Genomic DNA, 72089 nt, shown 5'->3' on the forward strand with positions numbered 1-72089 from the left:
GCAGTTTAAACAATGCTTAGACTCTAATGAACTCTAAACTATTTTTATATATAGAAAGGTAAAAAATAAATCTATTAAAGCTTCAATTTATTGCAGACCTTCTTTTACTTTTTTAGAACAATTTTTTTTTTTTTTGCGTTTAGTTTTTTTTTTCGAAAAACTTTCGAAACTAGAAAGATAATAAACGAGCAAAAGTTCTTTTTTAAATAAAAAAACAATCTTTAGTAACAAATTAAAAAAGATTAACAATAGATACTTCTGTCTGTAAAAACTAAATTAAATAGCTGAAATAAAAACTTGATTAGTAGACCTGATAAGTCAATAGACCTTGTTTAAAAAGTTAGGTTTGAAGCTTTATATTAAAATTCCGCTTTTGCTTTTGAAAAATCAAGTTCAATTCATAACAAATTGGTTATTTTATTTAGTCTGCTATATGAATGAATATGGAAAGAAAATATTGCAACAATTAGTAAGTTAGGTTTAGTTAAATTTTGTAATTATTAAGGGCAAGTGAAACATATTGTTATATAGTTTTCGGAACCATAGTAGTTGAGTAACTGTAAAAATTGAAATTATTTAGAATAATTTAGTGCAGATTAGTGTATGTCTTAAAGACTATAAATTCAGTATTAACCAAACTTTTTTTTTTGTTATTTCATAAATTGGGTTGATGAGGATATACTGTTACTGCTAACAGTTTTTATTACAGGGTTGCCACTTTACCTGGAATCCTGGAAAAACCTGGAATTTTACAATTTACACAAAAAGAACATGGAATTTGGGAAATTTTGAAAAAAAACCTGGAATTTTAACAATTTTCACATGGTCATAAGTAAAATTTTGATTTGACTCAAAAAATCTATCACAAAAATTAAAAACTTTTGTCATCAACAAAATTTTTTTTATAAAAAAAAAATTAAAGTAGCTTTACATTATCTTTTTATTGTTTTTATATTATTTAACACAGTTTCTTACCTTAAACTTAACTTTAAACTAAAAATAGACCCAAAAGTGTGTACTTTTAAATCCTGTAAGAAATTTGGAAAACCTGGAAAATTTCATGAAAAAACAAGTGGCAACCCTGCACTTTACCTGGAAACTTGGAAATACCTGGAATTTGACAATTAGGCAAATAAACCAGGAAAAACCTGGAATTTGATAAATTTTGAAAGAAAACTGGAACTTTGAACAAAAATCACTAAAAAAACCTGGAAAAATCTGGAATTTTTACAATTTTTACATGTTCAGTAGTAAAATTTCAATTTGACTCAAAAAATCTATCATATAAATACAAATTTTGTCATCATCAAAAATTTTTTGTTAAAAAACACATCTAAAGTAGCTTTACAGTATCTTTTAAATGTATTTATACTATTTAACACAGTTTCTTATCTTAAACTTAACTTTAAACTAAAAATAGACCCAAAAATGTGTACATTTAAAAACCTGGAAGAAGTTTGGAAAACCTGGAAAAAATTTTAATTAAATGAGTGGCAACCCGGTTATTATTTTTTAGGACTTTTTGTTTAGGTGCTACAATTGTTGAATTAAGCAAATAATAAACATAAACATGGGTTTCAATCTTTTTATTTTAGTATTTTTAATGCACCAAATGAAAACCATACCACTGATTTAAACAGTTTATTTTATTATATCTAAATTTGCTAGGATGTTTAAATTTTTACAAAAAATCTGGAAAACATCACATATTATATAAATAAATTATAGTATGTTGTTTTATTTTTTAAGTAGCTATATACTGCCTTAATACTTTATCTAAGTTTAACAGAAAGGCTAATTTACCTGAAATTTAAAAAATTATTTAAAAAATCCTGGTAAAACATGGATTTTAATACTTTTTAAAATAAAACCTGTAACCAGAAACAAAATCAAAAAAGAACCTGAATTTTTGAACAAATTTTGATGTGCAATAGTAAAATCTAGACTATATCAAAATGAAGATTACTCACAACAACAAAAATTGTATATTAATTTGAGTTTATTTGCTATTAAGCACATTTAAAATAACATTAGAGTATATTTTTAACAGTTTTGTAGTACTAAAAGCTATTATTACCTAAGTGTAATTATCTACTAAAAAGAGACAAAAAGAATTTTGAATTCTAAGACCTAGAAAAACATCAAAATGATGAAATATGTTTTTAAACCACACAGCGTTTAAAAAAGACACTGCTTAACACTTTTTTTCAGGTTTATTGCTTTGTGCACCTTGAACATATGTAAACTAGTAGTTGATTTACTGTATATAATTAAAGTTTTATATAAAGTAGTTTATACACATGAATATTTTTCAATACTTATAAGCAATTTTCTTAGAATGTTGACATTGTTTAAACTAGTTTATTTTCAACTAAAACAAAATAACCTGTTTAAATCTATAGACTTAATCAGAAATAGTTTTTGTTTTCAATTAGAACCTGAAAACCTTGGTTATGACAATTTGGGCAAAAAAACCTGGAATTTGAGAAGTTATGAAAAAAAAAGTAGAAAAACCTGGAATTTTTAACAACTTTAACATCTTAAGTAGTAAAATTTCGATTTGACAAAAAAAAATCTATACTAAAAAAAATTTTTGGCTTTATCTCTTTTTTTTATTAAATAACACATTTCAAGTAGCTATACGGTATCTTTTCAATGTTTTTATCTAACAAAATTTCTTACCTTAAACTTCACTTTAAACAGAAAAGAGACCCAAAAATGTGTACTTTGAAAAGCTGGAGGAAATTTTGAAAACCTGGAGAAAATTTCCCAAAAACATTTGACAACTCTGTACTGGACAAATAGTTTTAAAAAGTTGTATACATGCAAATAAAGACCTTTATGTTATATTATTTTAAGCTCAGTCAATTTATTAAGTAATTATAAAATTATACGAAAATTCAAAAAATGTTATGTGTGAAATTTAGCAAGTATATTTATTTCTTATGGATTTACTTAAAATGTTATCTTTTCGTAAACAGTATGTGTACAAATTTTTATAAGTATATGTGCAGTAACACCTTTTTTTACAAAGTGTGTGCTCACAAAGGTCATTGGATTAATGTTAAGAAATACTTTTAATCATTTAGACACACATTCATGCTGTGTATTACAGCGGTTTAAGTTTTTGCTTTTATAATAATTATAAACTTCAGAATATTTTTTTGCTAATTATACAATAAATATCATTTAAAAAGTATTTGTTTACCATTTTTTTAACCAAATACTGACAGTATTGAACTTGTAAACCATGGTCTACCATGGGCACCACACATTCTTGTACCTTAGTTTTTTTTTTTAAATCACAGTCACATTTGTCTTGATGACACTTTTCTTAGTGGTAAAAACGTAATAAACTTTTTGTAAATTAATGACTGCAAGTTTCATTGGTTGCAACTGTAGTATGAGTTTCAATTAGAATAAAATTTAGGTCTTAGTCTGCCAAGAGCTTGTAAGCCGTAAATCAATGTTATGTGATTAATTTTTTTTGTAAATTTAAATTTTATAAAAACATTGTTTGCTTTTGAAAAAATTATTTTATCTAATTAAAAAGCTATTTTTGAAGACACCAATCTAAAAAATATTAATTAGTTTAGTTAAGTTACTAGATAAAGTTTTTCATAGTTTCAGCTACCTAATTTATTTAAACTTTTGACCTTAACTTTACAATCATTAAATCCGTTTATTAAAAGGTTTAAAGTATTTTTTAAAATTCAGTAGCTAATCAAAATACAAGATGACTGATTGTCTTAAATAGCAATTGTCTTAAATCTAAGTTGTTCATTTAAAGTTGCCTGAAATAAATCCACACTTACTACTTTTTACATTTTAATTACTTAATTTTGATTTTACAGCTTTAAGCTTCGTGTTATTCATGTAATTTTTTGTTTTTTAGATGCTGGTAGTATTTAAGTAACTTGTTATTACCAAAACTACAACAAAGCATCTGGTTTGTGTTTTAGTAAATAAGTTAAGTTCTCCTATAAGTAAATTTTGGTTCATTATTGGTAAATTTATGTTTTTGACAAAGTTAACAGCTTGTAGTTAAGCTTTGATTTTAATTTTAAAGTTTGTAACAGCAAATTAGTTTCAACATTTTTTAAGATATATTTAGTTTAAAGACATTGTTTAAAGTTTCAAAACGAAGTTCTTATTAATTTTTTGTATGATTTCACAAATTTTATAAATGAAATCTGCTGTCACACTTTAAATTGATTTTTTAGTGTTGTTCATTCTATGTTTAAGTTTTTATATTTACTGCTTTGCAGTATGTTAACTTAACTCAACTTATTTTTATTTGTGATTAATTGATTATTTGTTATTTTTAAGCAAAAAAGTATATAATTTTGTTTTCAAACCATACAAAAACTGTAAAAGAAAATATGTATTAACTTTTGCTATGTCTAATAGTGATCAGCTACTAAATAAGAAATGAGAATCATATTTATTAAGTATCTAAAAATGTTATTGTAAAACTAACAATACTTAGAAATCTTAAAAAAAAACTTTAATACACTATTACTAAAGTACAAAAAAAATCAGTAAATATTATTTAAAATATGTTTACTAGGTAGGTTAAAGTAAAGTAGACATAAATGGTGTAATCATTATAAGATATGTATTTTTTTAATACTTTTATCTTAAGGTTTATACTAGGGATTGTCATTGAAAATTTTGTAATCTAACTAAGTTTTCAAGTTAACTATGTTCCATTAATTCTGTTCTTAAATATAAATTATGTTATATCGAAGATGCATTACCATAAATATCTCTGTAAACTTTTTTTCTACACAATAGCTACCGGTGAAAAATAATATGGTGAGATCAGAATAATTATGAGGGTAATAGTAACATTGGTTTTGTATCATACATGATGACATTTGGAGTCTCCTATTGCCCGTAGAGTTTCTTTCACTTTAGCATTACAGCTATAATCTCAGGTAGGAAATTTTAAGACAAAATTATTTCGTTGTAAAATTTTTACTCAGTGGTAACTAGTATCAATTTTTAAATTAACGTTTTTTAGTGTTTATTTAAATAATTATTTAATTTAAGCTGTACATTAAACACATTTGCCCCTTCTTCACAAAAGACGAAGTTCTGCTGATAAGCATCTTACTAAACTAACAAAAACAACCTTCAACTCATTTGTTGTGCCTACATGACTTTAACATAAATATTTACAAATTAGTTTTTTGTTATAAAGGCTTTTTGTTATAAGTTTTGTTTTGCAAATATTTACAAATTTATGATAAGTAAATACAAATTTAAAAGTACATACAGTTTTCTACATGCTTTTTTTTCAATATACTAGTCTTGTACATGTTCTAATAGTTTTAATGCTTTAAATTTAAAACTTCTACCTTCCATTTAGTATACTGTGTAACAAATAATTTACTTATTTTGTTTTTAAGTTCACTAGTATTTAAAGAGCTTTTAAAATAATAAAATGTTTTAATTGTTAAAAAAGCTGTTTTTTATTTTTTGTACAAAAAAGTATTTTTCTTTCAAGTATTTAAACTGCATATATAATATCACTTTATTATCCAAGTTTTCTACACAAGTTATAAAAGGTAATCAGTTCAAAAGCGGAGAAAAGTACATCTCAAGGAGTGTTGAAGAAAAGTTGGAGTGTTCAAGTTCTTGCAGCAATGGAGTGTTTTAACCGTGAATGAGGACTTTAATGATTTCATTCTAATCTGTGAGATATGTTTTTATAGCAAGAAGCTTTGTTAAGTCATAAGTGTTAAATTAATTTCAAAACGATGCAAAAAATAATGATATAAAATAAAGTTATACAGTTATATATCTAAATCAATAAAGTAAAATTTATTGAAACTTTTGTTTTAATGTTGTGTTAAGTATTAACCAGGTATCTTATTACGTTCTTAGCATAATGTTATGTATTTTTTTCAACTATGAGTATTACTAATTTGTTTTTTATAGTATAACTAAAGTTAACATATACTTTATATATATTCCAAATCCAATATATTTCACTACCTATTTTCTGAGTAGACGGTTAAAAGTTTGAAAAGCGGGAAACGTGTATAACAATTTACAGATTAGATAACATAGTTAGAAACTAAACTAGTAATTGTTAGAAAAATAACATAAAAATTTGAACTCAGTAAAATAAAATTTTGATTTAATAAAAACAAGAACAATATTGCAATCTTCAGGAAAAGTTGTTATTATTAGTAAGGTTATTTAGCAAATGAAAATTATTTATTATGTAACAGAATTCATAAAAGTTCTTTTTTTTCTTATTTTATAGTTACCAAAAAATCTGTAAAATCTGGAATTTTAAACTACTTGTACATGTAAAGTAACGAAATTTTTATTAAATATGAAACATCTTTTATGATTTTTTGTTGTTTAAAAAACACATTCAAAATAGCTTTACAGTATCTTATTAATGTTGTTATACTACACAAGAAATTAACAAATTTTTTTTTTACTAAAATGGACCAAAAGATTTTTTTTTTTAAACCTGAAAGAAATTCAGAAAACCTGGAATAAATTTCCCAAAAACGTTTGGCAACCCTATTATTTATTTTTATAGTCATATAGGTAATAGTTTCTATGTGTTGTTTAAACGCTTTGTAACAAATGTAACAAGTAATATTTGCTTTGGGAGTCACTTTTGCACTAGTATCTTGTTTAGAAGTTAGAGTTTTTATGTTATTTAGCGTTATCATTTTCAAACTGACACTTCATGTTTATCTTACACCCAAGCTTTGTCAAAATGTGTTGTCAACATAGTTTATTGCATATGGGAGGGTCTACCTTGTTTTTTACGAACAGATCTAATTTAGTTGAGTTTTATCTTACACATCTTTTTCAGTTACATTTTACTTGTAAAAAAGTTCACATTGGTTTGAAGCTATAACATATCAAACTTTAAATAAAATATATCAAAATAAATTAGGTGAAAAACTTTTTCACTTAAAACTTTTCTCTTTAATTTTAAGTTTAAAAATGTTTTTATGTTGTCTTCTAACATTTAAGCCTTTCTACAACAGAAGTTAAAAAAAAATCTTTAAAAAACTTTTCTTTTCAATAATTGTTTTGAAAAAGTTTTTATAGAAGTTTAAGTTGTCAGAATTTGAAGTTTCCAAGTTTAATAAGTCATTAATATTTTTTCATTGTCTGCCAACTACAAACTTTAATTCACATTTTATTAATCGTTATTAAGTTAGTGTTGCAAACTAATCTTAAAGTAAATTTCCAAAACTTATTTTCTTAATTTCTTACTTTGCAGAAATTTTGAAAATATTCTCCCTTAGTAAATATCCACTTACAAGTTATCTACCGATTTACTATTGCACCCCTTAACTAATTATTGCCATTAACTAAGAACTAATTAATTCTAAAAGCAAAGTTATCAAATTTTATCAAATTAAAAATATTCATAGTTAAGATATTTCCTTGTAAATTGCTGCTTGATGTAAATAGCAGGGATTTAGATTTTTTTATTACAAAGTATTATAAAAACTTGACAGCATCTGGTAAATGTTTTTAAAGCTATAACTCAGGGTTTCCCAAAGTGGGCGATATCGCCCCCCTGGGGGCGATTTTAGTAATTCGGGGGGCGATAATTAGTAAGGGGGCGAAAGGGTGGGCGATAACTAATAAGGGGGCGAAAAGGGGGCGATTTTAAAACTTTCGGCTGTCATAAAATTTTTACTTTATATATTGCTATTTTACTAATTTTAGCTTGCTATGAAATATTTGACCCTGAGGTAAAACTTAAACAAAAAAAGTTTATTTTGTTTATGTAAAATTTAGAGAAAAAAGTCAAGTACTTATGACTCCTACTTTCAAGTAAATGACATATTTTCATTCATATATATTTTTTTTTAAATGATCACATAGATCATAAACGATCGGAATCCCTCTCGCCATTCAATAACCTGACATATATGTTATTTTAGATCATTAATGGTTTGTAAAAATCTATGTTATATATTATTAAATTTCTAGGTTAACTGGCAACCCTGTATACTTTTATTTTTGTTGGAAATACGTTATTGCATATAACATATTTAAATTTATCATTTTGTAAAAAAAAAAGGTAATAATTTTTGAGTTTGCACTTTTTAATTTTTTTCCAAGTGCGAACTCAAGCGGAATTCTACTGTATTTTTAAAATGTTTTATGTTTTAAATCTGTTAATAGTTTTATTTTGACCTGGTTAATTTTGTAGTTTATATTTGTCGTTTTACATTACACTAAAAGTTTTTATAGCATAGTGATTAAAGTACTTGTTTTAAAGAAATTTATTTGACATATTTTTGTTATTACTTGTTTAACCTGTATAAATATAAAATCTTGATAACCATTAAAGTTCTTATTTCAATTTTTTTTTTGGTTTTGAAGAATATAAACTTGAGGTCTCTATTTGAAATGACTTCAAATTTTTCATTTAAAAGATTCTTAAACTCAATTTTATTTACTAACTTGATTTATTATTGTTTAAAAATCTATATATTAAGGAGTTTTAAACTATTAATACAACTGTTTTTTGTTTTATCTTAATTTTAAATTTATCAGCAATTAAAATGTGTTATTTATTTTATTAGTTAAACACTAGCTTTTGGTTTTTCACTGTTTTTTCTGGTAAATTATTATAGGCTAATAACTAGAGAAAAAATAAATTTAAACAGTATTAAATAAGCCATCAAAAAGACTGCTACAGTTACAAAACAAAATTTTAACCTAATTAAAAGCATTTTTTAGTCGATTACTTTCTGTTCATAGAATTGACTGTAAAACTTTAGATTTTTTTTTGAATTGAAAGAAAATTTTAAGAAAAAAGAAAATGATAAAATTAAAGTTTAGTTTCCTAAAGGTTATTCCAAGTCATATACTATTCAATGGTATTCTACTTTAAAACATATAGTTTAAAAAGTTTAAACTTAAGTTTTTAATTTTACAACTAACTTGCTTATAATATATCTTAGCATTGAAATTAATAACTTTACTTCATTAACTGAAGCTGTTGATGAAACCACTTTTCATGTGAGATAATCAACCAGTCGGTCAAACTTCCTCAAAATAGATCAGAAATTATGTTTTACTATTTATTTTATTATGTGTAAAATAAACTGTTCATTTTTTTATATTTTTTTTTATCTCTGGTATAGTAATTTTAGAATATGCCTATTTATAAAGTAAGTTAAGTATTTTGTTCGGCTTAAATAAGTTACTTAGTATTAACTTCTAAATTTCCGAAATTCGTTATATGAGAGATTATTATAATATCAAGTTTAAGTTAAGATTTCAGATGGGTAAGGTACGGTCAAAATCCAGTCAAATTTCGGAAGGGCTAAGTAACTTGAAAACTAGTTGTGCGAAATAAACAAAATTTAGTTTTTTGATACTTAATATTTTGAATTACACTTTCAATTTTGTTTTCAGTTCACAATAGTATTTCCTAGATTACAATATTACTAAATAAATTTATAACAATTTTGTTCGAGGTTTTTAATTTTCATATATGTTATTTTTTTAAATTATGCAGCCCAAAATTACATTTTTTAACGAGTTGACACTAAAAAAGATTTTTTTAGTAATAATGAATTGCTGACTATAATAGTTGTCCACCACTACCCTAAAAGTTTTATTAGTTTCAAAACAATTTATATCTAAACAGGATTGATTACAGATTACAGGAAGCTTTTTAATAATTGAGTATTTTAATACACTTAACTAGGCTTATAAGAAAACAAATGTAACTTATTTTCTCAAGCCCTGTAAATTACTTTGAACACATCCCAAAAGTGCGTGCATAAGAAGTACTAGTCTAAATTACATTTCGAACACAACTTTTTTGGCTCAATAGTTTGTACTCAAGAGAAAAACTACTTTGTAAAATCATGGGGGGCGATTTTTTTCACGTTTCTGAAAAGGGGGCGATTAAGAAAATGAGTTTGGGAAACCTTGCTATAACTTGAGATACTTAAGGCCATGGGGGGGATATATCATGATTTTTACAAGTTGATCTTATTTTATAGAGTTTTTTCTAAGCTTCAAGATGCTTTTTATCATTTTTAAAAATTCAAATTATTTTTTGATACATGACCAGTCAAAGTCAGGCCACATAATAGGTTCCCTATGGGAAGGGAAAACTAAAACACCGATATAAGACTATTTTATTTAAAACCTATCTCCTCCTACATTTTTCAAGCAATCTTCTTCAAATTTTCACAGTCTTATCTTTATACAATAAAAAAAAACGTTACTTTGGAATTAAAAAAAATTTTTGTAAAAATATATTTTTTTTGAAAAAAAAAAATTTCTTTTTTTAATTTTTGTGATAAAATTTTTATTTCTTCATATAATTAAAATTCAAAAGTAACATTTTTTCCTTTTATTATAAGGAATGTTTCCTAAAAATTTAAAGAAGATTGCTTGAAAAATGAAGGAGGAGATAGATTTTTAGTGAATTTTAAAACTTCCGAGAAAATTAACCCCGAGAAATTTGCCGTCCATACGTTTATATTGGAAAATTTTTACAACAAATTAAATATCTCAAAAGTTAAATGATATTTTTGATTTCTATAAAAACTAGCTTGTAGTTTGTAATTAAAGCTTTCATATAAAAACCAAAGTTAATTTTTGTAAAAAAAAAGTCGGACCCCCCCACCCCCCCTATGGCCTTAACTCTTTTGTCTCCTATCTGTTTTTATACAATAAGAATTTATACTTATTTAAAACAGTTGATTAGAGCAAGAAATAAATCCTATTCAAGAAGGTTTTAAATTCCCTCCTAGCATGTTACAATTTTCATAAACTTAAATAAAAAAAATTGGTTTGTTATGAAAAAACCACTAAGGGCCAAGAGAGGGAATAATTTTGTTTTAGTTTTATTTTTTACATATTAACTAAGGTACCTTTTACTTTTTGTTAAAATTTTTAATATTTTTTGAGATACAAGCATTAAAAGTTTAAAGAGTTTATAGGCTATTTATGGAAGGCACAAACTATGAGGACGAAAAAATACTTATAACTAATAGGTAAATCTTTAAAAGGTTTTTGATGATTTGTTTCGACAAATATTTTTAAACTTGGTCAAGAAAACTGTTCTAGTTCAAACAATTAGATATAAGTTAATATTTTAGTTGAATTTAAGTTTCCTACAGAACTCTTATAACAAGTTTTGTAGGTTGGTTTGAAAAATGTTTTAGAAAAATTACAGTGTTTCAAATAATAAGAATTTTTTCTTTTTATTAAGACTTATATTTTATAGTTCATATTTTAGCTTTAGCATCAAAACCTGTCTTTGTTTTAGTAAAAGTTGTTGGACCTCCTCCGTATGCTTTTAATTCTTAATTTAAGTTATAAAATCTTAGCTTCTGTCTCAAATAACAAACTACCATCACTGGCTCTAATAATATGATCATAAACTTTTTTTTATAAAAAGTTTATATCTGAAATAATTATTGTTAAAAGTACTTTCAGTTTGTATAAACTTGAAATACCATGTAGTCTTAATTAACAATACATCACATAAGTTACATGACATTTTAAATTCAGACAATTCGAATTCTTAAAAAATATACAAGAGACTATGTCTCAAAAATAGCTATACATACAAAAAAAAACTAGGTCTTGTTAATATTTACAAGCCATTTTTTTTTAAAACTTTAAATATCTTTTGAGATAATAAAAAATTACTATATTATAAAACTTATTTGAACCATATCTCAAAAAACATTTAGAATTTTACAAAGAAAAAAGGTTTGTAGATATTTATGAGGAACTTGATATGTATTTATTTTCAGTTGTACATTACTTTTTTAATTGTGGCCCTTTAAGTATTTTTAAAGTATTTAAACTGTCCATATTTGAATAGTCGTGAACCCCATAAAATAATATTTGACGTTAGTAACTTTTTATTTACATGATAACTTTCAAAAAAAGTTGGAGCAAAAATAAAAACAGTTATAATAACAAGCAACCCAATTTTGTTCAATTAACCAATTGGTTAGATTTCAACAAAAAAGTTAATTTCCGCTTTCCTGCCTGTCTGTGCAGAGTTTGCCTAAGTGGGCGGTTTGAGTCAGTCAGTTGGCAATAAGTGTTGAATGGGCGAAGAGTAATGGTTTTTCTTGCATCAATGAGTCTGATTTTAAAGCAAAGGTGTTTTCCCTACTATTTGCTGAATCATCAATTATTAAAAATTTTTTTTTTTAAATATTTATACTCTAACCCACCTTACCCAAAAATTTATTTATTTTTTTATTTATACCCTTAACGCTAACCCACCCTACCAAACATATGAAATAAAATAATTAAATCATAAAATTTTTATAACTTTTTTAATGCTGACTCAGCAAATATTTGGGGATTTTCGTCACATCAACAAAAGGACTCTGCATCAATATTACCAAAATGTTAAGCTCAGTGAGGTTTTTTTTCTTGAGGTATTGAAGGGAAATATTTTATTATTTAGACCTGAAAGTTGGAAATCTAGTTGCTAAGTTGGCGAAACCCTCTTCTAAAGTCATTGTTTTAATAAATCAACTATTCTCTTAAAATTTAGTTTATACAATCATAGTAAATGTATGGGCCCTTCAAATAAAGTACTTTGCTTATTGAGATAAGTAACTTTTTGTTTCCTTATAATTTTTTTGTATATGTAATAATGAAATATTATTATTGTTTTAAGTAAATATTTTTGTGTAAAATACCATATGAATGCTTCGTGAAATATATTGGATAAAAATAGTAGTATCCAATCAGTAAAGAAAATCTATTTAAAACCTTATTACAATTTAATTAAAATAACATCATTAAATAATACTTATACAGCCTCCATAGTAATATATAAAATAATTAAACTTTAGTAAAACTTTATTTTTTGAAGGCGTACTGCTAGCTAAGTTATGATCTTAAACATTGCATTTCTTCGTAAAACAAGTTGCCTTAAACCTCTACGAATTTATAATAACTTGAGAAATCAGGCTATTTAAAATTAATTTTTATATTTTATAGTTATAAATATCAAAAATGCAAAAGTTTGCAGGTTTAGGTTTATAAATGTAATAAAAAAAGTTTGCAGTTATTTACTGTTAATTTAATTATGTTCCTATATCATAAAATAAATAATTTTAGTATAAAGTATTGACTGTCTAGTATGTGCTTAACTTTTTAATTAGTGATACTTTAATATAACAATTTAATAATTTTGAAGTTTAGTTTTCTTTTTTTTTTATAAACATAACTTAGTATATAAGTAACTATGGAGATTTTGCTTAAGAGTACTAATTTAAATGCTATAATAGGTCATTAGAAGGTTATATAAGTAAGTTTTTAGTTTAGTTTTTAGTAGTGATCCACCATATCCGGCAAGATTTGGCCTTTTTTGATAAGCTTCTGTTATGACCGGATCCGTATCTATTTGAGTTAATTTTTAGTGTATGTTTTCCTAAATTGGATCAGCAACACATGTTGATTTAATATACAGTACTTTAGCTTACTTCAATGAAACACCAAAGGTAAAATTATGTTTGAAGCATAATTTATCAAGTTTAAAAAATTGATTATGCTGATATCATCAGAATTATGATCAGAATCTTGAATTAAAAAAGGTCCCGGTCGCAAGTTTTGAATCTAGTAGATCACTAATCTTTAATTAAAATTTATTGAAGATTTAAGGCACAATTTAATTTAACTTAGAAATAATAAGCTTTATGATTGTTAACCTAACGCCATTCTAATATAAGTTTATTGTTTATAATATAAATATTATATTAAGTTTTTGTACCTGGTTAAGTCAAAATTTATTTAACCACCTTTAAAATATCAGTGTTTAAATATTTAAATTGCTTGTTCAAGAAAACCTACCTATCTATTAGCTCGCCATCATTGCAGTACCAAAAAAATAAATATTTTATGTTACTAATATAAATTCAATTTTAATAAACAGTAATTAAAAACTTAAAGAGGCTTTAAGAATAGTCGTAAATTTATTTATATTTTGTGTTATTTATATTTTTTTTGTTATAATGATTTGTTTTAATATAACTTATTTCTAGTTTACTACAGTTGATAAGTTTAGATTTTGTTATTAGCTTCTTGCTGTAAAAACTGTCTCATAATTTTAGATTGTCTTTTTAATGTGTGTATCTTTTTTTTTTGCTTGATTTTATTATTTGTGTTTTTTGCTGTTTTTAGTTATCAGGGTTGCCACACACTCAGGGAATTCAGGGAATCTTTTAGTTGTAGAAAATCTCAGGGAAACTCAGGGAATTTTGATTCTCTTTTTTTAATTCAGGGAAATCCAGGGCAGTTTTGGTTTTTTCTAAAAAATTCTGGGAAATTTTAAGATTTAAAAAAAATCTCAGGAAATTTTTTTTCTAGATCTAGAATGAGATATAGTTAATCCCAGTTTCAATATTTTGTTCATGAAAGTTTATTTCATTCATTTTTAAGTGCTTATTTAATAATTTTAAGCCCTGCGGCAAGTTCTTTAATATTCTTAGAATTAAAATGGTAATTTTTTAATAAATAAAAATAATTTAAAGGGTTTGAAAAAAACTCAGGGAAGTTTAAGATTACTCAGGGAAGTTTCTGGTCACTCAAGGAAGATTTTTTGACTCTAAGAGTGGCAACCCTGAGTTATGTACTACCAGTTATTAGTGTACAGACCCATGTCCCCTAAATGGGTGAAATATCTACTTCTGGGCGATTCTATCATAGGGTAATAACTAATAACGGAAAAAAAAGAAGGTAATAAACTTATGAAGGGGTGATACTTATTAAATGGGGCGATTATAAAACATTTTGGAATCCATAATAACAAATTAAAGCTTTAAGCAAGATGTACTGCAACAAGAATTTAAAAGTATAATATACTAACAGATAAATAATTTGTTGCATAAAAAATCTAAATTTTAATTAAGCTTCCTTGTCTTCCATTAACGACTGCTCCATTCTGTTAAAAGTTTCTATTTCATCATAATAAAAACAGTTTTTAAATAGTTATAAACAATCCTATTAAAGTAGGTCGGAACACGTGAACATGACCAGTAGATAGCTTTTGAAGTCCATACATGATAAATCTAATATTTATTAACTAAAACATTGGTCAAAGTCTACAGAGGCCTGTACTATCATATGCCGTGAGACAAGACCAAGTTGACAATGTTTGATCATACCATTTCGACCACCAGACCACAAGCTTTCGGTAGACTGAGACGGTCTCAATCTACCGAAAGCTCGTGGTCTGGTGATCGAATTGCTATGATCAAACATTGTCAACTTAATATTTATCAAATAATTTTTGAGTTGTATTAACATATTCCTGTATTTATCTAGCTTCATGACTGATTCTTTTATAGTCGCCATTTAATAGTGTTTCGGTGTAGAGTGCTAGTAGTAGATGGGCTAAGTTAGCCAGAAAAAAAACTGTTTTAAAAGTTGAACAAAGCCCAATTTGTTTAGTATCTACAGTTAGTTCTCAAACTAATGGGATAGGTTCTACAATGCCCGTTGCTTCTAAGTACGGGTTTAATTATTGTTAGTCTCATATTTATAGAGGGTCCTCGCTCTCATTAACATTCAACTATATGTCGGCTTTTGGTACAAGAGAATCGATATAACAACTGTATACTATTGAAATCCACTCGATTTTATTTAATAATTTAATTTATATACTTTTTTCATTATCCTGTATCCTGTCAACCCTTACCCTCGACCGGTAAGCGGTTCTTTAATTTGATTGGGTTGATTTTAAACGTGTCCCCCAAATGCCAGCTTTTCTCATTTATTTTTGTCGCGCTTGAAAATTATTAGTTGACTAATGTTGCGTTTCTAACAACAATAACAAGTTTCAAAATTAAGTAATAACCCTCCGAACAAGATCAAAGTTTTTTGACGTATGTGGTAGGGCTGCAACAAAAGTGAACACTTAAGTTAAGGTCTACTTGAAGCTAGTAATTTTTAGCTTTATGTTTGTAGCAACATAAGTGCGTCTAGATGTTTAAACATAAAAATAAATGTTAGTAGAACCTTTTTCTGCAAAATTTTTTTTATTGTCTCGCTAATGCACTAACCAAAATTAAAAGGAATAGAACAGAAATGAGAATGACTAGAAGTTATATCAATTACAAAGCAACTGTTATTTTTTTTGTAGGCGAAACATATGGTTCTTTTTATAGAATAAACGTGTGTAGAGTTTCTGGTATGCAGTTGGACACAACCTTAGTTTATGAACACAGTTCTCTTGATTTAGATTTCAAGTCAGAATCTGAGCATGCAGTACAGAGAACTTTGCATGCAGTTGGCGAACTTCGTTGAATAGAACTTTTATGAAGCACCTTTGAAAATTTTACAATCTTCAAACATTAAAATTGCTTTTAACTGAAACTTGATAAACTTTTGGCCCATGTTGTGCGCAGTTTACTGGGTTGAATATGATTTAACTTTCATAATATCACGGTTGCCGATGAACCTATATTTAAAATTTGATAAACTAGGCTTAAAAAACCTGGAATTTTAAATTGAGAAACATAGAATTTTAAATAAGAAAAATAGAATTTTAAACAACTTTTACATGTTGTGTAGTAAAATTTCGGTTTGACACAAAAAACTATCGATGGATAATTTTTAATTATACGCAACTAAAGAAGCTATAAGAAACCTTTTTTATGTCGTTGTACTATTTAAGAATTTTTTTACCTTGGACTTAATTTAAAATTAAAAATAGACCCTAGAAATTATTTGGCAACCCTGTAATGTATTCAGTTGTTGCAGATAAGAATAAGTAGCAAAACAAATAGAAATAACAAAAACTACATATTTTATGTTGTCAAAAGTGTAAATTTTTGTTAATGCTTAAAACAAAAAAAGTTAAACATTTTACGTGTAACTTAAGAGATAGTTCTTATTGTGACCATAAACGAATTAGAACCTAAACTTCTGAAAGTGTTCATATTTATAAAACAAAAAACATTGAGCCGTAATAAATTGAAATATAATACCAACTGTTGTAAAGGCCTAAAAAAGAATTGGAATTACTTAGAACTACACTTTTTAAACAAAAACAAAAAAGAAATATAAATTAACTTAAGCAACTGTTAAACACTAAAAATTGAACTAAAATCGCAAAAGATGTCTCTGTTATACTTCAAAAGACTATTCTTGTTTTTTTCAAAATGTGGTGGAGAAATTGGCCTATATTTTTGGCTAAAATTTTACAAACATTTGATACTTCTTCTGAATTTTTATAAAAGTTAACAAAATTTGTCAGTGATTTTGCATGCGGGATCACGCTTGAGAGCAATCCGTCGTTTTTACTACACTCCTTTTTTACAAAATAAAAAGGTTCGAGCAGTAGAATAATGTCATTAACCAGCTATTATTTCAGGCGTAATATTTGAATCTTGATCGTTTTTATTGTTAGCCTTATAGTACCGGACATTTTAATCAGTTTTTTTCAGTCTCCCTATCATAAGATATGTCGAGTTTAACCTTGTATCCACATCTTGAACAAGAAGCAAGGCTTTTTGTTTGTGCATAGTAAAAATCTACCTGGATCATAAATAAACTACCAACAACATTTACATTATTCAGGGTTGCCACTCTTCAAGTCAAAAAAACTGCCCTTAGTGACCTTAAACTGTCCTGAGTCACCTCGAGATTTTTCAAAAAAAAAATTAACATCTTTTCGACATCAATAAATATCAATTTCTTAACAAAATTGGTTGTAAAACAAAGTATACAAACATTGAAAATATACTGTAAAGCTACTTTATAAGTGTTTTTTAATAAATAAAACTGTGATTATGACAAAAAATTTATATATATACGGTAGATTTTATTGTGTCAAATCAATGTTTTACTACTTAACAATTTTTTCAATTGTTGAAACAGTTGTTTAAAATTAGTTTCTTTTTAGTGATTTTTTTTTTCAAAATTCTAGGTTTTTTTTTAAATTGTGAAACTCCATGTTTCCAGGTTTTTTGGTAACCCTTTAAAAAGAATAAAGTAACTTCAATTATTTTAAGATTTTATTTTTATAACAATCTTTCACTCCAAAAAATAGAACATCAAAAAAATAGAAATTTATTAAAAATTTGTTAGCTATGGATGTTGGTGGGCCAACATCCAAAGTCTCAGTTGGGTCTTGTTGACTGTCTGTGGGTAGATTGTCAACCTAATAATCTGTGGGTAGATTGTTAGTTTATTAAGTGAAATTCAAAAAGTTTAAAGTGATCTATCGAATCTAAAATTTTGGATTCAGCCGAATCCGAATCGTATTTGAAATTAGGATCCGGCCGAATCCGAGTCTTATTTAAAAATTTAGGACTCGACCGAATCCGAATCTCATTTTGAAAATGAGACTCGGCTGAATCCAAGTCCAAAAAGGCCGGATTCATCCGAGTCCGAATCTTGGATTCGGTAGATCACTACTTATAATAGTAAATATTTCAAAGTAGCATAGTTACATTCACAATTTAAAATTGTAAACTATAACTTATTTTGTTATATAAATAAATATTAGTTGAATAACAACGTCCTAAAATATTAGCTACCTTATTTTGTTTTTAGTATTAAAATTTATTAAAACGCTTAAAGTCTAAAACTTACTACAGCTTAGATTTTTTTAAACTAATTAAGTTCGAATTGTATCAAAAAACATTTTATTTTGAAATATTTTAATTAAAAAAAATATTTCAATAGGTAACGAAGGTTATGAAACTATGATAAGACTAAGTTTCAACTTGAAAGAACACAGACTGTTTAACTGTCTTAACGTGTCACTAAACTGTCTAAATAAATATAAAATAATTTTGACAATTTTTGAAATGGTCTGTTGTAATTTAAAATGAAGTTCATAAAAGTTTTAAACAAAATGAATATGCCATAGTAAATAAATATTCTAATGAAATTAGTAGTCATAACTCAAGAACTATTAAAAAAAAAAAACTAGTAAGAATACTTGAAAGCAAACTTTGGGTTAATTTATATTTTAAAATTATACAAATAAGTGCTAATTTTTTATAAAAATATAAACTAATGGTAAACATTTCATTTAAAGGGTATAAATCTTTCAAAAATTTTGATGAAAAAATAGTGAACGAATGTTAATTAAAACTCAAATATTGGCTTTTTAGATTTGGTTCAATATTAGTTGTTTTTTTTCAAAAGCTAAATTTCAATAAACTATACTAAGTCGGAAAAAAGCTTTTGTTTTAATTCTTATTACACCGTTTTAACATTGAAGTTAACTAGAGGTTTCAAGTAAATTTTTTAAGTAAATCAAGCCGGATTTTTGAGTTAAAAAAGTTTTGTCAAAAATGTAAACAAATTTTTTTTATAACAAATACTTTTAAATATGCTTTTAATTATCATTTTAACTTGTTTTTGTTTCTGAAGAGTCTTTTGACTTTTTGAAATGTGATTTTTTCTTTAGCTACTAGACTGGTAAAGACTTTTTATTTTAAGTTTAGCTCGATGACTATGAAAATTGCCACCCTCAATGTAAACATAAAAATATACTTCAAGATTTTTTAGTAAGTTTGTAGTATTTTTATAATATTTAATGTTAATAACACAATTAAAATGTGTTTCTTGTTATTTTAAAGTTTAAATTTTTTATGTTAACTTGCAGACTTTATGTTCTTAAAAACTTAAAAAAAACGTATTAGTTTTTATTAAGGTAATGCAACAAAAAAAAATAATTGAGTTTATTTTATTTCTAAATATTTAGAAATTAATTTTTAAAACTTAGTTGTATAGAACAACGTAGATTGAGAATGTCCAATAAATTGAATTTTAATTAACTTTTAAATTTTTACATACGTTCTCACAGCTAGCTTATGTAAAATCTTGAACTACAATTTATCATTTGTAAACAAAACACCAATGTTGGAAATTAGATTCGTGCTACAAAAAACTATAAATAAAGTTTTTACAAGTTTATCATGTTAAACTATAAAAGAATGTCAGCATCGTTTTTGTAGAATTTAGTGTACAACGTAAGTGTTTATAAAATATTAATATTTAATCAACTTATTAATAATTATTCATATTTTTGAGAAACTAGTTATTTAATAAAATTTAATAAAATTTTCAATAAAAAGTTTTTATTGATGGACATTTTTGATTAGAGGTTTTATTTCAAATGTAACACAATTTATACTTGTTTTTGTTTTTTAACACCAAGGTGAACTGTTAACTACATCTGAACTACATTTTTACAGTTTAACTAAAACAAAAATAAAATTTATTGTATTGTTTGGATATCTAAAAACAAAACCATAAGTCAGCAGTTATTAGTTATATAACTTTTAAACATCAAAATGTTATAATTTAAAATTAGATAAATCATCAATTTTAATTATCTTTTAAAAACTAGCTTTGTTGTAGTTTTTCTTGCATTGTGTTAAGAAGCTTAAATAAATTATTAAATTAACGAAAAAACCTATAAAGATTGACTCAGCAATAACTATCTGTTAAGTAATATTTTTTTCTATGGTTTGTTTAAATACTTTTCTCAGGGGCAGGCAGACTTTTATGAAAAAAAAAAACAAATTTACTAAAAACCACATCAAAAAACCCTTGCGTTCCATAGTACTTACTTTACTTTAACATGAAAAATATATAAAAGAGCAATTTTCTAACGAAAAAAAACATAAAATAGGAAACAAATTTTACTTAACTTACAGGAACAAAGAACTTGTAAATTTTTAAATATTCAAAATCCTGAGCTTGCTTCTGCTATACTGAGTTAGTTTATAGTTTGGCTACCGGGGCACAATTTGCCGACCCCTGGTGTAGTTTGTTAGTAAGTTATGAAAAAAAATTGACTTTTTATAGAAACAATAAGTTAAGAAGTCTAAAATATAAATAGTGTATTTTATAAAAAATCGAAAGACAGCTAACTTAATTTTAAAATAAAAAACTCATTTTTTGTAAATTTGGAATTGTTTTAGTTTCGGAATAAAAATAGTAAACTATTATGAATTTTAATTACTTCCATTTATTTTAAAAATATTTTAGTTTTTTCAGTGTCAGATTTCTATAGCCAGCTTAAATCGCATTTAGAAAAAGATAAACATGGATTTTAAGTTATCATTATAACAATCTTATGAAAATAAAAAAGGTTAGACTTGTAAAATTTGTTTTATCAATTTTGACTATCTTGGTTATTTTTAGTTCAGTAATATAATCAGTTCTTATTTTAAAACTATTTTTACACCTTTTTTTAATATTTTTTGATTAATTTAAGTCTTAGTCATTCACTTGCCTTTATATACTTAACTCATTATTTTTGTATGCTTTACATATGTCCATTTTCAGTTTGATTAATAACATTATATCGAACGGTTATACACAGCAATGATGTAAAACAAATCAGTTTTGTATTTAAAACAAGTTAAAAAGTTTTAAAAACAATCAAATTTTCAAACAAAGTAATTTAAAAATTTTAGAAAATATTTATAGTAAAGTTGTTTAATAATTTTGTTTAACAAAAAAAAAACTACTAATTTAAAAACTCAGACATGGAATAATTATATTGCTTTAAAACAAAAACTAAATTGTCATAAAATAACAGTTATGTATAAAAATATTTAAACTATATGAAATTGTAAGTTATACAAAATTTATTGATGAATTTTACAAAAGTTGTTATAATAAAAAATTATTTATTAGTATGGTTATATGTTCAGTAAAAATATAACTTGAGTCTATTTTAATGGATTATCTAGCAATAAGCTTTTAATATTACCATAAAAATAAGCCAACATCATTTAAAATCAATATTTTTTGTTTACAAAGATAACATTGTGTTTAACTTAGTTTATGTATAGCACATAAAGTTGCTTTTTAAATTATGTTGAGTTTAAATTAAATACTTAATTTTTCAATTGTTCGCCGGAGAAGTGTATTTTGTAGTCAAACAGAAAGAAACAAGATTATTACAAATATAGAAAACAATAGTTTTTCTGAAAGTGTTTTTCGTAAATTCTTATATTATTTAAAACGCAAAAGTATTAATCTTAATAAAAACTTAACTATGTAAAGCTCGTAGTAAACTATTTAAAAACTGTGAAAATAACAAGAAATTGTGTAAAATCTATTTTGTCAATTGTAACAAGTGATTATTTTTCTGAACTTTCTGTACTATTTTTTTTAAGTTCTAAAGAGCAAGTTCCTCAACTGATAACTATTTAAAAAGTAATTTTACGTGCACACTTTACAATGCACACTTTCGCTTTTTTCAGCTAAATGACCGCTGCATTTCTTGTTTGTCGCGCAATTAAGTGATAATTTAAATAAAAATCGATAGACACCAAAATAATGCTAGCTCTTAATTCACTGACGTCAATAAGCATTTGTTTTAAAATGATTCATCTCAGCCCAATATTGATTCGAGTTCTAATAATTGATTTAAAAAAAATATTTGTTTTTGTTCAACATCAATTTCACCAAGGCTAAATGTAAACGAAGTGTTATTTTAGCTGGTTGTAAATTATTAAAAATAAAATTTCATTGATCGAGTAAAAATTTCAAACAAAAATGCAATTTGCCTTTTTTGTATAATATACTGCTTTTAAGCAATATAAATAGATATGTATAAAATTTTAAGAACTTTAAACAACTACTAGGCATTTAACAAACTAATTTTCAGCTAAAAAATATTTAGTTTTAAATTGATTTTTAATTATATATAAAATTTTTGTATTTAAAAAGCTCAAGTTTTGTAATTTTTCAGAAATTTTTAAAATATGTTTTAAATTTGTACTTAAAAAATATAGTGTTTTTCAAAAACCTATCAAAATACTAACTAAGAAAAAAACTTTTATGCTTAAATGATATATATGTCATTACAAGAAAATCGAAATGTATTTTTCTAAGCTTTTGCGCAATTCAGATAAAAACTAGCTTATTTTATTTAAACTTGTTCAATTAAAATAAATAAACAAATGTTAAATAATTATAAGCACCACTGTTCAAGCCTGTATACTTTCCCAAAATCTTAAAAAAACTATAATTTCAACCTTACAATAATTATTTACTATTTTTTAGTTTACTTTGAAACTTATTTAGGTAATAATAAAACTATAAATAAATCACAATAGTAAAGACAGGCGGGTTTATTAAAACAGCAAAAATAATCAAACATTAAAAATATGAACACAAATAATGAAATTAAACAAAAAATCAATTATAAGTAATATCAAAAATAAAGTTCAAGTCAAAAGCTTGTATTTAGACTGAAATGTAAATAGTCAAATTTAATACTTCTTTTTATTTTAAATACTTGAAATGTATAACAAAGTAACAAATGTTTAAGATTTATTAATCCAACAAATAACAAACTTAATTGATTTTTTTACACATTATACATTGGTTCATTGTTACAAGTTTAAGTTTAATTTTCAACAAAATGTAAACAAGAAAAGTCTTTTTTTGTATGTCAAAGTTTTAAAGCTTCACAAAATACGTATCTTTAACAGGCGTCTTTAAGAAATCATTAAGACTAGCAATCATTAAAAATTAAATAACAAAAAAATAAAACATCAACTATTTTTACACGTAAACCCCGTTTGTACAAAAGGTGCGGTTTCGGTTATAAAAAAAGTTGTAAAAATTCGCGTCAGAGATAAACACGAGTCTGCTTGTTAATTTTATGACAAATATTTACTGGCCGTCCGAATAATTAACAATATAACGAGTTTTTTTTAAATTGCTAAGCTCACAAAAATAAAACAATCATTCAAAAATTAAAAAAAAATCTAGTCTTTATATCCCAAACAGCGTTGAAACTATGCCACATTAGGAATTTCAGTTAAAAAATATGACACTCTACTTTAAAGCTAGTAATAAAAGTAATAACAAACTTTTAATTTTCCTAAACTTTGACAAAAAAGTTTCTAACGGAGAAAATTTTCAAATGACTTAACTCAGCTGACTTCTTTTCTAAAAAGATGTATTATTTTAAATCGCCAAAGGAGCTTTTTGTTATCACGATACGTTGAAACAAAATCGCGAATGAAAACAAGCACAAAGAAAAACAAAAGTGAGTAACGTGAGAACGCGATAAAGAGCGGAGTATAAAAAGAACAATAGCAACAAAAAAAAAATGACGACGCAAAGCTTTTTGTTGAAAATCGAAAACAAAAGTTCCAATCACGAGATGATGTTTTCAAATGAACGAAAATGTTCTTAAAAATCTCAGTAGTCATCATTAAGTATATATTGTTTAAAAAATATCATACATCGAAAAAGGAGCAGAAACTTTTTGAAGCTAAACATATAAATTTATCTACAGCTGGTCTTTAATCCCTGGTTCCCGCGTTTTTCAATCAAGTAAACTTGTCTCCTTCTCACTAGCGCCTTCACGTGGTCGACTGAGCCCACTCCTTCTCTTCCTGCCTCTTCATGCGCTTGCTGTGCGGGGGATCTCCCGCCGACGGGTCTTCCCCTCCCCCGTTGTTCCTGTGTAGCTGGTGTAATTGCATCTGCTGCATCTCCTGCAGGTGTTGCTGGGATTGAGGGGGATACCCTCCCGCTTGCGCTATCATCTCCATTTGCATCCTGCATGTTTGTTAGATATTAAGAACATATGAACATATGAACTTGTGAGGATTTTAACGACATCTTGTTGAAATTTTTGATTGGCAAATAAAACATTACAAGTTAAGGCTGATAGCAGTGATTATAGCTTTTGAACGATATTCGAAAAAAAATCTTTCTAAACAAAAGTAACCTTTCTTACTTGCAGAAATGTTTATACTATAAATATTAGCTTAGATGAACTAAACTAAAAAAATTGTTAAAGTGAGTATTTTATTTTCTACTTTCAAGTTGTCACATGTTATTCAGCTATATTTCAAAATGTAAAACCTGTTAGCCAACAGTCTTATAAAAGTTCATAAGCGACATGCAACCTAGAGAAAATCGAACCTGTTCGCCAGCAGTTGCTGCTGCTGCTGAACTGCTGTTTCCTGCTGCTTGTCTCTTCTCGGAGGAGTGTCCGGCTCCCGCTTGATCACCGAATCAACTGCGATCTGCGTCTGACTGTGCTGCGACTGAGGTGCTATGCTGGAATGATGTTTGTTTGCTTAAAATCTGCAGTGGTATCAGTGCAACATTGTTACAAATCATTGTGTTGGTGAACATTAAAATACTATATGAGCTTGTTGATATGTTTGTTTTGTTTGAAATGTTCACTGGTATCAGAATTGTAATACCTGTTCATGTTAGTTATGAACTAAGAAAAAAAAAACTGGAAAATAACTTATGCAAAGTTTTATTTTTACCCATAGTCACAACTAAAACTTTTTCAGCTTTATATTGTAATTAAAGAAACTTTAATTACAAACATTTCTACTTTTTAAAGCTAAAAAAAATGTTTAATAAAGCCGACGACTGTTTTCATAAAACATGTAGTTGCTTAAACTTAAAACCTATTGTTGCTTAACAAAGTATGAATTTACTTAAAAAAACTATAAAAGTTATCATTTTTTAAACATTCCAACTTTGAATGAAATGCATGTTACTCACTGCTTTACACTTTTGACATGTTAAAACTCATTCGAAAATTATTACAAAGTTATCATACGACAAGTTGTGACGTCATAACTATGAAGTCACTACTGCGTTGCGTTTGTCAAGTTCTCACGTCACAATGAGTAATTTTCACTTACTATTCAGAAAATAAGTTTTTCATTTGTATTATAACTAGGTTTTCAATTACTTATTTGTAAATTTTATCAGAAAAAATAGTAATACCTAGCATTTGTCTTTTTGGTTTATGACTAAGAACAGATTTCATTTATTTAAACTTAAAACTTATAATTTTATCATTAAAAACAAAGTTGTGCCATCCCAGCAGAAAACTTTGACTGAGGAATCAAGAAGAGACAAATGAAATATTAGAAACAATAGACAATTTGACACATTTCAAGGAAGTAAGGAAATATGTTCGTGCCATCAAAATCCCACTCACATTAAAACTTAAATAGCTTCAATAGTTCCAATAATCATGATTTCCGCCTAAAAGTCTATTAGAATTAAGTTATCCAAGAGCGCAAAGCTCAGAATATTATGTTTCAAGTTTTGGTTTTGTTTCGACTTTTATTGATTGGCTTTATGGGCAGCATAGTTTTTCATAAAACGATTTGGGAATAATTGAATAATTGTTCACATAAAAAACAGTTCAGACGAACTTAAAAGCTAATTTTATCTAATAAAACAGTTTGTTTTTAATCTTTATATAACTATAACCAATTTTTTTAACTTATTGAAGTTAAAAGCTTAACGCTTTTAAGCTACTTGGGTTTGAAAAAAGTTTTATGTGTTAGAACATTTTATGAAGTTAGTTTTTAAATAATTCAGGTATTAGCATTTCTGAAACGTTATGTTTTTGGTCGCAATTTCTAGAATTTTAACAATACATATTGATTTTAAATGCAATGTTTCTACATAGTTATTAAACTGAAAATATAAGTTTACTTAAACATTATTAAAACTTATATATAATTATTTGTAATTAATTGAATAATTGTACTTTAGTTTTTGTACTTTAGTTTTATATTTAAGTAGTACAATATAAAATGATGTGATACCTAAATTTTTTTTCAATTTTTTTTTCAAAAACATGTTAAACCTGCTAGATATGAGATGCTGTGTTTGTGGTACCCAGTGATGCATCGGAATTCCTGGTTGATTTTGAAACACGCCCGGCTGCAGTAACTGATTTGAATAATCACCTGCGAAAATTACAAACCATATTCAAATTGTCCATTACAATCAAGTTATTGTTGTTTGCAATAACAATTAAGTTACCTTTTGAATTTAAGTTAATTTCGAGTTTTAAAGTCATTGTGTATTGTAAAACTTTATTTTTTGTTTATTTCAAAGTTCACTTTAAAAGTTATACACCGTATATTTCTTTAAAATTAAAATTGTTGCAAAACTTTAATATATTGTCGTTTTCCAAAATAAGTTTTGCACTTTAACTTCCTTACATTCTTGCATATAAATTTACAATGAAAATGAAAAACCCGCAAACAGACCAAAGCCTTTTTTTTTAATTTAAATATACATTTAATTAGTAAAATCTTTACTTATTTTTTCTATCAAAGTTTCGTAAAGCAAAGTAGAACTTTGAATAGTTTTGTTATTTTTCTTTGTACACTTTTCCTTATAGCGAATAGAACAAGATTGTTCGCTTAACTTACAGGTAATAACATTAATTCACACAGTAAACAACAAACACAAGTTTGTTTACCTCGAACGAAATGTTTTCACAACTTTAATGTTTTGTGTAACTAATTGTTTCTTAGAACTAATGAGAAACATTTCAAACGTGCACAATTTGCATTACACGCCATGGAGTGACGTTTTACTACAATTTAACATTGCAATAATGAGAAATGTCATTACTAATCACAGTTTACTTGAAAATTCACCACGCACAACGGTTTCAGCTAAACTTGTGTAATTTGTTTCAGCAAATTTTGCGAGTATCTTTAATCTTGTGCGTACCAAAAATTACTATGCATTGGAATTGAAACAATAGATGACTAAATAAAACAAAAAACGGATTTAATTTAGATTAAAAAAAATTGCGCAGAATTTAATAAAACTCTTTTTAAAAGTGGTAGTTTTTGAAAAAGTTCTATATATATATATATATATATACATTTAAATAACAAACCGTAGCCTTGTTGTAGAGAGTTGAAGTTGGATATTGACGGAGTTGACAAACTTACTACTGGAGTTGTAATAGCACCACTGCTGTCACCTTGGTCCTGTTAGTAAAGTATTGACATTAAAAAAAACAAATATAACTTTTTCTTTTATAAAATTATATTGTTTCGTTATACGGAAATAGTATTTATACTATTTTTACTCTAAAACTGCAGGTGTGTGGTTTTTCGCTTTATGACACGATTTATTAATTTGCTTGCTTATTTAGTAGACATGATTCGACACAAAAATAAGGATATGTTACAGGGTTTTTATGGTGAATAGCGGAATAAATATAACGTTTTTAATTTAGTTTTTAAGTTAGAAAACCTTTTAATTTTTATTTAGCTGTTTTATGAACAAGTTGTAAAAAGTTGTTTTGCTTTTTAAAGCTGGCACCATTCTTAAATGTCAATCTTTTTTATTCGCGACAAAAACATATCTGTTAAAAGTAAAAACTTCAAATGAACTATACTTGAGAGTTGTATTGAGATACTTTTCAATAAATATAACAAATGCTCAACATTTCTATTAGTAAATAGTATACTTATACTAATTAGTAAGACTATTTCACAAAAAAAAAAAAACATTGTAATCTACTTTTAAATTAGTGGAAAATATTTTTTGTTTAAACAATTTGATGAAATTTTACAAACATTTTAGCATTTAGTTTTCGAATTGAATGACCAATATTATTATTACGATATAACATATGACGTATAATTCGAACCTACTTCGATAAATTTAAAATAAAAATATTACAAATAACCACGTAATCTATTTAAAGTAATGATAAAATAATATTAAACTGTATAAAATTGAATAAAAGTTCCAGTTATCAGTTGTTGTATTTATCTAATAGTGTGATGCATAACCTTAACCTACGTCGACGAAACACAAGAAATTTATTTGCATCAAAAATGCTAATAAATATTTCAAACATGTGGAACAATTGTTAGGAGAGTGAACGCATTTGTTTATTTGATGCGTTTGTGATGTAATAACGCAGCGGGATTGCTCCACCAAAATCAAAACAACATGAATAATTCAGCGGGAGCGGTGGGCATCACTTATACTTCGTTGCCAAGCAACTGACAGCGGTTGTTGGGGAGATTGGAAAGCAACGAGACCCCATATGAGTTGTCACATGAACTTTGTATCAACACATTTGTCATAAATGTTCTTGTTGCGTGTTTTTTTTTGATATATAACTTTAGAATAAGGATTTTGTTTAATTAAGTATGATTTAAGTGCAATAAAAAAGTAAAATAATTTTCGCATTCTTTCTATTTTAAAACCATCACGCTAAAATGGACTTAAATTTGTTTTTTTTAAGTAGAAAAATCTACATCCGTTATATATGTGGGCGTTATGAGAACCAGATATTCAGAGTAAAACTAAATTTAATATTTTCCATATCAAAAACTCAATTATTATTTATAAGGTATTTAAGCACTTTAAAAAATAAACGTGCGAAACTTTATATAAATATAACGTTCAAGAAATTTTATATTCGGAATTAATATACTTTTTAATTCACTGCAAGTATTTTGTAATGTACACCTTTGAAAGTTAAGTTGATCATCGATTAGCAAACCGTTTGCTTAATAAAACAATTTTTTGTAACTAAATAAAAAAGCAATTTAAGCTATGTGAACTTTTTTTTACCTTGATTGTACTCAAATTCATCAGCATTCAAGTAAATAGTTGAAAATCTAATAATTAATTTGATAAGGGCATGTAAGCGTTAAAATTGACTAAAATAGCTGTACCAAAAAATAAAAATCAAATTACAGACACTATTCTCAACCTTCAAAAAATATTACTGCTAATACCCGTTTAAAAGTATAACTGTTATGTTTGTAATTATATAAAAAAACGCACTAAGAACAATTGTTCTAACTCAAATTAAAATCCAGATATTCCGATGTTAAAACATTGATGTCAAAAACAAAAGAAGTATTAAAATTCTAGCGGCCTGCTTGAAATGATCCATTTTAAGATTAATACGACACATATCGCAACAGTAAACAGATTAGACAAAACTGCATTCGAAGTTTTTTGTTTGAACTTTTCAAATCAGACTTTTCAGACAGGTAGTGCTTGTAGTGTAATACTAAAAAAAAAATTTAAAAAAAAATAGTGCATTTTTATAAAATGGATGTTTTTTTTAAACGATGGCAGATGCATTCAATTTAATAAAACAATTATCTTAATATAAACGAGCCAGAGTTTGCTAAATAAACAATAGGTGTTGATTACAATCGACGCTTTTGGTATTAACATCTTTCTCTAAAAAAAATTTAGCAATGTAAATGTTTATATTTCTTTTTCTAAATTGCACTTTGAAGTTGAACACAGATAAAAATAGTTAGATCAATAACATTTATTTGATGAGATCGCAAATAAAGTTTCTCCTAAAACAAAAATACAAGTTTTGAATGTCTCACAATTAAAAACTTCGAAATCTTAAATTTTTATTGTTTTTGTAAACAGATTTTTATCATTAGTTTAAAATCATAATTATTTTTATACTTTTGCTTAAACTTAAATGATATTTTTTTTTTATTCCTAAGAATAACAAATAAAACTGAACTACTATGAGGTATATGTTTAACTTTACTTTTATAAATCTAAAGCTTAAATATTGTTTTGATTATTGGTAGCAAGTTTAAGAACATTAGAAAGAACTTAATTAATTTAGAACGACAGCTTTTTTATGGTAAGTTTGCACAAATAGTTTTTTGTGAATTAAAAATAACTCAGTTTTATTTTAAACTTCATGGAAGTCTTCGTGCAATTTTTATTATCGAACGGAATTTCCTTCACTAATTAAACTAATAAATAATGATTAAGAACTTAAAACATTTTGTTTTTATAAGCGTGGGAATGTTTTTGTTCTTTAATAATATACTGTTCACACAATTTCACTCACAGTCAACATGTCAATTTATAAAAATGTATAAATACTAATGTAAATAGATTATTTTACTTTTTAATTAATTTTTCCATTGTAATAACTGGTTACATTATTATTTCTCAACTCAATTCTTTAATAAGGTGGTTAAAGGTTCACAACTCAAAAGACATTGTATATTTGAAAGAAAAAATTAAAAATTCTTGTTGATTTTATACCTACAAATGTTAATTTTATTTTCCAAAGTTAATATTTATTTCAAAATAGTTTAATAATTACTAAAATTTCTAATCTTTAAAACTTATGTTAGGCACACCTCTTAATAAATTTAAAATTTCTCAAAACGAAAAAAAATTGTTTGTAGGTTTTAATTAGACCTAAATACGCATTTTTTATTTAAGAGACAAACAAATTATTTTTCGAGTTGTGACCCTTTGTGTATTTTAAGGATTTGAATTGTCGTCACTCATAATAACTTGGGTCATAAAATCGAGAACAGTAGGTACAACAAACAAACCATGGGATACGGGTTGTTGGGGATGTGAACCCTCAAATCGCCCCCTCCTCCCGCCTGCGACGTCATCTTAGTCTGTGACGTCACGACGGTCGTCCTTCCGCCACCTTGCGGCTTGCTCATCGGGGAGTTCCCCCTTTCCTGCATCATGTTGGGGGAATTCCGGTTGTTGGGGTGAAGCGTCAGCTGAGGGTGCCTGGCAACGTATCCGTTTCCTGAAAATTGTAAAGAAAAGTTTAAAAATTTTGTATAACTTTATACAGTTTAATAGAAATGTGTTTTTAGCCAAGAACTTATTAAGTACCAGACCTCTTTTCTTACTAAAAAATTTAAGAAAAATTTTGAAATTGTTGTATCAAAGTATTGTAATAATAATTACAGTTTGATAGAAAAGTGTTTTCTTTAAAATTTATCAACTTTAAAAACATTCAAACCTTTATTCTAAGTATCTTTAAAAATGCTTATTGCATAGCTGAATAAATACTGATATAGTACCTATGTAAAATTATTAATAAGTGTACGTTAAAAATACAATGAAAAAAAATCCATCGAGTTAAAGTATTTTAAGCGGTGTCAAATGTGTATTGATGATTGGTGAACAAATTTTCACAAGTTTAAATATAAAGCAACACAACAATTTTTGAACCACACTAAAAAAAGCTTGTGAAAATTCATTAAATTTTATGTATAATTAATTTATTTTACCTAGCGTAATATTGATACAACTTTTTATAAAAAAGCTAAAAGCTTTTGAATAGTAGAAGTTGATACAAACAAATTTAAAGGTTTGTAAATAATGTAACCAGTTTTTCTTCAATGATAAAAATTCTAATAAAATTATGTTTACATGATAAAATTTAAGTAAGATAGAAACAAACATAAAGTTTATAAGTTTAAGTTGTGTTTGCAAACAGTTGTAGCTTTTTATAATTAAGAGGTTTGCCAATTTATAAGTACCAACTTAGCAGGAAATTTTACATCGTGCCAGAAAGTTTTATTAATAAAACCTCGGTATATAAAAGAAATGTGTAAGTTTTAATTAGAAGTAGTGTAACATAAAGTAGAGAGTTCGTTTTTGTATACCGTTTTGCCTTTTTATGTTTTTGAGGTTGTTTAGTCTGTACTACTGGTTATATTTTATAATTATTCTATACATTACTACTTAACTTTACTACTAAAAACTTTACTACTAAAAATTTATAATTTCATGTTAATTGTTGTAGATACTTAGGTTAACCAGTGTAAGTGTGAAAATATTTTTTTTTACAAGATTTTTATCTTTAAAGTTTAAAATAAAATGTGTTCAATAGTTTATTTGTATAAAAAAAAAAAATTAAAAAAAATTAAACGTACAAAAAACTTGAGTTTTTAGGCGCTCTGCATAGTAAAAATTGTATATTTAAATTTTTATATGTGGTTTAAAGTTGGTTAGTAATAATTTCCCAGATAAGAAGCTTAATTGTGATATTTTGCAAATGAGTATCAAGTTTAATGAAAATTAAAACTTACTGAGATTATACATTTACCTCTCAACAAAATATTACCTCGTATTAGCTCGGCTTAAAATCAGAAAAGTTTGTTATTCCTAAAAAATCGTGTAATAAATTTTGTGTTTTGAAATGAATAAATATGATCATTAAGCGCGTATGTGACCAGCTTTAGTTATATCAGCTTAAAATCGAGTAAAACTTTTAAAACCCTGTTCAAATGTTTTTTAGACGCTATATTTTAGAGACAAATATAATAATTAAGCTTATATGTGAGTCGCACACAGATGAACACGACAAAACTTTGGAATCCTGAAAACCACAACAAATCCTGAAAACTTGAAATTCTGGAAGAAATGGCTCACAGTCAATTTTATTAAGTTGCAAATTTTAAAACAAATGAAATTAAGCTTTCATGTGATTGGCAAACACCAAGACGAACACAACAAACAGTTGCCGTGGAAACCTGAAATTCCCGCTCCTGAGGGCGATGACGTGTCTGACATCATCGTGACGTCACTGGGGCTGCACATCGGTCCTGTGTTTGAAGGGTCAGACGTAACATACTTTGATAAAAGAGTAATTAGTACCGCGAGGTGGTTCGAAACTTAACAGAACTTAAATGCACGCTAGTTGGGTAAACACAAACGTAATCTACAACGCTGTATTATTTTCACAATTTAAATTATTAATCTATTGTAAAAACGTGTGTCCTGTTTCTTTAACACTCAGTAAAATTATTAACTAACAACGACTGGCCTCGAGTAAACACAAATCACTTTTGCACTGACCTTGGGTCGGTGACCTGGTGGGCGAGTTGACTAGCGGGCTCCTGGGCAGGGGGCTTTTCCTGGTGCCCTGGTGCTGTCCCGGGTACAGCATGGTGTGGTCCTGGGGCGGGCTGTTGATGTCCATGGGCTGCTGGATCTGGCTGTTCTGACCGCCGATGATCACCGGGCAGGACACCGGCTGCGTCGAGTAAGTGTTTTGCTGCGGAAAAAAATTAAAAATATGTGAAAAAAAAACAAATATGATAAATTAAATATATGTGAAAAAATAGATAAATGTGAAAAATTAAAAATATGAACCTGTTAAGGTTGCACAGTAAAAGTATTTTTTTAAAGAATTGTTCTATGATTTTCTTTTGAGTTCAGATTCAAAATTACACATTTATGACACAAAAAAACGAAGTGTTTGACTTTAAATGAATAATTGTTTTAAAATCTTTTTTTCAGGATTTGTTTTAACAATGGTAACCTGTATGTATGTTGAGTCTTACTAAAGATATCAGGTATAGATTGAAACATCTAATTAAATTTCAAAACTAAAAAGTAAACTATGTAGTGAATAGTTTTGGGCAATGATTGATAACTAAATATTTTAATCTTAGAATAAGCGCCTAATATATTTTCGAAGGTGTAAAACTAAACTTTTGATTTTATCTTTCGCAATGTGGTTACGCTGCTTTTTATTGTAAAGGATTAAATGTAAAACGAGTAAAATTACATTTTAAATAAGTATTTGTAGTAAAAACTAAAATAGATAGTAAAAAGATTTCGACGCTTAAGATAGTTTATACTAATACTAGCTCAGCACATCATTAAATAAACGTTATTTAAAGAAAGCTAAAGTTACTTTCTAATTGAGCATTAAAACAAGCAGCCTTTTCTAGAATGCTAAAGTGACATACCTTAAATTTAGTTTCAACCTTATAAGTCAGGTACTTATGAACTAGAAACAAATAGAAATAAACTATTTAAATTACTTTAAAACTAATCTATAATCTCTTGTTTTTGAACCCGCTGAATAAACTTTGATTAGCAAATAATACAAGTGTTGTTCAATTTTAAATATAAAGCAAGAAGAGTTTTCTGAACGTTAAAAAGACATACCATACATTGAGTTTAAACCTTCTCAGCCAAGAGCAATTTTATGTAATTTTTGATAAAGAATAATTATTTTTATTTTATAAACTTAAACTACTAAAAGTACAAACCGACAATCTCTGGTTCTTAAACCAGCTGAACAAATAAACACTTTTTAATTAAACATCAATAATTATTTTGAGTGTCAAAATGGCTTGTTTTACTTTGGGTATTAAGCAGGTACAATTCTAGTTAGTTACGAAAATATAAATTTTGAAACAAGCTGTTTAAAAGGGGATACAAACCGAAAACAGAAACTATTTTAAGTTTATAATGTCAAGTATTTCTTAATTTAAAAAAAAGTTCGAATCAATCAACTCAAAGTACGAACCGACAATCTCTGGTTCTTGAACCCGCTGAATATCTGGTCGAACTGCTGGTTGATGTTGTCGTACCTCCGCAGGGTTCCCGGGGTGGGCAGCTGCGACCCTGCCTGGTCCACGTCTGGACTGTCGCAGTTCTTGTTGTCCTTTTTGTGCAGCATCTGAAAGTGTCATTTTCAAAAATCAGTTTGAAAGTTTTTTTTAGAATATCTAAAAAATAAATTTGAACAGTGATGACATTGTTGCATGCTTCCTGTGCAACCTCTGATGAGTGATACTTGAGTTTGAAAAGTTATTTTTTTATGTTAGAAAAATTAGAAACCGTTTTGTGCGCGTATCAGTTTTAGGTTTCAAGTAATAACCTTTTGATAAAATTAAAAAAAGAAATCTTTTAAGTTTGAACCATATCAATTGCACACATTTTGTGAAACAAACAAAACTGGTACAAATTATTTGCTTTTGAAAAGTAAATTTTCTTGTGTTACAATATTTTTTGATGGAAGCTATTTTAATGTTAAAGTTCAGAATGTGTTTCGAAAAATGTACGTAGACAAAATAAAATAAATATTGATGAGACGTTTTGTTTCTATTTTTTTGTAATTTTATGTAGAAAATTGTAAAATACTTATTTTTGTAATCTTAAAATGAATTTATAATGTTTTTTTTTTTGTTTGAACTCAACAGTTTTTAAAATGTTTGCATATTTTGTTTTTATAACGACACTCAACCGTAAAACGAGTAAAAAAACAAAAGCTTAATGATCTAATTTGCACAAATTTTTATTATTAATTCTAAAATACGCACATAATTTAAAATTTGAGAAACGTTGTTTTATGTAGGTTTTAGTTAAATCAAGTTAAGATTGTATTCAAAGTATATATACATGTATGTATGTGTAATTTTTTTAAACAACAAGTATATTAAATGTCAATTCTAGTGAACGCTTCAGTTTGTTTCGCACCTCGGTTTCAACATTTGCGCAAATATCAAAAACAAAAAGTTAATAATACACTTCCATCTTTGAACATGCGCGCTCTATTAAAAAGCGCAGCCTCGAAGCGTGGAAATACATATTGCCTTCCCGAGAAGAAAGAGAGACAAGCCGCGTGCGAAAAGTGGCCACGCCGTGGCGCCATCGAGAAGGAGACGCGAAAGAGAGGGGAGATGTGAAGCGTGAAAATTTAACGAGAGAAGGGAAGCGAATTGCGGGGAGTTGAAACGTCATAATGGAGCAGAGGTTGTGACGCCTCGAACGGCTCCTATTGACGTCATTGTGACGCGTTCGAGAGACATTAGTGGGATTTATAATCTCCCCACTCTCTCCGATTTCTAAGATGTGTTTTGAGAGCGACGAAGTTTCCTTTCAAAATTCGAGCGGGGCTAAGTATAGCCAGACCGCGGTTATAAATAGACTTGAAGCTTTTCGACTTCCCCCCAACAAGCCTCTGTGTGTGTTGTAATGGCGGGCAAGTTGCAGATTTGCGGTGGCTAATAATAGAAATTCAGTTTGTTATTATATATAAATATATATAAGGGAAATTGAGCTAAAGTATTTACTTAGTTTCTGGCCAGTACAAGATCCCTTTTTTCAATTTTTTTTTTGTATCAATCAAGGCTATAACGTGCATTCAAGGTTTCATTTTAATGTTGCTAAATTTAAAAATAGCTTTTAGATTTTAAACATAAACATTTTAAGCACCCAAACGCTATTTAGATTTGTAGTGTTACTTACAATAAACCAGTTTTGTTTGTAAATATTTTCTAAAAACAAGATAAAGGCTGCAATAAATTTTTTATAACATTAAAAACTTTGACAGATGGTCATGGTTACATATAATAAAAATTGTTCGTTTTTATGGACAAAATATATACTTCTTTAAAATTAAGAAAAACAGTCAAACAACATAACTCTTATTAAGAAATTTATCTAGTGTTTTAATTTTTTTTAATTTAAATTTTAATGTTAGAAATAAACAAAATAATTTTCTGACGACTTACTTTTTTTAATACGATAACTCAAATGATCAAATGTTGTTATTAGTCACACTCTTCGTTGAAAACCCAAACATTTCATACAAGAAACTATATTTAGACGCACAAAAACGTAAATAAACAGATTATAACACGTTTTACATACGTTAAAAGTAAATAACTTAATGTGTTTTGTTGTTTTATTTTCCTTCTAAAAATAGATGTTTGTTTTTGTTTAACGTGTGCGTAACAATTCAAAGCTTAAAATTTAAAGCTTTTGTTAGTTTTTAAAGTTTGTAATTTGCGTAGGTTACCTGTCTGCTCAGTCATTTTCATTGTACTTTATAATCGTTCAAAATGTTAAACAAAGCCTTTTGTATGTACGACAACTAGATAGATGTTCAGTTTGCAAAGTTTCTAAACTTTTTAAAAAAAATTTCAAGTTGACGGAATTTATATTAAAGTCACATGGCCGAACCGAGTAGCAAAAATCTATAACATTTTACTAGATAACAATGTTAGATTTTAAAAAGTTTTATATAAGAAACGAAAATATCTCTGGAAAATTAAAGTCACAAGAAATGTTAGAGTTAAAAAAAGATGATGAGAATTAAATTCAAAGCTGATAAACATCACATGCTTAGAACAACACATAAGTATTTGATGACAAGATAAATTTTCGTAAATTTTCAAATAACAACAAATAACTGTAAAAAACATTATGTAAACATAAAAGTACTGTTTTTATTTTAAGACAACTAAAATATTTTTGTTACAACATTTCTCCGAGTAACTGCTGAGAAGAACAGCTTAAATTTTAATACAAACTTAAGTATGTTATGGTAATTTGTTTTTCGTGTTTTATTTATTGTAGACAACAACACAATAGTTAATATATAGTACAAGATTTTAAGTTTATTGTTTTTTAAGGTTTATTTTAGTTTTCAAATATCATAACAATAAACAATTATCCTAAACTTTTTTGCATATATTCTTTTCCAAAGAACTTTTATGTATAAAAAAATTAACGCACAATAATCAAAACACGAACAAAATTTTAACTAAATGTTTTAAGAAAATTATATGCTTAAAAACTCCAAAGTTTTAACAACTAAATTTAAGGTTAGAACATGTACAACAACAGTTGTCAAAACCACAACGGAATAATACCAAAAACAAACTTTTATGATTTTTTTATTTATGTGAAAAAAATTATTCTTTACTTGCAGATAAACAATACTTCAAATACTTGTAGTCGGTTAACAAAGCGCTCGAAAACACGAACAGTTTCTGCAACCATTTTCACCAACAACGACCGCATCGCAACAAACAACAACCTATTGCTGCACGCGGTCACGGGTGGAAGACAGCAGACAACAATCGGGGTGTGTTTAGCGGGAGACACACGGGAAGACACAAGGAGAAGACGGAAGAAGAGCAGAATGAAGCAGCGAGGCCCGAGGCGCAATTTCAACACGCGTCTCACACAGGTAAGTTTGAAAAGATTATATTGACATTAACTTAATGCGCTAATAATGACTTTTCGGTGGCTTGCGCATTTATCGTCCATATTTATTTTTATTGGTTATTACTTAAGATTCAAACTGAGTTTTTATGTAATAAATGTTTATTAAAATTGATGGGAATTTTTAGACTTGTGTATTATAAATAGTTTTACAATATAAATGAAAATTTTATTATTTGTTTCAAACACATACATGCTTTAAGTTTATGCTAAGATATACAACTATGTCAGTAAATTGAGTCAATATTGTACTTATTCCATTTCATACAAAAAATAACTATAAAACAACAGTAATAAAGAAAATTTAACTACTTCTAATTATAAATAACTATGTACTAAAATAGGACTGCTATGTTTCTTACAGACTACTTAAATAGAGCCAATTTTGACTTTTAGTCTTATTAAACCGATGAGCTGTTAGTCATGTTGAACCACTTTATCAGAGAAAAAATGTAAAAACTAATTTGTCTCAACACTGACCTTGTTAACAGCTTTCTAACTTTGTATTTACACGAAACTACTAAAAATAGCTTATTTGTGTTAAGATCGAGTAGTGGTGGGAAACGTTGGGTGATATAGCCAACAATTTGTAAAAGAAGCAACAGAAAAAGTTATGCACTCTAAGGAGTTTAATTTTTATGAGTTGTATTTTTTATTTATTCAAACCTCAATGATGTCGGTGTTGGTTCTGCTCTCGTGGGGCTCGTTGTACTCGGTGTACTTCAGCAGCACCTTGTCCATGTCCGTGGACGCGTACTGGAACAGCTTGTTGGACCCGTTGAAGATGATCAGGGCGATCTCGCAGTCGCACAGCACAGACAGCTCGTACGCCTTCTTCATCAGGCCGAACTTCCTCTTGGTGAAAGTGACCTGCGAAAATATGAATGTGTTTGAAAGCTGCAGTTTGATGTAAGATTTGTTTGAATTTAGAAGACGAATATATTTTAAGCCTGATTATACTTAGATTCGAACTTCTACTTGGTGAAAGTGACCTGCGAATATAAGTTGTTAATGAAAATACGAATTTGTATAAAGCAGTATGAAGTAAGGTTGCAGTTTGATGTAAGTTTTGTTTAAATTTAGAAGACGAATATTTTTGAAAGCCTGATGATATTTAGATCAGAACTTCCTCTTGGTGAAAAAAACCTATGTGTGTTTGTTGGTGTGAAAAAAAAAAAAAAGTTGTTCTTTGAAATATAATCGCTTGAATAATGAAAACAAACGTTTTTGATTTCTGAGTTGTAGGTAGTTTTTTAGTTTTTAAAGTTTTAGTAATTGCTGTTTGCGAAATATTGCAGCTTTTAACGACTGGTAGTTTAAAATAAAGTTATGATAAATGGAAATAAAACATTATAATTTAAATCTGTTATATGTTATAAGTTATAAGTTTGAAAATGTGTTTTGCGAAACACTGTAGTTTTAATGATAAATTTAAAGTTTCATTTTTATGCGCTAAATGGTAAAAAAATTTGCTAATAAATAACTAAACAACTAAATTATTTTTTAAGTTAGATTATATTGCGTAAACGAAAAAAGCATTGGAATAATTAAGTTTTCATTTATCTTAATGTAAATAAACACTTTTTACTTACTTGTCTGTTCCTTTCATCACAAATTCTGGAAATTTGAATTTTCTTTCTGCCCATTGCGTAAGAGTATGCTTTAAAGTTAGTGATTTAGTGAAAAAGATAAATTACTTAAGATCTGCGGGAGAAAAAAAAATTGAATAATTAATAAAATTTAAGTCACTTTAACAACTGAAGGTAAATTGCAGAAAAAATAATTTAAGTAAAGAAAAGTTGAATTTCGCTTCCAAATCAAATACTCGATGTTATTTTAAGCGCTACCATATTTAAGAAGCACCATCAATTTTAAAGCAAAGAAAACCGGTCACGCTTGGATAAACACGAAATGTTAAGCGATGTTAAATCAACTCCCCTCATACACACCAACTCAGTGCCGCACTTAAGAAAAGCCATTTTCTCCCATGCTGACGACGACCAGCAAAACTGTTTGCTCGCGAATTTTCCTCTCGAGTATTTTGGTCGCTCGCCGTTTAAAAATAAACCTTCCGAGTTTTTATCTTTGCTCGAGTGCAGCTTTTTTAAATACACACAAGAAATTTGAAAGCGACTGTTCGATGCGTTTAACGTGCTAACGGTTCGTGGTTTGATTTTGATTGCATATTGTTTTATGTCATTATTTCAAAGTTTTGTTTGTTTGATTTTAAAGTTTATATTCTTACCGCTTCTTTAATATGTTTTTTAATACACAATCACAATTTTTTTTATCTACGTGTCTTTGGTTAAGATAATTAATAAAACAAGTAAAAAAACAAATAATACTATCTTACTTTGTAACAAAAGAAGAAAAACGTAATTTTATTTGTTAACTATTCAAATTTTAACTAAACTTATGCATCTTTTTTTTTTCAATACCCGTAAATGTATGTAGAACGATTCTTTTATACACTTTCTAACCTACTCTGACCTAACTCTTTACATTTCAGTAAATTGAGCAATCTTTTTAGTTGAGACAAATAACTATATATGTATACTTGAAAGAAAAAATGTTTTTGAATTAGTAAAAGCTAGTTCAACATCGAAGTGCTACTTTACAATAAACTAGTAGTACTTTAAAAAACATAAAAATCAAAAATAGAAGAGTCAAATTGTTTTATGATTTTCACTATAGTTAATTTTTTTTCTCTGTGTATTACAAACATACAACTATATTTAAGATTATTAATTTTAAAGTTTATATTCTTACCGCTTCTTTAATATGTTTTTTAATACACAATCACAATTTTTTTTATCTACGTGTCTTTGGTTAAGATAATTAATAAAACAAGTAAAAAAACAAATAATACTATCTTACTTTGTAACAAAAGAAGAAAAACGTAATTTTATTTGTTAACTATTCAAATTTTAACTAAACTTATGCATCTTTTTTTTTTCAATACCCGTAAATGTATGTAGAACGATTCTTTTATACACTTTCTAACCTACTCTGACCTAACTCTTTACATTTCAGTAAATTGAGCAATCTTTTTAGTTGAGACAAATAACTATATATGTATACTTGAAAGAAAAAATGTTTTTGAATTAGTAAAAGCTAGTTCAACATCGAAGTGCTACTTTACAATAAACTAGTAGTACTTTAAAAAACATAAAAATCAAAAATAGAAGAGTCAAATTGTTTTATGATTTTCACTATAGTTAATTTTTTTTCTCTGTGTATTACAAACATACAACTATATTTAAGATTTTTATTTTTTTGTACTAGAGTAAACTAGTTTTCAGGTTCACTTGAAAGCAACCCTAATCTTGAACAAACTAAAAAACGAATTCACATGCATGACAGTATCATATTTCAGTAAGTTTTTTGTAATTCTATATCATTGTGCTGCTTTATGATAAACTGCTTTTGTGGTTTTAACAAGTTCAAAAACAAACCAAATTTATAATAGAGTAATTGAAAAATATATCTTTTGTTACTACCCTAAAAAGATTATTAAACAAGAATAAAACATATAAGCAAAGAATGTTATAACTTGTTGTTTCAAAGTGTTTTTACCTACAACAGTATTTTAAAAATCTTGCCAACATTAGCAGCTGTTATAACTTAATTTAAAAAGTCAAAATAAAATACACATGTCAGCAATTGTAGTTTGTATTTTTATGATTGGTCACCTGATTTACTGAGAGCTAAAAACTAGAAATATTGGTTTGATAACTTTCCATATAATGTTTTGAAAACATAAAATTAGAAATCAACATAAATACTTGATTTAAACAACTGTTTTAAGTTCAATAACAGAAAAAGACATAGATTGTAGAACAACAAGCACAAGAACTTTATATTTAATTTGCAAAAGCAACTTTTCAGACATTTAAAATATTTAGTTAAAATAGTATTAAACAAAAGTTTGGAAGTCTTAAATTTCACTTTCGTTTAAAAAATGTATTTGTTAAGTGTTTTTAATTATTTAAAAGGTTTTAAAACTAATATAAAACAAAAAAGTACAAAGCTGTATTTATTTACCCTGAACAAAACTTAATTTTACATGTAAATTTAATGTTTATAAAATTTAATTTTGTATACATTCATACCATAAGTAGGCTTAACTTTAAAAACAGTGTGCTAAAACCAAATTTTTTAAGTTCAACAAATAAAAAACCAACTTTTAAATAAACATAAAAAACTAAATTAATAAATACCTTTTTTTTTATAAAAATATTAGTTATAACAGTTTTCAAGTAAATTTTGTAAAATAAAACATTAAAAAAATTAGAAAAAAACTATGAATTTAATCAAAATTTATGTAAGCTCTTTTCTATAGTAGTTTTTTAGAAGCATTAAAAATTTATATAAAAATTTAGCTAGTAAGGTTTAACCAATAATATATTTTTTTTTAAAAAGGTTTAGCTATTTAATACCTTACTTTAAAAAATATCTAAAATAATTCAAAATGCTTTTATTAGTTATCGTCTGTTTAAGTTGTTTGGTTAATTCTTTTAAATAATTTGCATATACAGCAAAATTAAATTAAAAATATCAAATTATAGCTAAAAGAATATTTCTAAAATCAAAGCTTATATATCTTATTAAATTAAAATAAACAAAAATATAAAAAAATTTAATGTATTTTTAGCTCAACAAAAAAATTTCTCACAGCAGATACTAAATGTAGAAGCAAAATTACAAGAAATAAATTTCATCATGAAATTTTTACATAGAGCTGCCTTAGGCTATTTCAATAACATTTCTTTGCTCTTTAGCAAAACTAGTGGATAAAGTGTTTCCATATTTATTTTTCACAAGCAAAGTTGTATTAAGCGTTGTTTAAGCAAATAACTACCTTTTTTTTTACTTAAACGTTAAATTTAGTTGAACGCAATGAAACTTACAGTATTTTAGATTTACATCCTAGTTATGCTCTATTCAAACTTTTTTTTTAGTTTTTAAACAAGTAAAATTTTTGTTAAGGAAGTTTATTACTAGTTAACAGTTTTCTTTGATTGAGTAAGATATTGCTCTATGTTTTTTGTGATATTAGGTATAAGTTTATAACAAAACTTTTGTACGATACAACAATATGCTTAAACACAACTACCTTCAATGAGAATAGTATTTAAAAACCAGAACTTTTCGTCAACGATGTACGCAACTACAAATTTAAAATTGCTGGTGAAGTTGAAGAAGCAACTAAAATTTAAAAGCAATAATAAACAAAAAAAAAACAGTACTTCCATTCTCAAACTTTTGTTGTAATACGACACGCATCTTCGCCGTTAAGGTTCAAAACCTTTAGTTACGCAGTAAGTGACCGAATGTAGTAAACCGAATTAATCACTACAAAAACTATCTCTTTATGAATATATACAAGACTAAGCTGACTATAGTTACTATTAATCTAAATAAACTTACAACTTAAAGCATTATCAAATTTAAAATAAATGGCGTTAGTAAAAAAAGTTAGCATTTAGAAAAACTAAGTTGTTAATTTTTTCAGTTTTTATTTAAATAACAAGCAATGCAAAAAAGTAAATAAACTGGATTACGCGTGAAGTAAAACTTGAAAAAAAATCTTTTATAAAAACATATTTTTTTTTATTGTTGTTATTTTTTCCTCTATCATTACTAAAATATATGAACTAATAGAAGGTTAACAATTGTTTTAATTAATACAACATAAAACAAAAAAATTTTTTTTTTGTCATTTAAGAACAAATAAATTTATCATGTGTTAAACTTTAGTAGTGCTATCTAAAGCAACAATTTGCAAAGTATTCAATTTATTAAAAACTTACTATTACCAACATTATAATTGATTAATAAATATTAACATTTATTATGCTATAAAAAAATAAGTTCTGGTAAAAGTTTAAAACTACTTTATGTAATAAAGCAGTTGTATCATATAACCATTAACAAAAATGTAAACACAAAATAATGCAATATTTTAATTGTGTTTAAACAAATAAATTGTTTTTATTTTTCATTAAATTTCCTGGAGTCTATACAAAACTTTTTGAAAACTAATAAAGTCATGTTTTAAATTAAACAAAAAATTAAATACTCAGTTTAAAAAAAATATTTTTTTGAACTAGACATACTACTGTACTCACTTTAGGAACAAAAATGTTTTTGTTTTAAAAGTTTATAGTGGTTTATAAAACATAATAAATTATTAGCTTTGAAAAAGGGTTCGTTAAAGTTTTAAGGTTGCACTACTAAAAGTTTGAACAGGAAAAAATTATATTGATAAAACAGGACACCTATAACAATCTACTAATAAATTATTATAAACTTAACCTTAAAATCGAATTTCTAGCTTAATTAACAAACAAATATTTTAAAGTCAAAACAAATGTAGTTTATTCGATAAAAAAATTAAATACTTTGTAATAAGCCTAATGATTAACATTATTTTTTTACACAAAAAATAACGTCTTTTTTGCTTTTACGTAAAGAAAGAACAGATACTTTAATATTTTTGTTTAAAACATTATATACAAACTGGATTCAAAAAAATCAAAACTAAAATAACTTTAAACTTTGTTGGTAAAATTTTTATTAATAGATGGTATCACAATTTTTAAACATGAAATCTACTAATTTTTTTTTGCTACGTTTGGTTTCTAACTATACTTATAACTGATACATGCTACAAATTGACAAGCGCTTTCAAAAATTAGCATTTTTGTTAAAGCATTCTTTAAATATCATTTAGCTTTGCCTATTTATACTCTTTTTGTTTAAATAAACTGTTTATGTCAATTTTTTAAACAATTTAAAAAATATTTCTTTTTGTTTTCAAAAAGATGAAACCTATTTAATTTTTTTTTTAATTTAACAGATAAACAAATTTATGACTTAAAATTTTCATTGTTCCGGCAAAAAACTAACAAAAAGAAAAATATAATGATTAGATTTAATTAAATTAACTTTCTTAAAATAGTTTTTCACATTTAAATATACTAAACATAGAAATAACCGCTATTGAGCCGTATAAAGATAAAAACTCATTAGAGTAAGTACAAAATAAAATAAATCTTAAAAAATATTTTTTTGAAGAGAAGAGTTTCTGCTTTAAAGTGTATATTCCATAAGTTGATAAAAAACGAAGAACTTTTAAAAATGTGAGCACAAGATTTTTCAGAGATTAAATGATTTATTAAGCAAACAAACTTAGCAAGGTTAATTTTTGTTTAAACAGCATATAAGAAATTACAAACTTATAAATGTAATTAAAAGTGTTATAAATTTAAATTACAACAATGAACTAAATACATTTTACAACGAACTTTACTTTTACCGCTTACGGCTTAATTCTATAAACAAAATACTGCTTGACAAATACACAAATCAGTCAAAGAACACTGTTTTTGAATAAAAAATATATCATCTAACAAGAAAAATGTAAAGAAGAAATAAGCTTTAGAATATATTGATTTTTTCAAAACAAGTTATTTATTTTTTATAAATTTATAAAATGAAGTTATGAAACTAAGAGTAAAAAAAAACATTATAAAGTTTTTTGTGAAATGTAATTTTCTTTCCTGATTCTAAAAATGTATGCTGAAAAATTTCTTGAGAAAATTATTCTCAATCGTAAAAAATAATTTTTTGTTATTAACACTTTGGGTTTAACTTATTAGGCTGTTAAACGTATCATTTGACAAAGTAGAATATTAAATAATAAGCTTAATTCATAACTAACTAATCGTTAGTAAATTGAATTTAATCACTCAATATTTTGTCTTACTATGTTTTTTAAACTAAACGTTTGAATCAGTTTTAAATAGATTTAAAAAACACAGAATAAATCAATAAGTTTTAAGTTTGGAACGCAGTTTTTTTACTACTTAAAAATATATATATCCCCTTTTAATTATTTTTAAGACTTATAGAATAATAAGATGTACTTATTTAGTAAGAAAGTTTTTTTTTAATTTAAATTTTAAACATAAATGAAAATGTATACATTTAACCAAAGAATGAGTTAAAGTTTTAAAAGTAGATTTCTTTAAAATAAATTAAACATGTTACAGTAAAAAAAACGCTAATCAAATTTTTAGAAATTTAAAATTAAAAAAAAACTAAATTTCAAAAATATATTCATATTGTTTTAAGTTCTCCATGTAAAACAAGACAAAAGAAGCTTGAAAAAATAAGTTACCACAGCTTTAATAACTTACTTTTATAAAATTTTGTTTTCATACATGTAAAAAGTATTTTTTGTTGTACAAAATTTTAAACAATATTTTACTTATTTTTTAGTCTAACTTAAACTTGTATTAAAAATATAGTAAACTAGAATAAACTTAATAACCATAACTAAGAAGGAAACCGTGATAAGAACTAATCTGCTGAGCTTACTTTAATAAGGTTCTCTTACTTTACATAACTTGCCAACATTAATTAGTTTTGCATCTTAACTTATGAAGCTTAATTAAACTAATAGGTTTATAAAATGCATTAGGTCTTATCTAATAAGATCTTTAGATAAAACAAACTATTTCTGTACAGATATTATTTGTATCAAAAAATAATAAGTTTATTATTAGAACTTACTGTAAATAAATGAATCAAATACTGACGTGAAACAAAACTTTCTATATAGCAAAACTAAATAACTTCTTTTATAAATAATTTAAAATTTATGTTTTTGTTCTTGTCTAATGCAGTGTTTTTTAGAAAAAAAAAGTTCATTGCTTTCAAAGATACCAATCAAAAACTGTACCAGAACTACAGATACATCCAACATATGTTTTAGATAACTGTTATTAAAAAAAAACAGCGAACAAAACTTTTACTAGGCATATAAAAAAAAACTACGGTTTCAGTCAAAGTAGCAAAAACTGCAACTGAACTGAAAATAGCCTGCTCGTATGTAGCAAACTTGCAAGTTAGCGGTCATTATTGTTTATCGCGAGTGAGCCCCGGCAACTCCCTCATCAGCATGGTTAGTGTCAACTCACTTTCGCTGCAGATGGGAGAAACAGCGCTGCATTATGACGTAATGCCAGTGTGACGTAGCGTTTAGGTGGCAGACATGCATGTAGTAGTAGGCAGCTGTTGCCCGCATTGTAGCGTTTAATTGTTAAAAGTAACAAAAAGTTTTCATTTTTTATTAAATAATTTAGCAAAAAAAACCAAAACTATTTTGAATAAAACGAATTGAAAATAGTAATTAAGTTGGACCTATGAGTTTTAAATTATTGTTTCTGTTCCTTTCCTGGTATTTTTTAGAATCTTAACTTTTGTTGTACAAAAAAATGGTGTTTTATATACAACTTTTACTATTTTAAGAAAAAACAACATGAGCTGCAATTAAAGATACCTTTTTTCTAGGTTTTTTTAAAGTTGTGTTTTATATACCAGTTGCCCAAAGTAAAATATAAGCCGTATTTAAGAAGAGTATTTAATTTTTAAATATTATATATTTCTTCAAATAGACTTAACTATAAACAGATAACGTTTAAAGCAAAACACAAATTGGTTTTGAAAAGTTTAAATGATACATCGAAATACACTTAGATAAAAACAGTTTTTGAATCTGTATATCTCAAATAACATTAAAGTTCTATTTTTAACTTAACAGTTTTTAAAGATCTTGGTACAAGTTCAAAAATTTTAAACTTCAAGGTATGATAAATATATTGCCAGATAGTTAAAAAAAGTTTTCTAAGATTAATTATAAATTTTACAACTGTCTGAAATATTAGTTAACTTGATTTCTAGGTTTTTAAAATTATGTGTATTTAAAAAACCGATATTAACTTAAAGTTAGTTTTAACATATATAACTATTTATTTTTTCACGAAACATGGAAACAATTTTCAAACTATTAATGTTTTATTGCAAAGTTGTAACAAAAAACAACGTAATAAAGTTTGATGCTTTTTCAAATAATTTAATTTTTTAATATCAAATATTTTCTTGAGTTAATATTTTAACTAGTCGGATGGAGATTAAAGTTTGTTTTATACATTTTTTACCTGAATTAAAAGTAAAATACAAATTACCAGAGTTATAATAAAAATATTATCTAAATTCATCACTTACTACATGTTTACTATGTTTTTTTTTTAATTTTAATTATGTATAAAGATTTAAAACTAAGTATTAGAGAGGTTATAAAACAAATATTGTAAAGTTAAGTTGATCTACTAGAATTTAATAAAAAATAAATTATATCTAATTTTAGATTAAAAAACGAAAATTTTTTGTATTTATATAAATTTTTATAAATTTAAATAAGTTCAAGTTAAATGTTTAAGAGTCTTTAGCGCTATGTAGTGTTTAAAATATTAACAAATTAAACGATTGTGTCTCACTTAGTTAAACTTAAAAACAAATTTATCACAGACAATATTTATTGAAAATGATTGTGAGTATAATATTAATGAATAATTTCAAGACACTTTTAAATCTAAAATACTAAAAACAGTTAAGAAAGCATCAAAAAATCTACTAAAAATCTGTGTTATAAGTCCTAAATAGCTGTTAAAAGTGTAGAATAAAAAACTGCTTGAAAGGCAAAAATAAAAACAATTGCAACGAAATAAGAACACAAGCTAAAGTAGAAAAAATGTGACAATAATGTTGTAAAATAAATACTTGAAAAGTGATGTACACAACTTAATTAAATCAAATAAAATATATATTTATAACTAATTCTACAAAATATTGCTTTTCTGAAAAGGCATTACACAATGCATTAAAAAAAATCAGCGAAACAAATAAGTTTGAAAATACAAGTGAAAATAATGATTTTAAAAAGTACTAGATTTTTTTTTTAATCACCTTTTTAATTATATTCTACTCTACGCAAGTGGCCATTCTTTTTTGCAGTGACCAGTGAACAAGGGTTCAGCGGGTATTCCCCTTCTATAAACAAAATAAATTGTCAGTTTAAATAAGAAAGGTATAGCAACGTTTAATTATTTTACAGTACATTTATACATTTATGTTTATTAAATGTTATGTATTAATTAGTTATTTTACTTCACTAATCTACATCTATTTGTATTAAATCTTAATATTAATCAATCACATTATCTCAAAAGTATACATCTATACGTATTAATCAATCACTTTACCTCACTAATCTACATCTGTGTGTGTTCAGTCTTACGTAGGCATCTTGCAAATTCGTCACTTCTTCCGAACTCCACAACCTCTCAGCTACAGCACTTGCTCGGGGCCTTTTAATAAAAATGCACTAATGAATTAAAAGCATACAACAAAGCTTTACACCTCAAATGAAGACACCACTTATAACAACTGAAAGCAGCTCAGTTACATTATCGGCTTGTAGCAGGGTTTCCCAAAGGAGACCATTTTAGAAACTTTAGGGGGCCGTAAGCTGTAAAGGAGCCAAAGGGGGGACATAAGGTAAAAATTTGAAACTTACACTAGATGTTCTGGAGTTGATGATAAAAAAAAATCTCCAGCGTACTTGAGGGAAACATATTTTGAAGTATTTTCGGAGGGGTTCAAGAAGCAAGGGAAGGCAATTTCATTTTTAAGTTGCTGAAAGGGGGCTTTATGTTAAAAAGTTTGGGTAATCTGGCTTAGAGATTTAAATGCCGTTGTTAGAAATCTATGGTTTTGTAATTAAAAAGTGAATAATCAAATTCTCTCTGCTATTAGAGAAAAGCAGGATTTCCAAAAGCGACATATTAATACTGTTTCGTTATTACGGCAGTTTAAGTCCTGACAACTCAAATTGTAATATTTTTTTATGAGATACATCGAATAAATTGATTTGAAAAAACAAAAAATTAATAATATACCAAAGGGTAATATTTAAAAAGATTATGATTGTATTAAAATTTGAAAAAATTAACAAAAGAGATAACTTGTAGTTATTAAACATAGCAATAAGTTTTAAATTTATTGTAGTCATATTTAAAAAATAATTTAAAGTTAAAAATAGTACCAGAAGATCCAATTACTAAAAACTATTATGATGCGAAGGAACCTAAAAAAGTTTGTTAAAGTAGATAATCATTAGGGTTGCCTAATATTTTTTGCAAATTTTCTTAAGGTTTTCAAAGTTTCCTCCAGATTTTCAAAGTACATATCTTTGAGTCTATTTTTAATTTAGAGTTAAGTTTAAGGTAAAAAATTGTGCTAAAAAGCATAAAAACATTGAAAAGATACTGTTAAGCTACTTCAAATGTGTTTTTTAATAAAAAACTTTTGAAGATGACAAAAAATGTTTATCTATAAGTATATGGTAGATTTTTTGTGTTAAATCAAAATTTGTCTACTTAACATATAAAATTTGTTTAAAATTCTAAGTTTTTTAGTGATTTTTGTTCAAAATTTAAGATTTTATTAGTTTATTTTCAAAATTTCTCAAATTAAAGATTTTTTAGTTTAAATTGTCGAATTCCAGGTTTCCAAGTTTTTTGGCAAAGCTGAATCAACCAAAACTGAGAATCTAATATGTCAAAAATTGAGTAGCCAGAATTTGACCATCATGGACCTTATTTTAGTGCAATCTACCGAATATACATAAAAAATTTATTCAAACAAATAACCGGAATCGATATTGTATATAAGTTGCATCTACATATTTATATACAAAATTAACTAACCATAATATAGATTGTATATTAGTAACATCAACATATTTATATAAAGATTAATTAATAATTTAGTTAGTACATTAGTTGCATCTACATATTTATGTGGAAAATTAAGTTACAAAAATTTAATTGTAAATTAGTTGAATCAACATTTTTCTATACAAAATATACTTACCATAATCTAGATCTTATATTAGTTGCATCAACGTATTTGCAAAATTAATTTAATCTAGATTATATTTTAGTTGCAACTAAAAATTTATATACAGATTTGACTTACCATAATCTTGACTGAATATTAGTTGCATCAACGTATTTATGTACAAAACTAATTTACCACAATCTTGACTGAATATTAGTTGCATCAACGTATTTATGTACAAAACTAATTTACCATAATCTAGATTGAATATTGGTAGCATCAACGTATTTATGTACAAAACTAATTTACCATAATCTAGACTGAATATTAGTTGCATCAACTTATTTATGTACAAAACTAACTTACCATAATCTTGACTGAATATTAGTTGCATCAACGTATTCACCCCATATACACGCTTCTCCACCCATTATAAGTTGCTTCTGTTCATCTGTGCCTGAAAATACACGGTGGTTTTGTACTTTGTAATGTAATTAATCGTCATTGCAGGTATAAATTATTAGGTAAGCTTCATTTTTTAAGTTTTTGTATGATAACTTCAAAAAAAAATTGTTATCACATATTAGGGTGGGGACAAAAGTCACAAAAAGAGTTATCTACAATATTTGTACCTTTTAATAGTTTTGATAAAATTTCATGTTTATTTCAACTATATAATTCAAATAGTATTATATGCAAAATTATACGCTTTAAAACTATCAAAAAAAAACATTTATGCATGCAGGGTTCGTGCGCGAAATTCCTTTTCATTTAGCCTGACAGAGACCTATTTAGCCTGACATTTTTTCAAAGTAGAAAAAATCACCTTCAGAAGGCATTTTGGGTATCGGGAAGTCTTAATTATCAAATTAACGCAATAAAAGTGTTCACAAAACTACTTTTAAAGACAAATAAAAATTTAAATGAATTATTTTTCAACATCTATCAATCCCTTACCCAGCAACTTGAATATTTTTAACTGGTCATTATAATTTCTGCTTCAATGAATTCATACCTTTATTAAATTTTGGGGCTTAGTTACATCCACAACTTATCACCTATATACAAGGTTCGTGTCAATTAGTACTTGAATTTGTCAATTATAAGTTACATGACTGGACCAGAAGCTTTTATTAAAACAGAAATGTGAATAAGTCTGTAAAAGAAAAACAAAATGTAATTAAACACATCTCTCAAAAACTTTATGTTATCATTAAAGCATCTAATTTTTAAAATAACTAACTAAAATAATCATGATATTACATAAGTAATTTTTAGTCTTGTGAATATCTCTAATAACTTTGAACAAACAGAAAATAAAATATGTGAACAAACTGCTAAGAGTATTAATCTATAAAGTATTTGGTATAAAGCCTTTATATTAGAAATTAAAACAGTTTAACCAACTAAGCTCTGAAAACAAAGCTCATGTAAACAAATTCAAACAAACAGTCAAGTTGTTGAACTAAACTGTAATGTTTAAACTGTACTTTTTTATGAATTTTTATAGTTATGACGTATATAATCTACTAAAAACAAAATAATGAAGATTCTTAAAATTATTTTAGATATTCAACAAAAGGTTTTTAGCACTTATTTTTACAAATACTGACTGATTTTGTCTTTAATAACTAAATCTTTATTTAGAAATAAATTCACATCTCAATTTGATCTTAATTAAAAAAATTTCATGCATTTGAACTGACAAAAACTGAGATTCTCAAATTTTTAAACACAAAAACTGATTTAGCCTGACGTTTTTCAATTTTTTTCAAAAAAACTGATTTAGCCTGATTTAGCCTGACTTAGCCTGACGCGCACGAACCCTGTGCATGTTTGAACTTTAAATATTAGTACAATTTAACGTAACAAATTTTAGCCAAAAAGAAAAACTAAGTTTGTAAAAAGATAAACGATTTTAATTTAAATTCTTAATAAACTGCTTGTAATTTTACAAATAGTATACCAAACAATATATACATGTACAGAGGTTGGCAAACTGCGGCCCTTAGAACCAAAATCTGGGGCCCACGAGGTACCTTTAGCTGTAAACATACATTCTTAAAACCATAAAAAAATGTTTTTGTAGTAAAAAAGTACAATTAGAGTCTTTGTTTTTTCATTATTATTTACTAGTGCTTTATTATTGCTTATAATACCACATTTTTGTTTTGAAACAGTAATTTCATAATGACCAATACAGTTATTTTAAAATAACAGCAGATATTTTTTTTTGTACACTTTTTGTAAGAAAACTTGCCCGCGACTTATAAAAGGCTGCGGACCCTTGTACTAACGTAAAACTTATAAATAAATTAAAATTTAAATAACTATAAAAAACGTATATTTTTATTATATATTTATATAATATTATATTTATATAAAAAACCTTGGAAATTGGTGGGTTCGAACTGGTAGTATTTCTTCCAGTCCTGGCCGTAGGATATGATGTTGAGATACCAGGGGTGCGATACGATCACCTTGTACCCAGATTTGGTTACCTTGGCAACCTCTTCCTGCCCGCTGATTGGATACCACTTCCACACGTCTATTATCGTGTCGTTTTTCAACTGAGGGATTTTTTTTATTATGACGTTTTAATTAATGATCAAGAAATTAATTTAATTAAAGAGTCTAATTAAGAGTTTACACACTCACACATAGAACAAGTTAAAGCATGGCTTCAAATGTATTTTTACATTCTTCCCTTTGGCGGACGTTTAAAAAATAATTGTTCCTTTAAAATTAATCACTTATTTTCTAGTTGATAGATTTCATTTATTTTCTCCTCCTTACTAATCATTGCCTCCTGACAGCCAAAATCACCCTAACAATGAAGATACCGCTCACATTAAGAAACCTCGCTTCATAGCATGGGTTGACAAACCCAAAACTTAAACTAGCTGTTTAGAGTTATCTAGTAGAGTTTCCAATAAAATTTACTTAGAAAGGAACTTTGATAAATTATGTATACTTTTAAGTTGGTGTATATTCTACCTTATTTGACTTCAGAGACCTTTTAATTTGTTATTGTTAAACCCTTAAAAAACAAAAAAAAAGAAGTTTTATCGGAAAAAATAAGGTTATTTCTTTGATGTGCACGAAATTCTATTACATACAGGTTTACTGTACTTCTTTAATCTGAACAACTCCTGTACTAGAGTTGTTTAAAGACAAATAAAAACAGCTTTTATCAAATCAGTCAAACAGTAACCTTCACACCATTATCGAACACTTCCTGCCAAACGATGTACTTGAGACCGAGCTTGCTGCTTGTATCAATCAGCTTCTGTATGTAGTATTCCTCCAGCTTCGCGTAATCCCCACTTATGTTGCGGCTCTTCATGAACTCCGTTATCTCGGGATTTGATCTCCTGCAAATATAATGAATACATAATCAAATGGCACAATTTGAAAAGATCATAACATGTAAAAAAGTAGAAGTCAATAGGAAGTTAAATACCTTTTTTATATACCTAAAATATTATATTTAAAACTAAAAAGTTGACTTATTTAACTTTACAATCAAGCATAGTAGCCACAAAAAATAGCCTCAAGTTTATTAAATTATTTGAAACATTTATTTAATTCAGCCACTAAAATATTTTTTTTTTTTTAACATTTTGTTAAGAGCTCCTGATTATTCGAAGTTTTATAAAAAAAAACATTTTGACTTTTATATTCATAACTTAAAGCTATAGCCTTTAAAAGGAGGCTTCAATTTCTGTGTGTTATACAAAATAAATAATTTTTATAAAAACATATTATTGAATTCAAGTTGATAAATCATTAAGTTATTGCAGTTTTATACAGCATATGTTTTTTGTTTTAAGTTATATTTATATTATATAAAAGATATTCTAATGCATAGATAAAAATTCAAATAAGTTTAAGAAAGTATTAAGACAAATTTTACAAACTAAAATTTATAAAAATAAATTGAAAATAGAGTTAAGAAAACCTAGAATATTTTTAAGTTAAAATAGACCTAAAACTAACTGCTTGAACTAGAACAGAAAAGAGTTTTATAATACAATACCATTGCATAGTAGCTTAGGAAAACTTTTAATAAAAAATTATTGTTGCATGTAAATTTGTAAGAAATCTCAGGATTATTTATGATTTTAGTTGATGCAAGATTAGCCAAAATAGTTTTAAAATTTATTCTAGATTTTCTGAATTTCTTCAATGATTTTACATTTTAAAGTATAATTATTTTTATTATTTCTTGTGTAAATACAAACTTCAGACAAATAAAAGGCTTGTCTATAAGGTTTTTATTGCAAACTGTATTATTTTTTAAGTTTATCTAGATTAAATTTAACCAATTTATGAAATTGTTTTAAAAAACTTTATGTTGATGTACCATAAATACTCTTAGTATCTATTTCGGATTAGTTTTAAAGCTTCTGAACTCTTTTTGAACAAGATAACCTTACTAGAAGTTTTTTATAGTAATAGTTTTGATTAATACTTTTAAGCAGCCTTGTACTTTGATAACAAACTCTCCTATTCTATATTAGGTTAAAAGTGGTTTTCATAATGTATTATTACCATTACATCATATAGTGAAAAAAAAGAATGCAAAAAATAAATATATCTGCCTTTATATAAATGTTGAGTCGAAACAGTTATAAAAAATTAATTTATAAATTTTACAAAAAACAATATTTATTCCTGTTTGCAGACAGTTGGTTTTGTATTTCTTTATATCAAGGTGAGCAACTAATAAAGACAGTAGTAAAAAGGTGTTAACAAATAATAAAACTTGTTTCTAATGTTATCGATAACTTATTGTTTGTTCAAACCATAGAAAAAAGTTAATATCTACAGCACGCTGGTTACAAGAATTAAAAAAGTCAAAAAAAAAAAAAATTAACTTAAACTAAATAACAAAAAAATTATGTAATTTATTCAAGAAAAAAACAAAGACCTTTTTAACTTCACTAAGTCTTATTCAGAACTTATTTTTAAGTATCAGTTTTTTTTTTAATTGAAAAACTAGTAACCCATTTAAAAAATAATATATTTTTCGCCAAAAGAACACTATTGTTTAATCAGTTTAATTCTATTCATAACTTTCAAGTAACTGGTTAAAAATTAAAAAAAAATATTTTAAGTCTGAACTCATCCCATAAGTAGTTTATTTCTACTAACCAGCATGTAAAGCTTGGCTTGTTAATAAAATTTATATTAAAATAGTGTTAATTTAACTTGATATATATTACAAATTTTTTTTGACAAACCAGCATGAAAAGTCAACTTCATCGCCGCCGAGGTGAATGTAATTATCAGTGAAAACACTCGACACGTCTTCCAGCAAATCGTGCATGAATTCGTACGTTGAACTGTTCGTTGGATCAACCGGCCCATATTTTCCATTCGATTTTCCGTCTGAATAAAAATTGGTTTTATGAACTTAAAAACAGAATTTTCAACACTTATACTTACCACTCAGCTTGCCTGAATAATTTTAAAACAACTTTGTTTCTCACTTTGATGTACCTCAAACAAAAATATTTATTTTCTATGCTTATTTTGCCAATTAGTTTTGTTACGGAAGTAGTGAAATTACTTATAGTTGATTAGAGTTTGAAGCAAAGTCATTTTTTTAAATTATTTTAGAAATATTTCAGAGCACACTTGCTGTCTGAGTTAGATCAGTATTTAAACCATTTTAAAAGATTTTAACTTTTAGATATTTATTTTGATTATTGTATATTTAATTTTTAATGGTTATTCATAAAATTGAGCTGCATAACCGAAATTATTTTACACATGAAAAATATATCCTTGTTAGAAAGGTCTATTTAAACTTTTTGAAAAAATACTAACTATTTTGACTCATTCTAAGATATATTTTGAGGTTGATAATTAAACTTTAGTTGCGAATGTTATTTCCAACCTTACTAAATAATATTGATTATCATTTATTAACTTAAACTATCTTTTAAAAAAGTTAACCTTTGTTAAAGCATATTAAATAAAAGCTTCAACTTGTCATTAAATTTTGTATGGACTGTAACAGTTTTCATTTGAAAGAAACTATTAAGTTTATAAATTTTGATTGCTTTTTATTTTTGTGTTGCAATATAAAAACTAATTATTTAATAATTTTAATTTGCTTAGTGGCACCTTACTGGTATTTTTTAAAGTAAGCATGTAAAAAACTGCTAACTTTTAATAACAATAAAATAATAACTCCTATTGCTTTTATATAACAAATGAAATTTTTTTTATGTTTGAAATAAAACAAATAGTTGTTTTTATTGTTAAAATTATTAAGCTATAATGAGCAATGTTTTACTTTTCAATTTTTATTACTTGTTTTGATTCACACAAACTAAATACAAAAGTAAAAGTATAAGGACTAACACAAAAGTTTACTACAAATAAAAATTTTTATTTTAAATCAAAATAAAACTGTGTTTAAATTTTTAACAAAAATTTTTACAAAACTGACTGTGTCACAAAAGTTATTCAATTTTCATAACATTAAAATCTCTTTTTTGAAATATCTTTTTAGTGTAATTTTATAGTTGAAAACGATTTTTTTTTTCAAAACAAACCTGGCCTGTTAATTACACATTTAAAGTTTAAATATAAAGAAAAGTTATTTTATTACTGCTGATCCCTTCTTTAATGTCCAATAAAATATAATAAACTTTAAATGTGTAATTAACAGGCCAGATTTGTTTTGAAAAAAGATCGTTTAGAATTTATAAAATTACACTAAAAAAATATTTCAAAAAAGAAGTTTTAATGTTATGAAAATTGAATAACTTTTGAGATACAGTCAGTTTTGCAGACATAAAAATTATAAGACATAAAAATTAAAAAAAATTCCCGAGGTTTTATTTTTTGACTCAATGTGGATGTTGCTAATTAACTTTCAAAACTTACAGCGAATTTTAAAAGGTGTAAAAACTGGTATTCATGAGACTTGAGAAGAGTAATTTACTCCAGTGGTCTTCACGGTGTGCACCTGCGCACACTGGTGTGCATAAAAACTATTCTACTGTGCACACTGGTGTGCATAAAAACTATTCTACTGTGCACACTGGTGTGCATAAAAACTATTCTACTGTGCACACTGGTGTGCATAAAAACTATTCTACTGCGCACACTGGTGTGCATAAAAACTATTCTACTGTGCACACTGGTGTGCATAAAAACTATTCTACTGTGCACAGAAAAATTTGTAAGGGGAAAAGTATTTTTAATGTTGTTTGTTTTGTCTTTTTTACTACAAAAGGCTAGTTTTAACATAAATTAACAGTTATAACACCTTATTTATGTATCAAGAGTCAAGACACACAAAACAGAAAATTTTTAGTGTATTTTAATAAAAATAAATACAATGTTTAGCCTAGTGTGCACATAACTTATACTTTAGTGCTTTTAGCTTCTAAAAAGGTCAAAGACCACTGATTTACACTGTATGTCCTAAGTTTTTTTGTCAAATGTATTAACAAAAAGTTGTTAGAGATATCTACAATTTTTATTAAAAGTTGCTCGAGTAAAAAAGAAAAATAGTTATTTTTAAAGCTAATAAACAAAAGTGTTTTAGAAACTAGTATGAATGTATAGCAAGTGAAAAATAATAAATTTATTAACTTAATTTATAATATGTACGATAAATGTTATACTATCATTAGACTTCTAAATATTTTAAGTCTTTAACATTACGTTAGCTTATGGGTTGTTATTATGGCATTTACATTTTTTTTTGTGAAAAAAGTTAACACCTTAACAAATTTTAAACCGTCATATGAAAATCACCATAATTTCATTTAAATATTATGCTTAACTAATAAAAAATAATATTTATAAGCGTTAAAACTTTTTAGAAAATAATAAATATAAATATAATTCAAAACTACCTGTGTAACATTTAGTGAGAAGCCCCGGTCTTCCCTTCTCCCAGGATTGAGTGTGACCCGGAGTATCGAACTCGGGAATTACCCTGATTCCCCTCATCGCAGCGTACATTATGACGTCATAGATGTCTTTTGCCGTGTAAATGTGGGAGCCCGGCTCGTAAGCGCCCTGCAGTTCGAAGTTTAGTAACAAATTAAACTGACACAATATAATGGTATGCATGGTAAAATTTAAATTAAATTTTTATTACAACTGTTGTTATTACAAATAAATTGAATTAAAATATATTCTTTTTTGATTGTTTACAGTTTTGAGAAAATCAAATGTTAGTTTTGTTACTTGTTAGAAGTTTTAATTTTTAACTTCAAGTGACTTTCTATCGCTTTTTTTGCTAAGATTTTACCTTGTTATTGTGAACAGGACCTATTAATTACTATTAATGAAACTTGCTTTAGAAATCAAATGATTGTTTACCTCATGAACTAAACGCCTTAAAATATTACCTCTAGTTTTGAACTATAACTTTAAAACAACTATAAGTTCAAAAAGTATATAAAAGTTAAAAAGTAACACAGCAAAAAACTAAAACATGTAGAGCGATTAGTTAAAATATAGACTGGTTATCCTAAATTTACTTGATTTAACTAGAAATTCAGTGAAAACTGAACAAACTTTTTTCATGTCAGGAAATTTGATGCTATCATACGGAAATGAAGGGTCGTCTACAATATGCCAGTGTAACACATTAAATTTGTTGTACTCCATCCCATTCTGTAGAATATATATTATTATGAGTTATACTGCAACGTAAAACATTAAATTTGTTGTGTTCCATCCCATTGTGTAAATTAACAAAACTATAACTAATAATTTCAATTTGTAATACATTAAATTCTATTCTTTGATATATATATATATATTAGAGTGAGTTGTATATGTAAAACTTTAAATTTGTTGTATTTTATTCAATTCTGTAATCTATATATTATATTATTTATTTGTAATATAATATATTTGTTGTATATCATTCTGTAATATATACATTTATTTATTTTATAATCAATTATTTTAAGATGTAAAACATTAAACTTATCACACTCCATTATACTCAATAGTATTTAAACAATAAATAATATAATAAAAAAATTCCGCAGTCACACTTGAACTGAGTTCTTTAAAAAATAATAACAGGGTTGCAAAAGGTTTTTTAAAGAACAAGTGTTTTGGTCTTTATTTAATATAAAATAAATTTAAGGTAAAAAACTGTCTTAAATAGCATAACAACTTTGAAAAAATAATGGAAACTATTTTAAATGTAATTTTTGATAGCTTTTTTTTCATGACAAAAAATTGTTTTAGCTACATGATAGATTTTTTGTATCAATCTAAATTTCAGTACTTTAGTCATGGCAAAGAAAGAATAAAAGATTAAGTAGGTCAATATGTATATTTACTAACAGTATACATAATACTATATATTGTAATTGCTGTATACATTTAGTAAATACACATAATCACCTACTTGATCATTATAGCTTTCTTGCAGTACTTATTATTTTTCACAGAACTCCGGTAAAGTGTGGTTATTCGTTTTCCACCCAGAAAAATATATCAGTTCAATAAAGAAAAGTACTGCGCAAATTGCTTTTATTATACTCTAGCTAACTTGGTTTTTTGGAATTTTTGTTAACGAACGATTAGCATGGAATTTTGAACGTTTATAATTAATAACTATATGATAAAATGAATCGTTCAAATTACTATATTCAATTCTGTCCTATAATGAAACATAGTATAAATTCTATAATCAAATACAAAAATTAAATATAATATCTTTAATTGCACCCTAAAATATAAACACGGCGATCAACTAAGCTCAAATATAAAGTACTAAACCTATTCTATTCTAAATGCAAAATAATATAAAAATTTATGTGGAATTGTAATTTTTTTGTTTCACTTTTTTTAAACAACAAATAATAAATAAGGGACTTCACCACACGACCAACAACAGCATCCAAGACAACCTACGAACGGTTTCGTCCTTATTAGGACTCATCAGGCAGGCATACTTGCGTGAAACCGCTATTTAGATCATACGAGCGGGCTAAGTACAAAGTACTGAAGCGACCGTTTGTGAGTTTGGTTTATAAACATTATAAACTATCTAAACTTAAAATACTGCAAGTAAACTCTTAAACTTTTGGACAGATGTTTTCTAACAAACTCAGTATTAAACTAAAACATCATTCTAATAGTTTAAACATCAGGCTTTTTTTGTTTGTATGAAGAAATTTAAAAATTCAAGTTTTCAAATTCAAAATGTTAATTCAATTGTAGCCAAAGAAAATAGTAACTTACTGTGTTTTTTAATTGATTACATATTAGAAATTTGTATAGTATGCATATATAATTTTATTTTTTGCTGTTGTAGTTGTATTCTATTTAATAATAATTAAAGAAACATATGGAAAAATAAAAACTTGAGATGTTTATTTTATGAACTAAAAAACAAAATGTTAATAAACATTAGATTGTGAAATTTACTATTTTAAGCATTACAGAAACAATTTTCAACGTTCTGTTTTAATAATGTATGAACTGAAACATTTTAAATTACAATTTTACTTTTCTTAAGTTTTTTAAAACAAAGCTTAAATAAATTTATACACTAAAAATAAGTTTTTAAAGACTTAAACATAATATAAAACACTAAATGCTAGTTTTACAATTTTATTTTATTTCCAGTTAAACAACGGCATTTTTTATAGACTTAGAGAAATGATTAAAACTAATTAATACAATAACACTATGGTCTAAGACTTAAGTGATCATTTTTATATTTTTATTTATCTATAATTTGGTTTTTATTAAAGTTGTAAGAGTAAAATTCTTTTTTTTAATTACTCTACTTATAACAAATTATTTATATTTATGATTAAATTGCTTTACATACAAATATATATAAAAATAGGTAAGTGTCAGATTACAGGGTGAAATTCATACACTGATTTATGCGACCCTTTAAATTTAATTCATTACCCAAATTTCTTACTTTATTCCCATCAGCAAACGCATGATACTTAACTTTTTTAGCTTTGGCCTTGAAACTTAAAACTAACTACATGTGGATCTGAAGTGTTCCGATTAGCAAAAAAAAACAACAGCACACATATTTGTTACTACTTACTACAAACTATACGTGTCTTGAAAATAAAAGTTATCACGTTTTGTAGCTGTTGTAAAAGTATGCGTGTATTAAAGAAGTAAAATTCTAATAATAGCAGACAGCGTTTTCTTTTTAAATTACTTAATCGTAAATTTTATTAAACTTTCTCTCTTTAAGTTAGTAACTAACAAAGTTTTGTATATCATTTTGTTATGTAGGAAAAGGTAAATACATATATTAATTATCAACTAACAATAACATCAAATATTATATCAACGGGTAGAAAATGTCGGGAAGTGTCTATCATCACACCCCTGAACTTGAATCTGGGTCCATCAGCGATGTGGGTCTCGTTCACGAAAACTTCCCCCGAATCTGATTTCCATAGCAACTGGGAAAACGTCTCCAGGCCTGTAATGGTAAAAACTTTAGAGTGAAATATTTAAAGTTCCATATTGTAAAATATAAACTTCTAAATTGCTTTGCTTAAAGCTTTATAATTAGAAACTTTAAAAAAATCTTAGTTTTACAAAACTCTTAGCTTTTTTAAATAAAATTTCCTGGGTAAAGTGAAAAATTAGTTGTTTTGACAACTTATTTAAGTTTCAACGTTGAAAATTATTTAAAGTAAATTTCACTGTTAATTATAAAAAACTTAGTACACAACTAAACTGATAATATAAAAAAATATTAACTTTTTGTTAAAATAATAATAAACAGCTAAGTTTAACAATAGTCACATTCAAAAATGTTTTTTTACTTTTTTATTTCTTTCATGTTTTCAATTGTGTTTAACAGATTTTAGTTTTAAATATATTTAATATACAGTAAACATATGCTTTTAAAAACTCAATTAAAGATGCTTAAGAACTAACAATGACACCAACAAAAACACTTTAAAATATAAGTTAGCCTAACTTACAATAAAAGAGTCAATAAAATAACTCATTGATTAATAAATAAATAAATAAAAGACCGTTAAAAACACTTTAACATGGTGAAAATATTTTTTGTCTTTCCTTATGCTTTCCTTGTATGGATTTTTAAAACTTAATATTCTATTATGTAATTTCTGAATATCAAGCTGTAAAAAAGTAATTTCAAAATATGAACAATAATAAAAAACATTGAAAATTTTTACCATAATAGCTAATGATATGAAATGTGATGATAATGCCTCAAAATTAAAAAAAAAAAAGCAATAAAAATTTAATTTACCATAAAAATTATATTAAAAAGGTTATTTAATTTCTAGCATTTAAAGTCAGTGCAAGAAATAGTTTTTTTAATTATCTTTATTAACTTGGGATGTAATTACTGATGTATACTTATATTATGTAGTTTCTATGTATTATGTAGTAACAAAGTTAATTATTTAATTTAACTTTTAACTTACTGTTTGCAAGTTACAAAATCCTTAAGCTTTATATAATTTACTTGAAATCTAAAAGTTTTTTTTTACTGCTATGTAAAATTACAACAACAACTAAATATAAAAACATTAAAAGCAATAGTTTGTAATTTAATTTGCTGACCCAATTGTACAATTAAGTTTGTACTAAGTTTGATTTATTATTATTTTTTTGCGGAATATATATATTTACTTTTATTTAAGTTTTAACCATAATAAACATGACTAGTGAAGTTTATATTTTATCCGACTTCCATTCATAAAAATAGATTTCATTTTTTTTATTTACATAAATTAAAATTCAAACTTTATGAATGGTATGATATAGCTGATTAGAGAAAAAACCTAAATTACATCTTAAAAATGTTGTTAAATCTTGTGACATATACTAATCTAAAATTGTTATATTTAACACTAGTTACTTTAAAGCTAATTTAAGTAAAAATAAAAAACTAGATTGAAAAATTGACAATTAAAAATTTAAAAACTTATGGAATCAAGATTTCTGATGGAACAAATTAGCTAATAAAGCTTCTTTTTTTCAATTCAAATAATTTTTAAAATAATCTTAAAGTAACTTAAATTGAAAGCTAAAAGTAGTATAAAAAACTAAATATTAAAAGTCATAAATTAAATTACTCAACTTAATTAAAAGATAGAAAAAGATTCTTACCTCTAACTATACCCCAAACAGATTCTGAGTATATTTCTCTAACATCGCCTTGAATGTCTATAACATCTGTGAAAGTTTATATACGTGTTAACAAATAAAAATACGAAGCATAATTTTCAGTCAACAGGTAAAAGCTTACCTTTAGATATTACAAGATAATAACAAAAAAATACTGTTGGTACTTAAATTGATTTATATAAACTAATTTATGAAATATATTAAAAGTAAAAAAACAAACTATAAAAAATTTATAATAACTTTATGTTTACACCATAGTTAAAGTTTGAAAAAGGTTTAACACTACTAAGCGTGTTTATACTAACAGGGTTGCGTAAATTAAAAAAAAATCTTTAAGGTTTTTTCAAAGACAAATATTTTTGGCTCATTTCAGTATAACATATTATATTTTAAACTTAAAAATTGTCTTAAAAAGTATAACAGCATTTAAAATAACACTGTAGAGATACTTAAAATGTAGTTTTTAATAAACAAGAATTTAAATGATACAATAAAACTTTGTTAATGATAGATTTTTCATACCAAGTCAAAATCTTATCATTATACATATTAAAATTCTCTAAAACTCTAGGTTTACCAGCTTTTCAATGATTGTTTACAAAATTCCAGGTAATATATTAAATTTCTGAAATTTAATTTTTTTTTGTTTAAATTCTCAAATTTTAAGTTTTTTGACAACCCTGTGCTACTTAGCTAAGTTTTTTATTTTTTTAATTTTTGTATATTAAGACAAACTACACTTTTAACAAAACTTTAAAACAGTTAACTTACAAGCTTCATTCATGTTTTCATCGGGAATTTCTTCGCACTTTCCATCCAATTTAACATTAACATTGATGATAGCTTTTGAAGATTTTGGTCTGATCAAAATTGTTATAAATCAACATAATATCAAAATTCTCGAAAAAAATTCTTAACAATTTGCAGAACTCAAACAAAAAATCAAAATAACACGTATCATACTAAACACTGACCAAATATTTTTTATTTTAATATTAAAATTAAAAACATAGAAACAACAGTATCTATGGTTATCAGTATATAACTAATACAAACAATTATGGTATATTTTTCTTTTAAATGCCTTTACTTAATTCAACATTTCCAAGTAGATTATCAAAGTAGTTACAAACACAATAAATTATTCAAAAGTTTAATTTTTATGGTGAATCAATCTAAGTTGTTTTAATTTACTTAGAAGAGTCTAATTAGTTTCTAAAAATAATACATTGTATAATTACTACATTATTAGTAGTAATGATTGTTTTGAGTAAGATTTACTACACAAAAGCTTTATTAAAAAATAAGTGATTACCTGAATTTTAATTTCATGCTACCTTCAATTGACTTTTTAATAAGTTTCTCATATCTGAATATTGCTTCTTTTACCACAATACATTCTTCTACAGATTCCTGTGCTATGTGATCAAATTTAAATGAGAAAAATTCTATTGCAACAGTCTGCACCTAAAAGTAATATTTTTTTTAACTTTCAACAGAGTATTACAACTTGATCATAAACTAAAGTTTTGATAAAGTAATAATGGAAATTTTAAAATTTATTTGGTTAAATTTACAATGTAAGGAATTTAGCAAGTAACAATTAAATTTTTACTTTAAAGGCAATGAGAACTTTAATGACAACAAAACGCAAAAAAAAAAGTTTTTATTGTTATGTTCTATGCTTTCGATGCTAAATAACAACATTACACTTACCTGTGAAAAAGTTTTTTGTGCCCTTGGTTTTGGCCAAACAGACCCATTAAGTTCTGCTGGGTTATTTTGACAGATGCAAGAAACTACCAAAGCAGCAAGTATACAGCCTCTGAGTAACATTTGAACAGCTCAGCAGCTAAAAACTTTGTTCTTTACTTAACTGTATTAGTTTCTGGAAATAAAAATTAAGTATTTTCTCTCAAAAATTAATATTAAATATATAAAATATATAAATACAAATTTAATATTAACATTGCCTCTGAAATAACTTAATTTAATATTAACATTGTTTCCAAAATAAGTTTTGCCAAGACCTTTTGTGCAAAAGGAATACTCCATAAATATCTCTAAATATTATTATAATAAAACTCTTTCTATTCAAACATTTATATATTAAGTTAAATATGAGGTAAATAAAAGAAGCAGCATAGTTGTTTTTGGTGAAACTAGTGTAGCCTTATTTTCAGCTGTAGTGTTAATGCTTTAAGTCTTTATATTGTTGGAAATTGCCTAAGCGCATTAAACAATGTGTAAAGTAATAAACTCTAAATTATAATTGTTAGTATTGTTTAGCATATAACTTTTATTTTATCAATAAGTTTGAACTGGAAACTGAAGGTCCAACATCAACTTCCGAAATGCATGACTCTTCAATCATGCCTGGCTTCAGAGCTACTTCCAACTCAGTTTGCTTTTTAGCTGCATACTTTATATCAACATCTTCACTTATACCACCACAACGGGAAGTTAGTTGATCAGTATAAAAACATGCTTCATTGCCAGTAAGAGAATCCATATTTTTGCTTATGTCAAACAACTTGTCAATATATACAGTACTAGTCTTATGTCTACCTTTTTTTATAGTAGATTGTCTCCATTCTTTGTTGAGCTGACTCAAACTCTTTTTGACAAAAGGGACACCTTTGTTTTTTGATTTCTTTCGGAAATGCTCAACATACACTTTTTTATAGTAATCATTTACTACTGTTAACAAGTTTTGTTTTACTTGTTTTTTTGTTAGAACATGTCCTTCACCAAATGCTTTAGTCCACTTTAAAATGAGGGCTTCTGAATATGCATGAACACAATTTTGCATCTTTTTTGATCCAGGCGTAGAACAAATGTTAAAAATATCAATAGCAACATTGTAGGTTGTTGGTAGCCGATCCCCAAGAGTTATATCAAAACCTTTAGTACAAATTTTCATCTGTGAAAATAACTAAATTAAATTACTATTTTTGCTAGGTCATGAAATGCTGTTATTTAAACCAAATGCACCTCAACTGATTCAGCCACTGGGTTGACTGGGGATCAGGTAACAAACATGGCTTGCCTTCATTTGGTTACCTGAGTGTGTGGCAACCTTGCATGTAACAAATGATGAAAATAAAATTACAAATTAATTTTCAATAAATTCTTTCAATGAAGAAATACTTGAAAATATTTTTTTTTCTATTAAGTAAAAAAAAGCTAATAAATTTTTAGCAAAGAAGTATTTTTCACCAGTTAGTTAAAAAAAAACTGATAAGTGCTTTTGATAAAAATTGGTATTATATTGAATTGAAAAAAAAAATCTTGTCAAATATATCTTTAAAACAATTCAATATTAAAACTCTTTTTTTTATTTTGGTTTTAAACTCATTACCTTAACTTTAGTATAACTTTCCCTAAAATATATGTATTTTTTACAAACAATAGTATATATAATCAAAAGTTGGTCCAGCACAAGGTAAAAAAGTAAAATTCAGTCTTTATTGAAATGTTTTCAATTTTGTCCAGTGAAACCTAGTGACTTTCAGTAGACTTGAAATTATCCATAGTAAGTAATAACGTAGCATAGTGCAAACTAAGTCTTCAAATAGAAACTTTTTTATTCAAAAGCATTCATGTTAGTGTTATAGTTAAAATGAGAAAAAATTTAATGTTTGAAAATAAGGAAAGCAATAGTTTTTAATTTGTTGTTTTATAAAATTTTAGTTGGCAAAGCTACTGCTCCGGTTTCTAGAGAGTTATTTGAGAAAATAACGTAAACAGAAAGTTACTCAAACAGTTAATGAGTAGAAAATAAGGCTTTTGGTAGAACAAATGCTAGGTTCACCTAATGATTTGTTAAGTAATTAGCACTTTAGTCAACTTTTAATTTAGTATATTTTTTAGTGTGTTCATTTTGTACTTTTATGTTGTGCAATAATTGTGATCAAGACTTTGAACAGTACATTTTTGAAAAGAGACTACTTAAAATAAATTATAAAAGTTATGTTTAAAACAGTATTTATTTTTTGTAATAAGTCATCAGAACGTTCTTTCTCCAAGGCATTATTTGGTGGTAGCTTAAAACTTTTATTCAATTTTTGATGTTGAGTCATAATTAATGAATGGATTACTTAATAAACTTTGTAGCTGTTATCCTACTTATTTATAAGATACAAACAATTTTCATTAGCAAAAATGCAGTAATTTATATAGAAACAACAGACTTTTTTTTTTGTTTTTACTGTCTATTTACTTGTTTACCATTAAAACTAATATACATATATATATACATAAAATAATGTGGTTAAATAAATTTAACACTTTACACAGAGCCAACTTGAAGGGCTTTTAAATGATTTATTAAAAAAAGTACATTTTTTAAACACCAGAACATATGTTTCATAAAGCTAAATGCTTTAATCTTCATCTAGTACACTTTGAAATAAATAGAATTTTGCTAAACAATGATACATAAGTTATACAAAAAACAGTATGATGTAATTGTTATATATTGTACAGTACAAAATTAATCTTTCAATCTGAACAAACAACTAATATTAACAAAACTACAACTAAGTGACTATGAAATATCAATTTATTTAAAATATGAAGTATTTCATAGTACTTAATTGTAGTTTTGTGAATTTTAGTTGTTTGATTAAATGGAAGACTTATTTTTGTACTGTACACAATATAAAAACTATGTCATGCTGTTTTTTGTTTTTTAGTATAACTTTCATAACAATGGTCAGCTAAGTGTAATTTATTTAAAACCGTGTTAGCTGAAGATTAAAGAATTTAGCTTTATGAAACGCATGTTTTCATTAAAAAAAAATCTTGTTTTCTTGATAAATTATATATATGTATAGATATATAATTTACTAGGAAAAAGCCATTTTTAAAAATTCCACAAGATACTTTTCATAAAGACAAAAAAAGATTGTCTTTAATCTTTAGCTATTTCAATTTAAAATAAAAATAAAACACAGGTATAGGTTCAAAGAAATATAATATATATGTTTGTATTTAAAATTGAACCAGCTGAAGATACAGACAATCTTTTTTGTCTTTATGAAACATATTTTCTAGAATTTTTTAAATCACATTTTCCTAATAAATTATTTAAAAGCCCTTCAAGTGGGCTAAGTAGAAAGTGATTAAGTTTAAATAATCACCTTATTTTCTCTCCCTCTATATATATACTAATAATATATATATTCAAACTTTACCCTTGCAATAATAAATTTATTATACATTGGTATTATATTACTGATCCATCTAACTTACTTACCAAGTTGGAACACTAATCAAATATCAAATGTTAAAGTAAACTTAATAATAATTATGAAAACATAATTTCAAATTCTTACATATGATTTTAGATATGTCAATAGACTAGAGTATGACCTTATAGTATCAAGCTATATATTATTAGCTTAGGGAAGTAATTAGGAAAGTTTGGCCTGATGAAGAAGAGGTTCTTATGATGGTTTTGAAAATTCTCTGAGTTGGTTAATGGCCTGATGTGGAGAAAAACTTTTTTTAAATCTCTAAAAACTTTAATTATCCTTTATTGAACTTTGTATTAATATCACCAGGTTTAACAGCAATTACGAAAGTATATTCTATTTAAAACTAACATTCCTAAATAGCTGTTTGGTATATTTTTGAACCGAGTTTGAAACTTAACAGGTTAATCCCCAATAACAAAAGTTTCACTACCAAAATGACAGCTTGAAAACCTGCGAAACAATTTAACATCTGCTGAGTCTTTTTTTTTTCTAAGATATTTTCAACTTTAACAAACTTTTTTTTTCTTTTTTTTCTATATGCTTAAGTAAAATGGGTTAGGGATAAAGGTATAGGTTAAAAACAACTATAAAAGAATTTCAAAAAAGCTGACTCTGCAAAGCAAACTGTTCGCAAGTTTTTTAAGCTACCCACAAAAATAGCTGATTTATCTCAATATAGGATTGTTTTCAGTTTCAGATGTTGAGTTTTTCAGTCATTTTAGTAATTTAAATATTATTTTAGCAATTGAGATTGATTTACCTAACTTTAAAACCCAAGTAAATATACTAAGCACAAAACCATAAACAAGTTTTGCCTATAAGTTTTTTGTACTTACATAAAAAAAAATCTGGATTCAGTCATTGTTTATCGCCACATATAAGAATTCAACTAAATCCACACTTTTACTGAAATTTATTTCGATTTTTCTTCGTAACTTTGATTTGTTTTTTTTTTATATTTGTCTAATTTCGAATTAACGTTCAACTAAATTATAGAGTGGCCTGATGGTGTAGTGGTTTTTCTTATCATCTACGAAAAACATTTGTAAAAACGATTATTATGTTAGAAATTGTTAACTGTATAAAATAATACTTCATACGCTAAGAAGTTATTCCCTAATAAAGGTTGTGAAAACTCTTTTAGTTTAATGTTGCAAAATCGATTAATACCCAGTAATAGACACATGTATAAGTATAAAGATAATTAAATAAAATATGCCTTTTCAGTATTTTATAAATTCATATAACAGAACTTAACAGACTTAAAATAAGTTTAAAAGTAAAAAAAAACTCTGTTTAAGTGTCATAGTTTTTGTATCAAAAGTGTTGAACAAAAAATATTTTATTAAAAATAATATAACCTTTGTCTTATATTTTCCAGTAATAATAGAAACAACTAGAAAGTTTGAAGGCATGTCATTTAAATTTCTACAACTTCATCTATATTAATTGTTTGTTCAAAACATAATTTACTCTATAATGAGGGCTTTAATAATTAATTTGTTCCATAGCTAAAAAAGAATAAAAAAGTTTTTTTATTTTTTTTTAATTTTTAGTTTGTATGAAAATTGTACTTATTAAAAAAATTTTAAGTGCTTTAGAAGTTAGTGTGAGTTGAAGTTCTACATTTTTTCTACTTTAATTTCATCTATAATCCTGGACAAGACGTTCAAAGGTGGTGTAACATAACTTAGTAAGGATCAAATATAAAGATTTTGTTTTAGAAACATACTAAAGTGATATCGCTAACAGACGAGTCTTGGATAATGACGTTAAAAGGTAACCAAGTGGTGTGTGACTCGATAACCGAAAGGTTCTTCGTGCACCAGGTCCTAGAACTAAATATTTTGAGCGCTTTTTTTTGTTGTTAAAAAAAATATAATATAAAAGTTTTGTATATAATGTAGTAATTCTAGCAATGGTATTTTTAAATTTTGCTTAAATCACACGGCAACATTAATTTTTAAAATATTAAAATTTCACCATAGTAATCTCATGGTAAAAGAATTAGAACAATATAGCCTGCTTATAATAAACTATAAGAATTAAAACTTTCAAAAACTAAATAAGTTTCTAGAATTTAATGTCAAAAAATGCTCAAGCTTGTATCTGCGGTAATCTGCTTAAATAAAACAAAGATATATATTTAAAAATAAATTAAGGTTTACTACACAAAAATTTATATTCTACAACCATAAAAAATAACTGACGATTTATTACAAAACATTGATAATTTTCAACTTAAGTTGCAGTTTTTAATACAAAAAAATATTATTAATTTAAATAAACTTAATTATTTAAAAATACCACTTTAAATTAGTAATTTGTCCAAATAACTTTAATTTTTTTTTACAAACACTTTATTGCTAATTTTAAATTTTTGATAATACCATAAAGTATTTAGAACATTAAAATGGTACAGCTGTTTTCTAAGATGCTCATTCAATAATTGTGATATAAAGTTATCAGTACTAAATAACACAGAAGTTGTAAAAAATGTTGTTATTTTAGCCCCAATTTTGTGGCCAAATTAGGTTTGTTTACGAA

General features: G+C 25.9%; 2 protein-coding genes across 3 annotated transcripts; both read right to left on the reverse strand.

The window, feature by feature from the left end:
- Positions 1-23105: 23105 nt before the first annotated feature.
- Positions 23106-40085, reverse strand: LOC145837971 (myocyte-specific enhancer factor 2A-like). 2 transcript variants are annotated; one of them, XM_082945476.1, is made up of 10 exons: positions 39972-40085; positions 39046-39249; positions 34892-35044; positions 33427-33625; positions 33102-33173; positions 31152-31363; positions 27686-27779; positions 26633-26735; positions 24928-25065; positions 23106-24558 (listed from the first exon to the last, which is right to left on the reverse strand). In XM_082945476.1, the coding sequence occupies exons 1-10, from the start codon at positions 40023-40025 to the stop codon at positions 24360-24362; spliced, it is 1428 nt and encodes a 475-aa protein (XP_082801602.1). In that variant the 5' UTR covers positions 40026-40085; the 3' UTR covers positions 23106-24359. The 2 variants fall into 2 exon arrangements, with proteins under 2 accessions (XP_082801602.1, XP_082801603.1); XM_082945477.1 differs by lacking the exon at positions 33102-33173.
- Positions 40086-48988: 8903 nt separating this feature from the next.
- On the reverse strand, positions 48989-66164 carry LOC145837718 (beta-hexosaminidase subunit beta-like). Its single transcript, XM_082945142.1, has 13 exons — positions 65998-66164; positions 65597-65748; positions 65053-65141; positions 64264-64329; positions 62433-62590; positions 59683-59781; positions 59013-59178; positions 56376-56523; positions 54344-54503; positions 53519-53699; positions 51496-51586; positions 49491-49595; positions 48989-49278 (listed from the first exon to the last, which is right to left on the reverse strand). Exons 1-13 carry the CDS (start codon positions 66115-66117, stop codon positions 49215-49217), a joined length of 1599 nt encoding a protein of 532 aa, XP_082801268.1. The 5' UTR covers positions 66118-66164; the 3' UTR covers positions 48989-49214.
- Positions 66165-72089: the final 5925 nt, after the last annotated feature.

This window comes from Thalia democratica, chromosome 6 (assembly GCF_965202585.1).
Source record: "Thalia democratica chromosome 6, ktThaDemo2.hap1.1, whole genome shotgun sequence".
In the NCBI taxonomy this organism is placed as follows: Eukaryota; Metazoa; Chordata; class Thaliacea; order Salpida; family Salpidae; genus Thalia; species Thalia democratica.

Bases quoted from the DNA above. Each gene is read 5' to 3' on its own strand.
- LOC145837971 (XM_082945476.1), bottom strand. From the start codon at position 40,025: ATGGGCAGAAAGAAAATTCAAATTTCCAGAATTTGTGATGAAAGGAAC. The intron at 27,780-31,151 runs GTTTGTTTGTTG...CTTTACTAACAG, and splicing joins CCAACAACCCGTATCCCATG to GACCAAGGTGACAGCAGTGG. The intron at 25,066-26,632 runs GTTTAACATGTT...ACATCATTCCAG, and splicing joins CAGCATCTCATATCTAGCAG to CATAGCACCTCAGTCGCAGC.
- LOC145837718 (XM_082945142.1), bottom strand. From the start codon at position 66,117: ATGTTACTCAGAGGCTGTATACTTGCTGCTTTGGTAGTTTCTTGCATC. The intron at 54,504-56,375 runs GTTTGTCAAAAA...TTATATTTGCAG, and splicing joins GAAGTTGACTTTTCATGCTG to GAGATCAAATCCCGAGATAA. The intron at 49,279-49,490 runs GTAAAGTGATTG...TTTTGTTTATAG, and splicing joins CACAGATGTAGATTAGTGAG to AAGGGGAATACCCGCTGAAC.